The following is a 72,089-nucleotide window of genomic DNA, read 5'->3' as shown; positions in this document are numbered from 1 at the left end:
TTATATTTGAACCACTTGCTATCCTACAGAAGAAAAGAAAGATATTATGTGACATAAAACAGGCACAAAAGACATTGTTAAGTGCTTTTTATACAAATTTAGTGAGGTCTTTATAATGGACTTCAACTTTTATGTTCCAAGCTCCTCACATTTAACTTGATCCAAACAGGGCGTTAGACGAGGACCATATATACAACACATTTTGCACATATTGTCTGAGATAATCTTCTTTTCTGTAGATTCAGAGTTCACAAATGAGTAATACAACTGGATTGAAGCATAGAAACACAAATATTGACACATAAAAACCTGTCAGATAGAAAGTCAGAATGCCACTTATGCATCAAAATTGAAAAAGCTATGAAATGCTTATTTTGACCATAAAATGCCAAAATTGGTCATTTTTGCAGAAATTCTATCAAATAAAAGTTTAAATCCTTTAGTTTTATGCTATTTGATAAATTGACACCATCAAATCATTCAGGGAAGTTGCCAAAGTACAGATTCTATATTTCCAGATTTCACCTCTTAGGTCCGAGTACACAGTTATTTCGTAGTGCATTTCTTTTAGACAATAAATGAAAATTAAAAAAATCCCACCTGCGCTTTCTCAATAATATTTTTACAGTGTGTTGTACTACTTTTGGGACAAATTATATCAAAATTATAGAAAACTTCATCGGCTCTAACTCAAAATATGGACAATTTCATGCTAAGGGGGTCTTCAAATCTTTTGACAGCCTCCGAAGTGCTAATTTTTAACATTTTTCAGCTGGACCAAATCACTACTTTACTTTAAAATTCATGACCCAAATTTTTTTACAGTGTCATTTCACCCCCCTACTTACTATTTGAGTCATAAAACATGGAGAAATAAATTCGGAAGGGGTATAAAAAAAATCGACAAGTAACACACTGTCCACACTAGGGACTATATTTGTGGACAACGAAAATCAAAGGACGATAACTGTGTACCCGGACCAATAATCGAAAATAAGACTTTGGAATACATTCACTATAAAAATCTAAACATATAAATCCAAATAGTTTAAAGAAAATTTAAACATCTGCTTGATACAACAGTGATAATGCGTGTTCGTGAATCCCTCAATTTCGTCAAGTCATTCGTCAAATCAGGCAATTCAATTTTGGTTTTCATTTATATCCTTTGACATATTTTGCAATTACCTACCGATCTTCTATTATGACAAACTTAAATCTTGATTTCTTTAATATCTTATTAGATGCAAACTTATTACAGCACACACGCATCTTCATAGAAACATGATATCGAGGAACGTAAAATGTAAAAGTTTTATTGTATTTCGACCTTCACAGAAGCATATATATGCCCGTCCCAGTGTCCGTACCCCATATAAAGGGATATTTTCATTTTTGTCGAGCCTGCGACTTTTGTCGCAGAAAGCTCGACATAGGGATAGCGATCCGGCGGCGGCGGCGGCGGCTACGGCGGCGGCGGCGGCGGCGGCGGCGTTAGCTAACTTCTTAAAAGCTTTATATTTTAGAAGATGGAAGACCTGGATGCTTCATACTTTGTATATGGATGCCTCATGTTACGAAGTTTCCGTCAGTCACATGTCCAATGTCCTTGACCTCATTTTCATGGTTCAGTGACTACTTGAAAAAAAAGTTCAGATTTTTTGTAATGTTAAATTCTCTCTTATTATAAGTAATAGGATAACTATATTTGGTATGTGCGTACCTTGCAAGGTCCTCATGCCCGTCAGACAGTTTTCACTTGACCTTGACCTCATTTCATGGATCAGTGAACAAGGTTAAGTTTTGGTGGTCAAGTCCATATCTCAGATACTATAAGCAATAGGTCTAGTATATTCGGTGTATGGAAGGACTGTAAGGTGTACATGTCCAACTGGCAGGTGTCATCTGACCTTGACCTCATTTTCATGGTTCAGTGGTTATAGTTAAGTTTTTGTGTTTTGGTCTGTTTTTCTTATACTGTATGCAATAGGTCTACTATATTTGGTGTATGGAATGATTGTAAGGTGTACATGTCTAGCTGGCAGGTGTCATCTTACCTTGACCTCATTTTCATGGTTCAGTGGTCAAAGTTAAGTTTTTGAGTTTTGGTCTTTCTTTCTAATACTGCATGCAATAGGTCAGCTATATTTGGTGTATGGAATGATTGTAAGGTGTACATGTCTAGCTGGCAGGTGTCATCTTACCTTGACCTCATTTTCATGGTTCAGTGGTCAAAGTTAAGTTTTTGAGTTTTGGTCTTTTTTTCTAATACTATATGCAATAGTTCAACTATATTTGGTGTATGGAAATATTTTATGATCTATATGTCAGTTACGCAGGTTTTATTTGACCTTGACCTCGTTTTCAAGGTTCATTGCTCAGTGTTAAGTTTTTGTGTTTTCGTCTGTTTTTCTTAAACTATAAGCAATAGGTCAACTATATTTGTTGTATGGAAGAATTGTTAGCTGTACATGCCTGCCTAGCATGGTTCATCTGACCTTGACCTCATTTTCATGGTTCATTGGTCAATGTTTAGTTTACTTGGTTAATGTTATGTTTATGTGACAGTTGTAATAAAGCTTTATATTTAGGACTATCAACATAATATCAATGATTAGTAAAGAAGGCGAGACATTTCAGCGTGTGCACTCTTGTTTGTTTTAATATCCGACTTTCAAACAATATATTGTATATAATAGTTTTGAATAACATATTTAAAACACATACATATATTAAGGAAACGCATTTAAAACAATACATATAAGGAATACATAAAAAAATACATATAAGGAATGCATAAAACAATAGAATATTTAAAGAAATTCTATATAAAAATAAGGAGATGTGGTATGATTACCAATGAGACAACTATCCACCAAAGTTCAAATGAAGTTGATGTAAGCAATTATAGGCAACAGTACGGCCTTCAACCATAAGAAAAACCCATACCGTATGGTCGGCTATAAAAGGCCCCGACATGAAAAATATGAAACAATTCAATTTAGAAAACAAACGGCCTAATCTATAACAAACCAATTTACGAAAAACAAATATGACAAACATGAACCAACGACAACCACTGAACTACAGGCTCCTGACTTTGGGACAGGCACACAAATAATGTGGCGGGGTTAAACATGTTTGTGAGCGCTCAACCCTCCCCTAACCTGGGACAGTGGTGTAACAGTACAACATAAGAACAAACTATAAAAATCAATTGAAAAAGGCTTAACTCATCAGATGGATACAAATAGAAATATATCTAACAAAAACACAGAGTAGACGTGGACGGTTACTTGTACATCCCAAAAACGAAACTCAAACTTTCAGATTCACTGAATAAGAATCCGCGAGAATACTGGAACTTGAAAAAACTAAGATCACAAGACAACAAAAATATTTGTGGAGATGAAGATTTAAAAGAACTGTCAAGGAACAGTGAAAGCACAATATAATATTTTCAAAAATATGACCCGACAATTGTTCGTTCAAAGTTCCCATTTAGGATTTTGTATATTCTTATAAATGTTAGCTTTTTATTATTATTCCGAGTCCTCATTGCGTTTTAATAATTTATAAGTTTATTGTATTTTACGCTATTCAAAAGTTACTTGTATTTTACACTTAACTATAATCCTTTCATTCAGATTAATTATCAAAGATTTATATCCGTCTTTAAGATAAAAGGTTCTGTAACAAAGAACATAGATAATTTGACACTAAGTGATAACTGCCGAAAGCCATTCTTGACAAACTTATACGAAGCATGTTTTTAATCCGTAATCCCCGCTTTCGGCAAAACGCGAATTAATATTATTTAATGAAAAGATATTTGATTGGTTGATATTCCGCATGTCAATCAGTCTTTTGAATTTGTATTTTAGATTTGTTTTTATGTTGTTATTCAGTTATGTTTTAATGATTGAAATATATGGATGCGAAATAAATATGTAAACTTTCCAGCGACTTGGACTTTATCTGAGCTACCGCTAGTTTCCCCCGAAACTAATTATTATGACAGAGGTGACCAACAACCTGGTCATATCTGGTGTTAGGACATCCGGGCAACGCATCTATCGGACACCTTGTTCTACCTGTGAAGCTGATCCCCAGCAAACAGAAAAATGGATACGCGGAGAACCAGAAATTTTGGCCGAGACTGGAGATACCAGATGTCTGATCATGGAACTACCTTTCAGACAAGAAATTTTCAACATATGGACAACTACCTATGTAAGTTTTGTGGAAAGACTGTGAACAATCAATTTCATTTTAGACAATGTATAGCAAAAACGTCATTTTGCTATAAGTGCAGAAGTTTTGGACATTACGCCAGAATGTGTAACTTTCACAGACGACCGGACGTGAAAGTTGTTAAAGTTAAATCCAAATCCAAGTTACGTCGTGACGCAGAAAGAATGAGAAAATTCAAAGAACAGAAAGCTATGTCAATTTTTCCTTGTGCGGAACTCAATACTATTGAACTGATGGACTTCTTTCCAACCTTAGATTATAATAAGGAATTTATAGATAACGTTAGACTCAGGCACGATCGAGTGAATTCAGAGAGAGTAAAATTTAAAATCAAAAGTGTACACTATGAAAAGAAATTTAAAGAATTAAATCAAAAGCATACCAGTGTTGTTAGCAATCTAGACAAACTTCAAAAACAAGGTGCAGATGATAAAAAAGATATGGAAAAATTACGGGAACGCATTACTGATCTTGAAGAAGCTAATTTTCGGATTTACGATCAAAGATGTGAAGCAATTGACCAGCAATACCAATTACAACGCGACAAAGAACATATGCGGGATCGAATCACCAAACTAGAAGACGAATTGGACAATTTTCGGAAAAATACAAGAGAAGATAACTATTCAAACCAAAACTATCGTTACAGAGGACGCCACAACCACAGAAGAAACTTTCGGAACAATTTCAGATGAACAGTAAGACCCGGGTCGTGTCTTCAAGGGCCGCGGGAATATATGACCGGACAATTTGGACTGCGCAATGAAATTAGTTTTTAAACAACATTTTATGAATTCAATTGTTTTAATGTATATTCTTGTTTTGCATTTATTTTATTATTCTGAACTTTGTCGTAAATTAAGGCATAAGTGTTTTACACGGATTATGTGTCATAATCTTGGACAAAGGACTTAAATTCATTTACTCTATTCATTTAATTATTTATTCTCTGTAACAGTTTAGACAATAATTTACTTATACGTGTCGGACATTAATTACTCTTCTAATCTATTGTTATTTCTATTTGGCATATGTTAATCTTCTTAATTCTTTAATTGCTTGTGCTTATATATATTGTTATTGTTTGTATGTTACTTTACATTTGGTTTGGAGTTTGTTGTTCGGTCTTGCCGGACTGCTAAAATAAAAGTTTAAGGAGCGAAATATTCCTTCTTGATTTCCATTTAGCCGGAACGCCATTTTACCCGGCTATATCGGTTACATACTTGGACAAAAGGACCGTAAAGGTAGAGAACAAGTCATTGCTTATGGTGGACGATCGTTACGAGGAGCCGAGAAGAACTACTGTATCAGAGATCTTGAATATTTAGCTTTGGTTGAAGGAGTTAAACAATATTATGTTTATTTGGCTAGCCGAAAATTCACAATATATACAGATCATGAAGCACTTCTACACACCCAGAAACTGACGAAGGAGAAAATCACAGGCCGACTTGCTAGATGGGCTATGTTTCTACAAAGCTATGATTATGAAATAATTCACAAAAAGGGAACGGCTAATGGTAACGCTGATGCGTTAAGTAGAAGACCATATGATACCGATATAGCTACTATTACAATAGCTACAGTCGAATCGTCAACACAGACAGAAACCACTTTCATCGAGTTAGACCCATATGCGTCCATTTGCGAAATAACCGCAAGTCCAAAAGAAAAAGTCGTAAATGATCAACGGACAGATGAAAATTTCAAAGATGTCATCAAGTACATATTAGATAAAGAACTACCCGACAAGACCAGACAAGCGCGAAAAACGGTTATTGAATCCCAAGATTATATTATAGACGATGACGTATTATATCATTTATACTACCCGAAAGGAAAAGGTCACAGAGCGGATAGAATAGTCAAACGGTTAGCAGTACCCTTAACACTACGAGATGATATCCTGAAGTCATACCATGACAGTTTACTTGGTGGACACGGTGGCATTGAAAGAACTTATCATACCATAAGATATAAGTACTATTGGCCGGGTATGTACAGTGACATTCAACAATACGTACAGACGTGTATACAGTGTCAAAGAGCTAAGCCGGATGCGCACAAACGCCCGACACCTTTACAGCCACTTCCAATACTAGACGTTTTCAGACGGGTTCATATGGACATTTTAGGACCATTTAGAAAGAGTCCAGATGGATATTCACATGTCTTACTTGTCGTAGACTCGTTCTCGAAATATGTAGAAATCTTTCCGATGAAGAATACAGGTGCAAAAGACGTAGCTAACATATTTTACAACCAATGGATATGCCGTTATTCCGCGCCAGATGCAATTCTTACAGATAAAGGACAAAATTTCATGTCTAATATATTAAAAGAGGTTTGCAATATATTCGAGATCAAAAAGATGAGAACCAGTAGCTACAGACCTCAAACAAACAGTACTTGCGAGAGGAATAATAAAACAATAGCCGAGAAACTTCGTACATACATCGCCGCAAACCAATTAGATTGGCCGGATAAATTGTCCAGTATTGCTCATGCAATGAACACAAGCTTATGTACAGAATCTACACAGTATACCCCGTATTACATGGTGTTTAGTAGAGAATGCAGAACGCCGATTGATACAGTTTTGACAGCACCCACAAATGTTGGACCAGACGCAAGACTGTTCATCGATGGACTACATAGGAATGTCTTATTAGCCAGAGAGATAGCTAAAGAAAATTCACTGGAAGCACAGCAGAAATACAAGGCACAGCATGATAAAAATGCGAGAGAGGCAATTTTTAAAATTGGAGATAAAGTTTGGATGGATACAAAGACTACGCCAGTTGGCTATTCAAGAAAACTTTGTAATAAATGGCAAGGTCCATATTACATAACCGAGGTAACCGGAAAGAACACATACAAACTACGGCGCTGCTCAGACGATGTACCAATTAAAGGACCCGTCAACGCAAACAGATTGAAACAGTATCACGATCCACAAGACAGGCCTACAAACAATGTAGATGTTCCAACTGACGACGAAATGTCAGACGATGAAGATAATGAAGAGGAAAATGCTGAAGATGCCGATGAAATTGTTCAAACTGATACACAGCCAGACTCCAATGACCCTATACGAAACGATACTCAGGTACAAAGGCACACAAATGATGACCGAAATAACGATGATTCAGATCTGTATCTAGTAGAACGGATAGTGAAAGCAAAACGTATAAACAATAAAATGCATTATTACATAAAATGGTTAGGTTTTGGTAACAGAAGCAATTCATGGGAACCGGAAGAAAATATTCCTCCAGAATTAAGACACGAATATAAAGTTCGCATGGATCAAACTAAACGTATAAAAGCACGTAAAACAAAGAGATAGAAATAGCCCCCCCCTCCTTATTCTTCTGTAGATTTACACATTATAATTACTCATCACTTTTCAAGTCAAATAGCAAAACTTACATACAAGCCGTTTTTCTCTCTCAAAGTTTGATAGATATTAACATAATCAAGAAATTTATATACAAAACAAGTCATTTTTTTTTTCTCAAACGGTAATGTAATTATAAAAACATTCAAATTCATATTGGGTTGTCACAGTATATTTGTCGTAAGTTTGGACCTAGTGTTTTTACACAAGTTAATGGTCGTATTATCAGATAAACATCAGTGACAATTCATACATCAAGTAACAGCAATAACAAAATTGGTGTTATTTTCACGTTCTGACAATGGTATAAGGGGTACAGTCGTACCAAACGTTTGGCATTTCTTTCGACCCCTTTCGATCATGACTTGGACTCGTCACCCAATTCGTGTTCAAAGGAGTTTCAATATAGGAGTGACGATCCTATGCTGAAACGATCAAATCTTGAAAAATCATTTTAACTGCTTTTTGCATTTAAAGAAACCATTGTTATACATTTATTTTATTTCAAAACATGCATGTTTTAAACAACACCACGACACAATGTCATTTGCATATATTATAGTATACGTAGGAACTACTCTCTTTAGACAAAATAGTGTCTTATAATTTCTAAGTTTTGTTTTAAGATACACAGCACGTTTACAATCATAAAGATTTTTACACTTGAATTTTATACGTATTTGCTTCTTTTGTCTTATTTTCTTATTTTCTCAATTTGAAGTTCAACAGTTTGACCCCCCCCCCCTTTTTTTACCAGCATTTCATATTAGTAGCCAAGTTATCATAATATTTTTAGATGAGTTTGTTGAGAGTTTATTTACTTGCAAATATATATTTTTAATTTTAAAATCAATATTATCAACAATGTTCCATACAATGCCTTTTCAAGTATCGAAATGATCTACACTTTGCGTTTTTGTTGAAATAGATATCGAGTATAAGCGACATTTTGATAAATGGTCACATTCAATTAGATGTATTCAATGTGAAAGAACAAAGATGTGTACATAAATATCTATATAGTACTACAGAGATAGTTTGGACAAATGTTCCTGAAACTTAAAATATGTAGTAACAGAGTTCAAATTGGAAAGAATCGCCGTGATATTCTTGATATTCATTCCAGGTAGAAATAGAGCTGGTGATGAAAACAGATTTATTTGACAGAACAATGATTTTATGCTATGACAACGTTTTTTAATGATTTTTTTTATATTCCTATATAGATTCGAATATCACATTTCTGTGAGAAAGACAGTGTTCATTCGTTATTTGCTTAGTGGCAAATATTTCATACCTGCATATAGACAAATTTTCGTTTTATACATATTGCTTCGTGAAAAAGTTGTGTTGGTATTTAGACACACTTGGTTTAATTACATGTACTTTAAAGAAATTTCGAGAGAGAGGAAAATTAGACGACAAATGTTCGTAATAGTGCGCTTGTAAATAAGATGTACATATAATTGTTCGTTTATATTTTTCCTTTTTGCATTTTGAAATATTATTCGATAATAATTTATACATGCTGATACAGGAGTATCAGATAGGGAGCGACGGGGTAATATGACCCGACAATTGTTCGTTCAAAGTTCACATTTAGGATTTTGTATATTCTTATAAATGTTAGCTTTTTATTATTATTCCGAGTCCTCATTGCGTTTTAATAATTTATAAGTTTATTGTATTTTACGCTATTCAAAAGTTACTTGTATTTTACACTTAACTATAATCCTTTCATTCAGATTAATTATCAAAGATTTATATCCGTCTTTAAGATAAAAGGTTCTGTAACAAAGAACATAGATAATTTGACACTAAGTGATAACTGCCGAAAGCCATTCTTGACAAACTTATACGAAGCATGTTTTTAATCCGTAATCCCCGCTTTCGGCAAAACGCGAATTAATATTATTTAATGAAAAGATATTTGATTGGTTGATATTCCGCATGTCAATCAGTCTTTTGAATTTGTATTTTAGATTTGTTTTTATGTTGTTATTCAGTTATGTTTTAATGATTGAAATATATGGATGCGAAATAAATATGTAAACTTTCCAGCGACTTGGACTTTATCTGAGCTACCGCTAGTTTCCCCCGAAACTAATTATTATGACAGAGGTGACCAACAACCTGGTCATAAAATCAAGGAAAAAGTAAATAATTTAAACAACTTAAAATGTATAGAAGATACTATTTATTTCAGCCCAGACGTCAATTTATTTAATCTTAAATGTTAACCACAGGATACTATCCAACTACTCCCGGTTTTTGGTGGGGTTCGAGTTGCTCAGTCTTTAATTTTCTATATTGTGTTTTGTGTACTGTTGTTTATATTTGTTGTTTTTCGTTATTTACCATGGCGTTGTCAGTTTGTTTTCGACTTACGAGTTTGAATTCCCTTTTGGTATCTTTCGCCTCTCAATGAAATTCTGCGTATATAACTTTAGTACATACATCAGGTGACAAATGCAATCCGAGTAATTATAGAGTAATTTCCACATTCAACTGTATATCCAAAGTATTTAGCAGTATCTTAAATCAAAGAATGATTAAAACCCTGGGAAAAAACTAATTCCCAGACATATAGTGTAGAAATATTATGCATGGATACATATTATTCTTATTATAAAGCTAAAGGCAAATTAAAATCCCAAAATCCTAAACAAAGATATCTATAATTTCCATATATGGACAGGACTCCCTTTGAAAGGTTCGTAGTTATTTCTTTAGATATATTCTAGGTACAAAAAAGACATCCTCTAATTTAGGGGTTAAAGTTGACCTTAGTAGACAGCTAATAGAAAAATATATAAAAACGCAAACAATCCTTTATTTAGCTAGAAAAAAAAATTCTGAAAACATAAACCTATACCAAAAGAAAGTTATACATTACGTTAACTGGTCCACTTTTATCAAAGATTCTACGCAAGAAATGAATATTGACATGCAAAAAAAACAGAATGCTGTAAAGATATGTATGAAGTAAGAAAACTAAAGACTTAGGTTAAGAATATTTCAAGCAGCTTTTATTCAGAACTACTTGAAAATGAAAAAGACAAACTTTTTCAATATAAAAGCATTTGCCCTTGATCCTCTTATGGGTGTAATTTGTGCTTAGTAAAGTTTATTCAAGTCAAACAAGACCAAGAATTTTATCTAAATATATATTGAATCCAAGCGCTAGTTTTGTAATTGAAAATAAGATTTTTTGTTATTATTTTTATTCTGGAGACCCCTTTTCACCTTTGGACAGTAAATTCGTCTTGCAACATCGTTAATGTAAACGAGCGGTTGGATTCAATATTTTTCTTTTACAATCGGTTGTTCACTGCTTCAAGAACGTCATTTCAGAACTGAAAAAAAAAATCAACGGTATATTTTTCCCTGTAAGCATATGCAGTGGTAAGAAAACTGTCTACGCTTCCTTTGATTCTTTCACAATAGTTCTACACAATTTAACCTCCAACCTTGTAAATAACTTGAAGTGGGTGAAAATATCTCTACTCGTTTGATTGGAAGTTGTGATTTTTCCGGAAAATTATTGAAATGTTGAATTTTAAATTAAACATGCCAAAAAACCAAACTGAAATACTAAGTATCTCGTAGTATTTCAAGAGTGCATATCAAAGCTTTGTCAAAATTTCAACTTGATATGTCTTTTGTATTATATGATTCTAAGCAGTAACAACTCAAGTAATATTCACCGCTTCAACTTGAATAATGAAACATAAACTATTTCATTATTCATTATTCATCACTTAACATTGAATAGTGAATAGTGAACTATTTCATTATTCATTATTGAATTTTGAATAATGAAAAATGAATAATGAACGTACTTCAGCGCGGTTGTTTTGATGGAGAGTTGTCTTCCTACCACATTTAAAAATATATTCCCTGACATTTGACAAATCCATTAGAATAATCGAGATATTGAAATTGAACTGAAGTTGCCTAGTAGGTTTCTTACATTAACCCGGCTATCCTTTTTCTCTCTTGCTGGATAGTTTTATACTGGTCATTTGGGGGCACTGTGTAGCCTACTGATCAGTGGGATGGCTCAAAATCTTCTTACACTATTTTACATTTTCGTACTTAATATATTAAAACCGAAAATTCATTATCTGATCGTCTTTATGAAATAATAATTATTTATTTTTATTTTGGCGAACATTTTGAAGAGCATTACTTACTACAGGCCGAACATATAGTTAGATAATCTGTTCCTTGACCAAGATAACTATAAATAGAAATTAATTTTTCTTATCTCTGCCTGCATCTGTCATCACTCGGAGTCTATTAATTAATAGACATTTGATAAGGAAATAACGTTGCAATATTTAAACAAAGAAAATTGCAATTTTAAAGAAAATAAAAACTATTCAAGGACGTATATCAATTTAGATTACATACGTCCTTGGTCTATCCTAGACGTAAAATTTCAATAAAGTGCAAGAAAGACTTCATTTTAATTTCAGTATTGTCCTTTAGTTAGTCCCACAAGGACGTTGAGGTATGAAAATTATGAAATAGCCTGCTTCGTTCATTATGTACATTTTCCCTAGACTCGGAATCTTAAGTGAAATGCTAGTGATACTTCTTTTATAGATTTTATTTTTAACAAATCTCGTTTCGAATATAAATCGCATTGTTTACGTGAAATCTTATCTCATATCTAAACACAGCTGGTTTCAGGTGGCACGGTAGTATTTCCTGGCCCATAAGGGATAATGATAGCCTTTTTAGAATTTTCACCACTTTCTAACACTGATAAAAATTCTACATTCACAGTTAACTGAAGTACTTTCATTTTACTATTCAGAAATGAATTTGAATATGTATCATGACCGTTTACTTTTTTTGCTATCTTTAAGAACCTAAGGCCACTAGTGCTTTTAGGTCTTTTATCGTGCAGTGAATACAAAATTTAAAAAAATTCTCAAAAATTCATTTTCATCTGTATGTAAAATTATTTCATATTTTTGTACACCTGATTAATCCCTCAGTTTGGGAAAGTATGTTCAGTTGATACTGTATTTTTTGTCCAATCATAATGTTCAGATACATTGACTTAAGTAGGGTACACAAAATTGCAACCTAAATTCTGGAATGCAAATACTACCGTGCTACCTTAACCAAGACATTTCAAACTTGAAATCAGTCATGACACCTATGATGCATAGCCTTCTTATTATGTAACATATTACAATAAAGAATACTAGTCTGCACTTATTTCTTACCAAAAAAAATGAAAGATTACACCCCTACCCCAGCTGGCAGATTTTCACTTTTTTATCATCTTACCATTTTTAGTTAAGGCGTGAACAAAATCCAAATATATGATGTTTCAAATCAACACAGAAGTCAAACATGGTGATTCAGGAGGAATTATTAGATTGCCAACTCTATTTATAGTTAATCTGACTGAAAGAAACAGTTTAAGCACCAAATCATGAAAAATGATATTAAAGTCCATTCCACATTTTACAGCATGCCTTACATTACTTTAAGCATTCTCAGATTATGAAGGCAACACAACAAGATTCTTTAGATGGCAGTTTACTATTATTCTAAAATCTTTTTGACAATATATGTACTAGAATATATCTCTAAGTTGACTGTTTGTCTATTTCTCATGTATGCATTAAGTTAAATTATGTCCCCTTACATAATCATTTTACCTTTATTGTGCTTTTCATTGTCAGAAAATCAAAACAGTTAATGACATTTGCATGGAAAATGAATAAACTATTTAATCTTGCTGATAAACAGTCATAATTACATTCTTTGTCAAAAAAAATGTCTTGTCAGTGTAAAGAAACCCCTATTGCTATCTCTATTTCAGCCAAATATGAGGGCTAAATGAATAAGTAAGGACCCCTTAACCACTTGCTGGTTCCAAAAAAGCTCATACTGGTGTCATGTTACCACAGAACTACAAATTAAATCTAAAGAAAACTAGTAAAGCTGTACTTGTGTGGAAAAAATAAGAAATTATGCAATTTATTTATTTCGGTGAAAATAATAGGATGTACAGGCAAATAAAATATGTCGCGTCTCAAATTCCAGTGGTTGCACATGTGTCAGACACTGCGAAAAGTTAAAGCGAGCATTTATAATTAAAAATGTATTGCAAGTTACATAAAAATAATGAAGTTCTACTTTCTAGGTAAATTTTTACTTTATTACCCACAGATCAGGCAAAATTTGCTGAATCAGCAGTTTTCACTCCCAGGGGTGGAATTTAAGGGCTGTTTTTATCATAGTTGCCCTTAATCAACTTTTTATTGATAAACTTACAAATTGCATAGGTAAAAAAAAATCCTTCATTGATTTAGTGTAAACATGTATACCCCCCTTAAGGTGGCACGGTAGTATTTCCTGGCCCATAAGGGATAATGATAGCCTTTTTAGAATTTTCACCACTTTCTAACACTGATAAAAATTCTACATTCACAGTTAACTGAAGTACTTTCATTTTACTATTCAGAAATGAATTTGAATATGTATCATGACCGTTTACTTTTTTTGCTATCTTTAAGAACCTAAGGCCACTAGTGCTTTTAGGTCTTTTATCGTGCAGTGAATACAAAATTTAAAAAAATTCTCAAAAATTCATTTTCATCTGTATGTAAAATTATTTCAAATTTTTGTACACCTGATTCATTCCTCAGTTTGGGAAAGTATGTTCAGTTGATACTGTATTTTTTGTCCAATCACACTGTTCAGATACATTGACTTAAGTAGGGTACACAAAATTGCAACCTAAATTCTGGAATGCAAATACTACCGTGCTACCTTCAACGTTTGACTCTAATTAGAATAACTACGCGTATATGTAAGGTAAATATCAGCAGCTTGTAATTGCGTGCAAGGAAGTATTCAAATGCTTATTAAAGTAGCTTGCGTCATAATAAATTTCGCATCATATGTAACATATCTCTATAGCAACTTTAAGATGCTAATGATTCAACAGGTCATGCAAATGATAAGCTATTGCACATGTATATGAAAGGTGGCCATAGAAAGAAAGAAACAGATGTATTCCGAATAACATCCGGTGTTCCGAAAGACTACGGACATCGTCCAATATATACTGCGTAAACCCTCAGGGGTTTACGCAAAAAGAAGATGTGGTATGATTGCCAATGATACAACTCTCCACAAGTTTGTTTTAACAGATATCTAATAAACTATGTAAGATTTCATATTTGCTTTTGTTTTCAAGATATCTTATTAACTAAATAAAATATCTTATTAGCTAAATTATATATCTTTTTAACGATATAAGTAATCTTATAAATTGAAAAATATATCTTGTAAAGTAAATAAGATATCTTATATACTTTATAAGATATTTTTATTTATTAAATACAATATCTTATTAACAATATATTGTATCTAATTGTGTTTAAAATATATCATTTTAAGGTAATAAGATATCTTATAAATTAAAGTATATAAGATATTTTACATTTTAAATATGATATCTCACTAAGAATACTACATATATTATATACTTTATAAGATATATTATTTTATCTTGAAATTGAATTATACAAAAACAGCCTGCCATATACAGATAAAGGGAAAATCCAACCTATTGCATTGTGTAATTTTTGTATAAAATATTTTTTCATTTTGTCTTAAGTTCCCATATACGTACATGTTTACCCAATGACCTCCCACTTTTCCTCTTTTGCAATTATCTGACATTAAAATTTATATTTTGCAGTTATTTAAATATCAGTTGGTATTGAATAAAGTTTCATGTTCATTTACTAATTCAAAATTTTTCAAATGAACTTATTAATAACATATAAACGTTTTGTTTAAGGTTGATTAATCTCGAACAAGCAGCATACTTTAGGATTATAAATTTTGATTTTACTTTTTAGTTTGTGGAGAGAAGTTCAGAGCAAGCTAGTTGGTATGAAGAGGAATCACAGTGTCCAATACTTCATCTTTAAAATAAGTGTATTGGAAGTGACGTATTGAACATAGCCATGAGACAATAGTTAATATTTAATTTTTATTTCAAGGACTTAGTGGATGCAATTTGACTAGTATTTTTATGACTTTCAAAACTAAGCATTTTTTCATTTGAAAACTAGCAAGGCAAAGAATTGGATGCAAAAAATTGTGTGCATTTAAAGGCATGAAGATCTTGTACTGTCTTCTACAGATTTCAGGAGAATTCGTTTTAGACTGTAACTTCTATGTATGAAATGAAGAATGTTCTCAATTTTTTTGATAATGCTATGATTTTAACCTTGAATTCATTAAAGCAAAAACATAAATGTTAGACAAAGTTCTTTTTTTCATGCCACTTATTACAAAATATATTCTTATATACTTATTCGTGATAGATGTTCGTAGAGAAATTCCACATAAATGGCCTCTTGGAAGTCTTTTTGTATGCCTGAAATTTACCATGTTCGTTATTCAGCTGTTTGGGTAAATACAATTTTTCTGTTTATTTAGTAAATAGTGATGGGGACACATTTAATGCATCTACAGGATAAGTAGACAGGAAATTACTCAACCTCTATTGTATATATACCTTACTTTAAAAATCTTGATACATCTATATGCATATTTTGAGAATATCACAAATAAAAATTTGAGTTTTGTTTGATTGTCGGCTCCATGCTGTTGGAATTTTTCATATCAAGTGCTCAGTTCCAGTACTCAATATACCAATTTTTTTGTCATATCTATAAACATGTGGTGTTTTTCTTGGAATACAACTACTTGGTGCAAAAAACACATTCATGAAAATAAGAAGACGTTGAATGAACTGTTAAGTAAGACCATTTTGTTTCGCAAATATATTTTCATATAAATGTGAAATTGCATTTTAAAATCAGACATGTTTGTTTATCTTAATGTCTTGCTGTCTATCAAAAGCCCTTAGTTGGAACAATTATTATAGATATTTTATTTCCTTTAGAAATTAAAGAAATATATATGTATCCTTCCAATTGCTTTATCTTTATTTAATAGATTCTATAATATGGTTTTTATCACGTTGTATATGTGTTCATAGACTGATTTACTTCAATTGATTCCACACTTATTTCATTTGTATGATTTTTTAGGAGGTCAGGCATAATGGTTAAGATTCTAAAGAATAAACTAAGAAACTGTATTATGCATCTCAGGAATAAAATAGAGGTAATCAGCATTTCTTCTAAATATAATCATTTTATGCTAATTTAAAGGGGAGACATGTCGTCTAACATTTTAATATTTTTTGAAAATGTTACATATTTGTATTTTTATTGCTTATTTGTGTTTGTATTTCGTAGCAATCCGATTGTCTGGATTTTATACTAATAAAATCTTATCTGTAGTGTAACTCAATTGGATAGCAAACTACAGTTTTCCTCTCAGCCAATAAGGATATGTGGTAGGATTGCCAATGAGACAACCATCCCTATACACCAAAGATCAAAGATAATGAATTAATAAAAGCTTATCATGGATTTCAGTACAAAAGAAATGTCACATTATAACATTCAAATACCATCATATACTATAAGTTATAATTGTTTATTGTTAAAACCTGTATTTTGACATCATCATGTATTTCTGATTGAATTGCATTGTTGAGTTTCTGTCACACTGTTTTTACCTTATTAGACATTTTCGGAAACTAAAGTTCACAATATGTTGACGATGATTGTTACAGGTAAAAAAACCTTAGGTCATCTCAATATACACAATGTCTCGATAGATGTGGTTACATGCTTAACAAACGGAAACAATGAGAGAAATGATTTTGATTTCAAAATGTAATCAGCTATTTGTTAACAGTATTTGATACTTGTAGTAATCGCCTGTTTCTGAACAAAAGCTGTCTCCCAAGGATTTCAATATTTTAGGAATTTTCTTCGCCATGAATTTCTCATAGCTCAGATAATTCTTTTTAACTAGCTGCATTAATGATGTTGTTTTTGGCTCATCTTTCCTTTTCTTTAGAACACTATGTCCAGGCTGCTGTTCGTCAGATAGTTGCTCGCCCTCCTCTACAACTGCAGGACGTTTTTTTTTTGTGCCCGCCCTCCTCTTCACTGCAAGACGTTTGCATTACCCTCCCTCCTCGTCGCCTGCAGCATGTTTTTGTTTGTTATTATTTTCCATTCCCAGATGACATTTTGTCATATGTCATCAGACTGACTTTAAGCATGTTTTCGTTGACACTTGGGAAGGAAACTATGTTTTTCAAATGTTTTCACGTCATAGATACTACTTTTATTAAAAAGTAAAGAAACACCCTAAACTACGGAAGCGTGTTAGGGCCATCCTTTTTCTATTTATTTTTTTTTCAAAATGTCGACTTAAATCTTGGAATTATCAACTTTAATCTTGGAATTTCCAACTTTAATCTTGGAATTATCAACATTAATCTTGGAATTATCAACTTTAATCTTAGAATTATCAACATTAATCTTGGAATTATCAACTTTAATCTTGGAATTATCAACATTAATCTTGAAATTATCAACATTAATCTTAGAATAATCAACTTTAATCTTGGAATTACCAACTTTAATCTTGGAATTATCAACATTAATCGTGGAATTATCAACTTTAATCTTGGAATTATCAACATTAATCTTGGAATTATCAACATTAAACTTGGAAATTCCAACTCTAATCCTTCGACCCTCATTAGTCTGACACTGATTTTTCCGACTTTCATTTATCGAGTGAATCTCTGAATTGAGAACATCGTGACTTTTGGCTCACTGGACTCTCGCCTCGGCCAAACAGTGCTTTAATTTATTTTTTGTTGGTGATTGCTATTTGTAAAAATCGATGCACATCCGCCTATTCAGCAATATAATATAATAAATGCATGTACTGCATACATAATTACAAATGGATATTTAAATTTAAACATAAACACCGAGAGGGGGGGGATGGAATAACTTCGAAATTTTTTGAAAGGGGTGTGCCATTTCTGCCTAAAAAAATGTACCCATTTTTATATAATTTTCACTAATATTTGGTACCTATATTTATATATAAATATATACAAAGAATGACCTTTACTTATATACAATATTTTAATTTTAAAATGCATAGATTCATATAAAGACCCTGATTGATTCAAATAGCACAATTGGCCATTAATATAAGATTTCCAATAACATATTTATATAGGATATGTAGAACATACCCCAAATCAATATAAAGTTATGAAAGAAAAATGCATATCAATATAGAATGTCATTAAAAAGTAGTGTCATATATATAAAATCTCGCAAATTATGACCCATATTTTTGGCATATCCACGTATACCAATTAATAAGACGTTACACCCCCTTTTCATGGATATTAGGCTACGTGATTGAAGTTATACAAGACTTTAGATACATGTCTATTTTTCTTTAACATTTTACAAAAAATTTACCCGCGAAAATAATTATAAGTAGATTAAGTATACGGAGTAGCACAATAAACTATGGGCTAGAAGTAAAATATCAGTCATTTCCAAGATTAAAATTGATAGTTCTAAGATTAAAGTTGGAATTACCAAGTTCCATGTTGACAATTCCAAGATTAAAGTTGATAATTCCAAGATTAAAGTTGGAAATTCCAATATTAAAGTTGATAATTCCAAGATTAAAGTTGATAATTCCAAGATAAAAGTTGGAAATTCCAAGATTAAAGTCGACATTTTGAAAAAAAAATAAAAAAGGGTGGCCCTAATACGCTTCCGTACTAAACCCTAAAATACCTGTTCAGCATATTTTTATAACTTTCTTGGTCCTAATTGTAATGTGTGCATCTTTGCTGTCAAGTTAATCATCCATTCTCATCATATGGGTTTTATATCAGTCTTAAAATGCTGTAATTTTTTCAGTAATTTCATAGTTTCATGGTCAACTTGATGACTGTAGCCAAGTTTGGTTGAATTTGGCCAAGTAGGTTCAGAAGAGACGATTTTTTTAAAAGTTAACAGACGACACACGCAAAGTGATGAGAAAAGGTAGATCGGGTGTCTTTTTCTGAACATCCTTTCTGGGCATGTTGTAAAATTACTTTATAGCTTTTAAAATATTTTACCAAGTATCATTCAATATACATCAGAAACATCTTAAACTTGAAATTTAAGGATTAAAGTATCAAAAAATTGTATTTTGTTAATTGTATTTTTAAACCCTTTTCAAGGACAGATGATTATATTGGATTTGATAGAACAATTTGAGTTATATTTTTAAGGCCCATGACTCCCTTTTTTTATTTGATATTTCGGAAGTATTTATGAAAAGCTATTTTCTCATTAAATTTTAACCAAATTTATTGACGAATGTTTTCTCAAAATTAAGTTTTCCCTATATAACGCATATATTTGTTAATTTCAATGTATTTTAACGAGAAAAAAAACAGGTCCGGGACCCCCAGTTTTTGTTATGAAATTTGAAAGTACATCGACCCGGAAGTCTTTTACAGAAGTTTAAGAAAAATCTATAGTCGAAAATTTAGACACCCCAGCTACCTTTAAAAGTCATGGTTCAGTGATTCCCTATATAATCAACCAAATTTTTCCCACATAAGGGGGGCACGGGCCCCCAGCCCCCCCCCCCCCCCCCCCCCCTGGATCCGCCTATGAAATTGAAGTGTTTACAGTATTCTTATAAAATTCTTGAGATACATGTATAAACTTTCAGTGCTTAGAATATTAAAACATCATATTGAATGTTAATTTCATCAACAGCGTAAGGAAGTTATCCAACTTCTAAATTTGTTTATTCTGATTTTTACATCTGCACAATAAAGTGTAACTCCATGTAATCTTGGATGCAATGAAAGATGTGTAGGCCTTATAAAAGAGAATCATTTCATTGTTATCTTATTAATTTTGTCAGAAACATATTATTCATCGCATTTCCTTAAAGTGTCAAAATAATAAAATTTTCATTCACTAAAAGGAGTTTATCAAAGTAATCCTTATTGTAGATAGTTGTCCCATTGAAAATCATATCACATCTCCTGATTTTCATAATGTTTCAGCTATTTTTTTTTAAATTCAACAGTTGAATGGCTTAGCCGAGTAGCAATTTCATATATTTTAAGCAAAACTTGAACCTTTATATTATAAAAAAATGTAGATAATGTGAAAATATCACAACATCGTGGTACTGAAAGTTTCATTACAATGCAAAAAGTAGTAAGTTTATTATATTACAGTTTTTCGGATTGAAATGCACTCCTCATGAGTGTTCAAATTGATACCACATTTTTCTCAAGGTAGAATCATCAAACTTGGCAATAATATACCTCTGGGGATAGACAAAACAGTACCATTTTTTTTTATATAATTCGCCTTGTCGGAAATACGAGTGAAAACAGTGCAAAATTCCTGTAGGATATTATTTTCTACCAAAGGGTTTTTAAAAATCCTATCGGATTTTAAGAAATCCTATAGGATAAAGTCATAATCCGGTAGGATATTTTTTATTTTAAATTGGATATTAAAATCAATTCGGATATTTTTATCCTATAGGAGAATGTATTATTGTTTCATTTTTCATCATAATTACATTTTACAAAGCGAAATATTCATTTGATATCTTTATACTACATAATTAATTAAGGTAAATCCTTTGAATAAACTTATTCTAAAATGTTACCGATTCAACACTGTAATTAGATCTTTGGATATTGTTTTTATTGGTATAAATATTGATTTTGAAATTAAAACCATACTAAATAGTATTGTTATATACATATACGATTCACGGTACTTCAATCTGTCGATACCAATACAAGGTCATGTTTTTCTCTGACTATTAATGACGTCTTTGCTAAATCCATTGGATGTTGGATGTGTACTGATTGATATTTTAGTCTTAGATACATTATTTTTTTAATAAGTTGTTATTGGCTTTGAACTAGCGAGTACTCTCAGATCTGTACTTTGTGCCTTTTTTGTTGTTGCTAGAAATGTATAAATACCCTGCCACGTCCGGTCTGTGTTTTTGTTAGATGTTTTTCTTCTTTGTATCGATCTGATGAGTTAAGCGCTTTTCAACTGATTTTTATAGTTTATTCTTATGTTGTGCTGTAACACCACTGTCCCAGGTTAGGGGAGGGTTGAGCGCTCACAAACATGTTTAACCCCGTCACATTCTTTATGATCCTGTCCCAAGTCAGGAGCCTGTAGTTCAGTGGTTTTCGTTGGTTCATGTCTGTCATATTTGTTTTTTCGTAAATTGTTTTGTTATAAATTAGGCCTTTAGTTTTCTCAATTGAATTGTTTCATATTTTTTTATATCGGGGCCTTTTATATCCGACTATACGGTATGGTTTTTTTCATTGTTGAAGACCGTACGGTTGCCTATTATTGCTTACATCCACTTTATTTGAACTTAAGTGGATATTTGCCTCATTGGCAATCATACTACATCTCCTTATTTTTATTTTGATACACTATTTGCCTATCATTACTATATCGTTATATTTAAAAGCTGTGATTTGTCAATTTCTGTCTATTATTTCAATTATAATATAAAATACGTATGATATAGGTGATACTTTGTTGCAGATCTTTGATGGTTTAAATTTTTCTACATTTTTTTTCAGACTCGCGATGATTTATAACTTGACATATTGTAGAAATGCACCTGTCTATTGTTGAAGACTGTACATGTATTTGATTTTGTTTTTATAATTCATTCCATTTTCCTGGTCATTGTTTCTGTCCTGTTTGAAATGAAAATAAAAAGGAATACAACAAAGGAGGTACAGAAATGAGTAAAACAGATTAAATATTGAATGATCATTATTGAAAGGTAAGTCATAGTTTTGAACATGTTGAATAATAAGATGTTATGATAAAAACAACTGCAGTCCCTCAGACCGGCCACTACATATTGTAGCAACCTGGTGAATGTGCATACATTGGACTACATCCTCAATGGATATACATTTGTGGTTACATCAGGTTGATAAAAACATGCACTGACTTCAGCTAAATGCCACTGAATTAATTGTTTGTACCTGTAGTTATGTTACCCAAAATACATTGACCTTGGGCTACATCTTCAGTGGATATATATTTGTTCTTTCATCTGGTGGATGAAAACACGCACTGACCTCATCAAAATGCAAATGTATTGTGTGTACCTTTTTTTTTGTTATCCAAAGTGCATTGACCTTGGGCTACATCCTCAGCCGGTGGATATACATTTGATTTTGTTCTCACATCAAGTAAATGAAAACATGTACAATCTCAATTAAAATGCCTTTTTTGTTATCTGTTATTCTGTTATTATAGATTAAGGTGCTTTTCATGTGTGACCTTTTACATATGTTTTGTTATTCCACTCATCAACATTAAAGTGAGGAGCATGTGGAGGGTGGAGATGAAAAATAAAAAAGAATGTGTCCTAATATACTATAACTCATTTAATTAAAGCGTATCATTGAAATCTTTAAACTAGGCTTTTTGGTTTTGACGATAAGGTTTACATGACAAGAAAACGAGAAAGTTGTATATCTTCTTTGTTCATCCGCCCCAAAAGAAGTACAGTTCTTATGGTCCTTTATTCAAAAGTTAGTAGAACTGAGGACAGGAAATTATATATATTGTAAATACTAGTAAATAGATTTGATGCTTTCATAATTGTTATATGGATGTGTTAATCTCTCGTTCTGCGTTTTGTTTTATCTCTGTTTGTTGTGTTCTATGTTAATTTCGTTACAATTCTTTTTATATTTATATGATAATAAAATATGTAGTATTTAGTATTTTCAATTTTCGCTTTCAAATATATGTTCCCAGTGTACCTGACGACTGTCTTTCCGTAAGCACGTGTCGTGCTCACTGAAAAAAACGGAGTCATGCATTTATTTGCCATCACGGGTGCTGGTACCGCTGCTAATAAACAGTTATTCCTGATAGTGATCAAATACCCAGATCTAGTGTGCAAGGAGTCTGGCACTTAATTGCATTGTATTTTAATTGCATTTTTCAAATTTCGACCACCGGTCCATCTTATATTTATATACGGTGGCCCCTCTGAGCCTCCCTTTTTAAATTTCTGGATCCGCCACCGGCAGAGAGGTATAGTCGGAACATTTATTATTCAAAGGAAACAATTTGACAGTAAATCTTCTAGTTCATCAATTATGTAATTGTTCTTATTGTTACATTTGTAGAAAGACCTGAAATGGTTTCGGCGGCTTTGTATAGACGCAATCTAACGTTTTAATTTTTAGCTCTTTTTTTTTTATACCGAATAATGAAAGTTATTTCAGAGGATCGATATAAAACTTTTATTTCAAATAAATATTTGTGTCTAAGAGGACATGCACACCCGTGATAAGCTATGTTTTCAAGCAAACTATTTTTTGTTGACAGAATTCCTACTACTTTGAACATCTAAGTACTAATCCAATTTGAAATTCAAGTATTTCAACAGTTTGTAAACAATCTTGAAATCAATAAAACTAGACAGTGTATAATTAGCCGGATGCAGAATTGACGGGGAAGTAACCTTCCAATATTAATGTCATTAAGAGATGCAATTGTGCATATTTCCACTGGAAGTAAATGAATCAGTTTGATAGAGGGCCAAACACGTAGCTCTCTCATACGTTAATTCATTTAAAACAGGTAATTTTAACACATAAACACAGTAATTCGACTGTGTAATGTATCATGTTGTTAATGTATGTCAATTTTCTCGTTGGTAGTTTACAAATATTATTATGATAATAAATGCATATTTGGTAACATGGCGTCTGCATTGCATATTATGTCTGAAATGTAGGAGCGAAATCGAAATACAGCTACTTGTAAGTAACAAAAATACTACAAACTTTGCTAGTCCTAGAATAGCTCCGATCGTTTTGCATTACTTGGCAAAACTTAAGAACTATTAAGTGGGCTTTGGTAACTTGATGACTCCATGCTTTCTAATGCATAATTCAACATCTTAAAAAAAAAAAGATACAATGAGACTCACTTTGACCATGGAAGCATAATATATCAAGCTCTATAAGGTTGTGTACGAATCAAAAACTTACCATTATACAAGTAAAATTCGTAAACTAAAATAAACATTAATATATCAAAATTATGGCTGATGAGGTTCCTAACTTGTGACAGGCACAGTAAACTTTAAGGGTAAAACTAGCTTTATTAGGATCTCAACCCTCTCTCCTCTTATAAACATTGATGAGTGGACTAACACACAGTACACAAAAGAACATGATCTAAAATCGGTGAAGAGAAAGTACTTCAATCTGTAATAAGGTCATATTACACATAATTATCAGGTCTAAAGATAGCAATATTCAACATTCAATCTATCTACACGGAAATAATTCAACTGATGCGGTTGCTTAATTGAAATTATATAAATGTATAAGAATGAAATTATGAAATTTCTTTTGTGTTTCATATAGATTCCCGAAATATTCGCTAGACAAACAAACTTCATAAAGCGAGTTCTGTACCTGTGATCATAAATCGAATGCTTAATATATAAAACTTTTGCAGCTTATCTAACAGTTAAAACGTTTAAGCAGATCTAATGTTGCTGCTTAAAATGGTATGATGCATCATCTCTCTCTCTCTCTCTCTCTCTCTCTCTCTCTCTCTCTCTCTCTCTCTCTGTGTTTTCTACCTCGTGTGGTCAAACTATGGGTAGACTTTATTATTTGAAAGGCGATATTTCTGTTTCACACGATTCCCTCAATGTTTTGTTCGATACCTTGATTTGTTTCTTCTTCATCCATGTGTAAGATTTGAACATCGGTTCACTATTGTTGACTAAATTTGCAGTCAAATGTTTGTGGATTACTAAAAAAGGAGATGTAGCGATTACAATAGGTAGCTATGAAGAATCAAAATATTTTTAGTTGAACTTTTACTGCATGTATGCAGATAGAAAAAAAGAAATTCATCCTGGCATTCAAAATGTTTTCTTGTTGTCATAGTGTTGTTTGCCTGATTTCGACTTTTGGTGTTTGATTGCCTCATTGGTTCTCTTTTTCTTTTCCATAGCAAGTTTTGTACCATTTGGTATTTTAAAGAATTCAGATCTGTGAGAGTTTGAACTGCTTAGAAAACGGAGTATTTAAAAATATCAAACTTAAATAATGTTGAAGTGCATAAATTTAGTGACAGTTCTACCATATAAAAAGAGAAATGAAGGATACCAAAGGGACATTCAACCTCATAAGTCGAAAATAAACCGAAAACGCCATGGCTGAAAAAGGAAAAGACAAACAGACAAATAACAGTACACAAAACACAACATAGAAAGCCAAAGTCTGAGTAACCACATGTGGCACCCGTCGTGTTGCTCATGTTAGTACAAACCCGGTGATAAGTCACATTCGTGGAAAAGGGGACGGGATTGTAGGTACGACAATTGGAACATATCCGTTGTCATCTGTGAAACGGATATTTCATAACGATTAACCAACTCCTGATGGCGTCAGTAAAATTTACCAAGGGACGATTTCAACTTCACCACTTGGAACCCTTGGTTTAATAGCTTCCTTGTGAGCAGCAACCCTCTATCAAGGAAACCATGATAGGAAGTACAAGCCCTGGAATATCGTATCAACTGGGAGATATATAAAATTGAGAATGGAAATGGGGAATATGTCAAAGAGACAACAACCCGACCAAAGAGCAGATAACAGCCGAAGGCCACCAATGGGTCTTCAACGCAGCGAGAAAATTCCGCACCCGGAGGTGGTCCTCAGCTGGCCCCTAAATAAAATTGTGTACTGGTTCGGTGAAAATGGACGTCACACTAAACTCCAAAACATACAAAGGAACTAAAATTAAAAAAAACATACAAGACTAACAAAGGCCAGAGGCTCCTGACTTGGGACAGGCGCAAAAATGCGGCGGGGTTAAACATGTTTTGTGAGATCTCAACCCTCCCCCTATACCTCTAGCCAATGTAGAATAAAGAAACACATAGCAATACGCACAGTAAAACTCAGAGCACAGTTGGTTCCCATGGGAATGCCGATTCTTTGTTGAAAAACACGTCCTCCAAACGTAACAAATACGTTGTCAATCAAGAAATCAAGCATCTTGATAATGTAAGTTTTTGCTGTTTTAGGTTAAGAAGACTTTTGCTGATTGTCCCTATGTACAGAAATGCATCATACTTGCACAGTGGTTCCATTGTTGCTCTTCCTGTTAACATTTTGGACAGCACAAGGTATTTTAATTAGCTTAGTGAAGATAAACTGTTGTGGTTCGAGACTAACTTAGATCATGAAGTACTTGGTAAATTTCAATTAAGATACTTTGATATTGAATCTTCTCCAATCTATTATTCATGTAAATTGCTGAACGAATTTTGCAATTTCCTCATTCAGAGATCACCTTAGCACCCAGTCTTTGATAGAACCACGTAATAGGCTTATAAGTGGGTCTACATGACATGTCAACCAAATGTTATGAAATTTTGCACATATGTTATGATAGTCAAGAGAAACAAAATTCTAACTTAAAAATTTGATTTAAGGCTATTTTTAGATTTTGCAGCGCCATCTATTGGAAAAGGCTTAATTTCCCAAAATTTCCACGAAAATGTCACAATTTTGTTACTCTGAATATGCTAGATATGGTTTTGTTTAGCTGATATTTGAACTGATTTTTATAACAAGCATCATTCGTCCTTCGAAACTTGACAAAATGTTTTTGCTTGAGTATAGCTATATTTTGGGGCTGACCGGTCTAAAAAGGGCATTTTGGACATTTTTTGGATACTTCCTAAAAAGATCAACAAAAAGACACGAAATCTTGTAAAGTGCAATGAATTTTTTAATGTTTTAAATATTTCTATAAAGGTTTACATGTGTGCTATAAGTTTTATGATTTTTGAGCTGGGGTCTCTTACACCGTTACCATGGCAACGGAATAAAAATGTGTAATTTTCACGTATTTTTCACAATTATCCGTGTATTTAATCATGAAAACTTATTTATCTATTGACACTGGCTTATGATATTTGGCATGAAGGTGTATTTCAATAAGACAGTGTATCTCAAAAAAATTAAAACCGTCAAATGACCTTGACCTTTGACCTCAAGGTCAAAATACTTGATTTTTTTACATTTTCTTATCTGGAGCACACCTTTTCCTCTTCCATGACAAATTCTTTTAATAATTGACACACAAGTGCAGCATCTCAATATCATGTGTCGCGTACCACGGATGATGACCTTGATCTTTGACCTTCAAGGTCAAATAAAAAGTCAAGGTCAAATATTTAATTTCATATATCACCCTAAAACCAAACATATTCATTCTTGCCATGTCAATATGAAAGTGAAGAGATGTGGACTGATTGCTTATGAGACAACTATCCACCACAGTTAAAATGAAGTGGTAGTAAGCAATTTATAGGTCACAGAACGTGCAAGACCTTTCCAGTGCAGCTAAAGATTTTTCCCTGGGGATCATGCCCCGTCCCTCATAAATTATTGTTGTTATTTAGATTTATCTAAAAAAGGGTCGTGAACCCCATCCTTAACCCATATTTAATCTAAATTGTCTTTCTAATTCATCATGGGGGACATGCCCTGCCCCCTACATACCATTGATGGTAAAAAAAGCTTGAATTATATTCATATCCCTACCTCTAAATCATATATATATATTCTCAATCAACATGGCAACACCTTTGAGTACACCATATATGTTTTTGCTGTGGTTCGTGCCTCTTATATATCTGTTCAGATACCCACCCCTAATCCATGTACTCTAATGAATATATAATGACAAGACCAATTAAGTGTAACATATATTTTGTCCCTCATGCCCTGTCCCCTCGTTTCATAAATTGGTAAATATATTGTAAACAGTGTATATTTCCACGCATTAACCATATATTCTTACTTCCAATGACAATCTTTTTTTTACCAGAGTGACTTCTACAGGGGTGACATTAGTTTTAATTCACTAAAACGGTTCTACCTAGTTGTAATTAAATTCAAAGACAATTTGGTAGAATTCTGACTTTATGCAGAAAAATGTGAAATACTGTGAATTCAGAACTTAATGTGTGTAATATTATTATTGCGTATTCATGGTGACCGTCAAAAATGTGAGATTGATTAAAGTAAATTTAAATCATATTGAATATTGTACAAAAAATGAAATGCAACTAAGGTCATGTCACAGTCTGGGCCATATAGGGCTTATTACATGGTGTGGGTTCCCTGTTTGGTGCAGATCGTGTGGCGACCTCTGGGTGTACATTTTTGGTTAGTTAACTTCTGAGATGAAATATTGTCTCCTTGACATATACCCAATATCTGTTCTTGTTGTCCCCCTCAGCATCACATTGCGGCCGGGAATATATAAATGCTGTTCGTTCGTCTGTCCGTCCGGATTGTAAACTTTTTAGCATAATTAATCGTTATCTAATTTGGATAAAATTTATGCAGTAGCTTTCTACAGACAACCAGTCAAGTTTGAAAATGAGCCTTGTTCAAAAATTTAGTAGACGGGTGACATTGAAAATCTGTTGTGTTATTCATATTGCAATAATTTTTAAATTTACAGAAATATATTTTGAAGGTCTCGATCAGAAAGTTTCGACATGCATTGTACATGTAAAAAGTCAGCTTGTTAGATTTCCTAAATAAAATAAGAAAACCATGAAGATTTGACAAATAAAGGCTGGGTTTTGAAAAAGCTCAAGAAAGTTGTAAAATTTCCCCTAAATTGAAAGAGAAGTTATTATAATACCACATCTTCTTATTTTTATATTGTATGCTTTTTTGAGCAAGGAAAAGACCTTTGCAATCGCCCTCAAAACAACACCATATAAAATGTTTCCACCAAAAGAATGGTTATCATCAAATTAGATCAGAAGCTTATTTGGAAACTTTACTTTAAAGAAAACAAATGAATTGGTGGACAATTCTAATTATAGTGAAAACAATTGATGAAGCAGATGTAGGACATGATTCAGACTTCATTGAAGTACTACTGTAAATATTGAATATGTTAAACTCAAGATCAGTTGAGGACATTATAACGAGAAGTTTTGGCTTCTTCTTCTGTCTAATATATGTGTTTATATAACAGAAATATTTGTGAATGTATCATGACATACATCTGTTTATCAAATTGTGAAGCAACAGATGTATGTCATGATACATTCACAAACATTTCTGTTATATAAACATATATATTAGACAGAAGAAGCCAAAACTTCTCGTTATAATGTCCGCAACTGATCTTGAGTTCAATATATTCAATATTTACAGTAGTACTTCAATGAAGTCTGAAGTTTCACAATTTGGTAGTAAAATGATTTTCTTGAGTGTTTGGTCCTTGGATCCAGCATGAACTGTACATTCAAGTCTGGCAGTTGAATTCTAAGTTTGACTACATTTTGGCAGTCTAAGAATCATGTCTAGTTAGTTTTGTAAACACAAGCTTTTTATCTAATGGAACAGATTGCCCACTATAAAAATACAGTCTCTGAAATTATTTTCAAAGTACAATTTAAGAACAAAGGGCCAATGTGAGCTTATCCCATCAATTGGCGTCAGTCGTCCGTTGTGGTCGTCCATTAAATTTTACAAAAATCTTCTCCTCTGAAACTATTGGGCTAAATTTAATCAAACTTGGCCACAATCACCATTGGGGTATCGAGTTTTAGAAATTGTGTGCGATGACCAACCCCTATTTTCCAACCAACATGGCCGACACGGCTAAAAATAAAACTTACGGGGTAAAATGCAAGTTTTGTCTATTATCTTGAAAACTGCTATCATAATAGATAGAGAAAATCTGAAAGGGGCAGGAATTTTTAAAATGTTGAGATCCCTCTACCAACTATTTACTTCAAAACTGTCAGACGAGTTTGTGTTGGAGTTTTTGCCCTTAAATGACATAATGTTTACCTATTATTTTAAACTCTGCAATAGATAGATACTTTACAATACAAAATTCGTAAGGGGTTTCTCGGATTCTTGTGTCTCGCCGTTGATTGCTGCTGTCAGTGTTAAAGTGTATTGTTGACCTAAAAAGTGAGTCCATTTATCAGTAAATACTAAATTTTAAAAAAAATCAATTTTTACAGAGGATGACCTTGAGGTCATTCCGCTGTATTGCTATCGCCTAAATTTCCATTATGCAAATTAGTTTTGGGATTTCAACCGATCTATAAAAATTATAGATCCGCGGTCATTACAAGGGAAAAAAGTGCATTTTTATACCTGCGATTCCGTTCTCCGTTCGTACGATGTTTCATCAAAAAATGGAATCATTTCAGTTGTTGATTTAGTACTGAAAATTTGACTGAATTATCTCCTTATAAAATACGGTTTTATATGTTTAATAGGTGTTTAAGAAAGAGGTCAGGTGCTCATGTTCATTCATAAAATTATCGTTCATTCATGAATTTATCGTAAAATCAAAATCACTACACAGGTCACACAGGTTGTATACGTAGTGTCAAAAGATTACCTGTATAGTATCTAAAAATAGACAAACTTAACTGACTCCCCTTACTGGACACTGATTCTCAGCAAATCGGGACCATTTGCCAACATTATACTTGGAAAATAAATTTCTGTAAACCAACTTTTAATAATGCTCAAATGATTCGTATATATATGATTTGAAAGTTTCCAAAGTGGTTGATCTTAGCTCTTACTGTGAAAATAATATCGTGGTCAGGACTATGGGTCACTGTTTTCCACATAACAGATACGTTACCGTCATGTTTAATTTCCTTAGCAAACGAATTTTCATACAAAGTGTCATTGCTTAGATTTTTTCCTCCAAAACTATTCTAGAGGTACCTGAGATGCTATTAATAGTCATAAATCTTAAGTAATAGACTCTGAAAAGTTAATGAATTGTTCTTGAATCCATATCTTGATAAAATATAACTTTGAAGACAAAATACATAACAATTAGTTGTTTTTGATAAAATATGTATCAAGATATTACTCAAAGTATGTTTAAATATCATTTATCAACAACTACTCATGATAATTTCATATATTTTTTCAAATGTTTATGTATGTTATCTTTTTTTCAACTTGGAAATGAACATATCACGTATCTGTTGAGAAGACAATTTTTATATTAAAAACTCTATTATATCGGTTCTGGAACTATTAATTATAAATTAACTTTAAATATATAATATTTGAAATCAAAGAAGTGAGCGTAACGCTTCAAACTCGAATGAAACAATAGGATATACGATGTAACGTATCTGTTCAAGGCATGCAACAAATACGTTACTATAGGAAACAAATACGTTACTTAATGTTTGCACCCTGAATTACAATACTTTAAAACTATTTTTATCCTGTAGGTACAAAATTAAGATCTCTAATTCGTATCTATGTGATAAAATGTCTAAATTGATATATTAGCGAAAAATATATCAAAATTTCAAGTTAAAATCAGAACAATTGCTAAAATTGACGTTGTTCTTTCATATGTCTTCGCAAGTTGCAGCTGATAACTTGTTGTACTGATGATATTATTGATTGATCATTAAACAAAACAAAAATGTATTAAGGCAGTTATCTCATATGTCTGAATTCCGAAATAATATCGATATTTCATCGTTAACCGAAACATAGTAACGTATCTGTTGGTACCGTATCTGTTTAACAAATTGTTCGTGGTCCATTATTTCAAATATGTTTCTGATTCCAGGACATTTTGCACTGTTGAAAAGTAAGATCAAATATGTCGAAAAACATATTTATTCAGTTAAATAGATCCCATGCAAGTGGTTAGTGTGTATTCAAATGATTCCATAGTAACGTATCTGTTAAAAATTAACGTACAAACGCCATTTCCTAGTTTTGGAGCTTATCAATTTTCTAAACCATTATAGATACACATCATATAATTTTGTTTTGGTTATAACTATGGACTAACACTTCAAAAGCAACATAATCATTCTTTCAATTGACCTTTAGATAAATATAGAGTCTAATTAAAATTTAGTAACGTATCTGGTCAAAGAAATAGTGACATATATTCTCAAAACTGTGTTGGTTTTATTTTATGACAAACTACTTAAAATGACATAAATTTGTATTGGCTAAATGGTGATAGATCTGAAAAGGCAACACAGGTACATGTTTTACAAGCTTCTTAAGTTAAATACTCAACAGAAAAAATATCTATACCATCAGGGACATTCGTTTTACTCAAAATAATACGTTTTAGTGTAAGGCTGGAGTAATTTTAATATTCTTCTACGTAGCAATTGTGTTAGTTTTAGCTAGATATCTTCCTCGACTTTCAAAAACATATTTGTTTAGACATTTTAAAGCAGATGAGGCTTCAAATATCTGCAGGGACAACAAATCACGTATTGGACCTGATTTCCTGAGAATGAGTGTGTAGTGTGTGATAACATTTTGTGAGGGAATTCGATGTTTGCTATACCACTGTTCATTTCAACGCACTTTATGACGATACCACTTTATCAATATGAATGAAATTTTTTGCAGTGTTTTAAGAAATAATTTTACTTTAAAATCGCGTATCATTTGTGAACTATTAAATGTTTTACAAGGACGAATTTTCTGTATAAAGTCAATAATTGTGTGAACTTTTGAAGCCCAAACTTTTTATAGCCTTAAATACGCTAATGAAAGATCCGAAAACTATACCCATACAGAACGACATGTTTTTGAAATTGTAGCAAAACTTTTGGTTGACAAATTTTAATTCGTTATTGCATAAATATTACCTTGAAATATCTGTCATTTTCTCCCTACCCAGTTTACCTCTATTACTCATTATGATGTGGACTTGACATTGTTATTGAATCTTATGCAATTTGATTGGATTAAGTTATTATTAGATTACCTTCAAACTGTTCATGCTTTTTCGTACGAGTATATTGATTAAATCAGAGCGTGCATGAATGTGTACAGAAAATTAAATGACCTGCAAACTGGACACTGGACCAGTCCATATTACGTTTTATCAATGAATAGATTTTTTTTTATTTCCCAAATTACAGGGCCCATAAAGGGCATAAAATCAGATACAATTGATTTACATAATTGGTAACAACAACAATATAATAGCGGCATAAAAATAGATATTTAGTATATAAGCATTGGTCAGAATCAGATGAACGAAACTTAAGGTATGAAAGGTAACAATTGCCACTTTTTATCTTTTCACATAATTTTCCACATACACATTAGATAAATTATTTTTGATAGCCTATTGCGGAGAAAAAAGAGAAAGTTTACTGTATTAACGTTCTATTCCATTAAATACGCCATTTTTCGAAGATAAATGCAGAAAAACATTTATGAACGGCTACGCCAGGTAAAATTGTTGTTTATCCTAAAAAAAAATACAATTTTCAGTTTCATTAGAATATTATAATAATAATAAATCCCAAATTTATGTAGTCATTAGATAAAGTCCTTATATGTCCGATCTGCCTATTTTTGGACATCAAAAGACAATACGATCGTTTTAAGGTCAATTTCGTCTACCTCACACAATCTTGTTAGGCACTATAATGAAATGGACCTGAAATTTATTTCACATGTTTCCTGAAAATTGATAAATATCAAAGCAACATAGAGCTGTTTGTTCTAGTTCGTATAATGACAATTTAATGTCATGTTTGTTTGTGATGACCCCCCTTTTCGGGATTGCATCAGAATTATAGTTATCTCGTATCGCATGAGGATGACACATGTCAACTGAGCAATTATGTTTGGGACTTAGTTTTAAGAAATGATGTCAAAGTAACATTATGAAAATATTTTTAGTAAGCTGAAATATATATTTATTTTTTACATGTTTATGTCTTGTAAGATATTTTAATTCTGTCCCGTTTTTCAACATTTGCGTCTGGAAAGTTGAAATGTTTTAACTGAATGGTTAATTTAAATTAATTATGAAAATGGTTAAAATTAAATCAATAAAGGAAATTATTGCCCAGTTACAAACACTACCAGGGGATAATCCATAATGATTTTTTTTTCAGTTATATGTTTCAGCACATGTATAATTAACCCCAACTTTAGCCTGGTAAACTTGTTGTCTCCTTGTAAAATATAAAACATATTTAAAATGATTTCCTGCTAAAGTCTTATATTGATATAAAGTTAAAACCGTCTTGCTTCTCACTAGTCAACACTCCTGTCCTGTCAGGTTTAATTCTTATATATATGGATGAAAAATAAAAGTCCACAAAACATTAACATGGCAGCAATTGCTTTTACAGCCTTGAAGACTTTGATTTTTTTTTACAGAAGAGTGTCCACCATGCACTTGCATTACACTATAATAATAGTAGAATAGTATGATATACAAATAGATGAAAATTATATATACATGCAACCGTAATATTAATATAATATATAACAACAAACCAGTGTATTCTCTGGAACTATTATTATATTAGTATAATAGTCTAACTTAAAGGTATACTGATTTGTATCACTACAATATAATAGTTATTACGGTGAGGTTGAATTTCCTGTCATGTATTCATCATCCAAGCACGAACTTGTATAAGAAAAAAAAATCTCTGTAAATTAACCTCAGTTTCAGGTATAGAGATGTGATCTGTTTCTGTGACATGTGCTTTTGACCATCCACAAGAACCTGCGGTCATCCGATGTTCAGTACTTCAGTACTTTGATTTTAGATGCTATTTCATGATCCTGAAGATAAGCATCTGTCCAAGTTTCATAACAATCCATGAAGGTTTACAAATGTATCATGTCAAAAAAATTCAATCCCAGATTGTCTGTAAATGTAAACTGTAAAAAACTAAGTCCATCTTTCAGAAAAATAGTGAAATGAAAAAAAATATATTTTCAAAAGTTTGCTTCAGACCTTATCTCTTAATCAGGAAAAAGCTTCTACCAAAGTTTTATAAAATTGTATGAAATGTTGCCAAAGTAATTGATGTGTAAAAAAATTTAACCCCAGACTGTAACTACTTGTTACATTTTGTAACTGTAAAAAGAACTAAGTCCGTTTATCAGTAAAATACGTAAAATGAAAAGAAATATTTAATTAATGAAGATTTATACAATTGTTTTGTTTTTTTGCCCACTGTATCTTGAAAACTAAAATCTATAGATGAAACTTTAAAAAGCAATTAAAAAAATAGATTTACAATTATTTCGTAGAAAGAAAAATTTCAATACATGAAATGAGTTTAATTTTGACGAGTTAACTCTAGTAAAAATATGACAGCACAAATTATTTTAGAAGCCTGTTTTTATACGCCCGTCAAAATTTTGACGGGAAGTATTATGATATACAAATGTCCGGCGTCTGTCTGTCTGTCTGTCCGTCTGTCCGGCGTCCACATGTCGCACCGTAACTTGAGAACGACTTATCCAAATTTCATGAAACTTAACATAGTTGTTTCATATGATGGTCAAACGATCTGTATGCTTTTTGGTGAAAATAAGATTAAAATTTTTTGAGTTACGGGACTTTGTAACTAAAACAGGGGGTGTTTTTTTCACATGTCGCGCCGTATCTCAAAAACGATTTATGATTATTGCTTAAAACTTTACACACTTCTTAATTATATTAATCTAAAGATCTGTATACTTTTTGGTGATGATTCAAAATTTTATTTTAGAGTTATTGATTTTTTTTATAAAAAAAGGGGGGTTTTCACATGTCGCGCCGTATCTCAGAAACGATTTATGATTATTGCATAAAACCTCGCACACAAGACGACGGGCGTATCATGCGCTCGTGGCGCAGCTGTTTATTATAATTAGATTTCTTTGTATTATCCCCTTGGTTATATAAAAATCAATGTTATGGTGACTGTAATTTGTTAGCTATCTACACCTTGTTAGATTATTGCTCTTTTTTAAAAAAAATACACTTTAAAACTACATGGATATACAGATTGATATTTAAATATTTTCAGAAATTGAAAATTTTGACATTTTTCAAGAGAATCATAGACAAAAATCACAATAAGTTTTTTGGTCTAAACATTCTCTTATTACACCTTGGTATGCTTTGTTTTATATTTTACTTTATGAAAAGAAAAGAAATATCGAAACACTATTGATGTATCAAGAGCAGAATGCTTAATTTGAAGAAAAAATATATACTTTTTAAAGATTTTAGAAAATGCATTTTTTTACTGAATTATCTCCCTTTGTACAATACAAAATCAATATTTATGGCACCATTTATTGTAATTGTATTATCTTCATTGTTAGTTTAACTTACATTATTAAGTATAATAATGCTTTTAAAAAAGTAAAATTTATATATATACATTTCCAAAATTATCTACAGATTGATATTTAAAATTCATTGATTCTATAAGAGAAATTGTAAATCTGGACATTATTCAAGAAGAATTCTAGAAAAAAAACAAGAGCCCACCAATCGTATATGCTAAAATGCGTTATTAACTCTGTCACTTAAAATAACCAAATAGAGATATGTTTAATTTTATATTTTTTTATTGGACAGAGAGCTGGTAAGTTTAAAAAAATGTGATTTTAAGATTTTTAAAAATGCATTTTACTCGATTATCTCCCTTTGTACCATAGAAATTCAATATTTGTGGCATCATGAATTGTAATTGAACTATGGTCATCGTTATTTTGACTTATTTTGTTAAATGTTATAGTGCTTTTGAAAAAGAAACAAATAAATTTCCAATATTATCTACAGAATACTATTTTAAATTCATTGATTTGTTGAGAGAAAATGTAAATTTAGGCAATTTTCGAGTAGAATTCTGGAATGTACTACAATGAGACCCCAGCAAGTTTACTAGCTAAAACGCATAATTAAGTATTCCAATTAATAAAACATAGGGAGTTATCTTTATATTTCTAATGGACCAAAGGCTAGATAATTTTAAGAATATGTACTTTTTATGATTTTCTGAAAATACTTTTTTTAATGGATTATCTCCCTTGGAATAATCCACAAACTGTTTCTTGTAAATTCAAGTACTGATGAGTTACTAAAGCTTCAAAACCTGATTATTCAACAAATCATCATTCTTTATCTCGTTGTTTTCTGCATTCATAAGTTTCAGTGTGTTGAAATTTGTCGTTTTTATAGAAAAATACTGCCTCCAACATGGGGAAACTGGTTCCCGGTACATTACAGCATCTCCTAACTGAAAGGCATGGGAACCAGCTGAAATATTTGTTTCTTGGACTTCTTTCATAATGTTGTTTAAGCACACAAAGTTTCAATTAAATCTGATGACCCCCCCTGTGGACTGTTTTGCATGATTTTATGGGAGACTGGGTGTTAGAATGTTTACTGTCCAGTACTATTTGGCTTCCTAAACCGTTTGTTCAGAGCAAAGCTCAAGTAGGTTATTCCAGAGTATGGGCTAAAAAGGATTAATTCATTCCGTACGAGCCCCACAACGAATCTACAAATTTCCTACAGGTATTACACTATCCTTGATTCGTTAACTAATACTATATGTTTAACTTACTATGATATCAACTTGAGTAACCAGAACAGCTAAATAATCAGAGGTGATCAACTTTGCTTCAATTTAAATCATGTTAAGACTATACAACAGTGGGTACTGGGCGGATTCTGCCATCGGAGATAAACAGTCTACCAACGCACAGACCAAGTGTAATATGAGGGTCTGAATGAGGTTTTCAGAATAGAGAATAAGGAGCAAAAACCACAAAACAAAGGGCGAACAAATAAAGAATAGACAAAAATAGGCCAAAAAATAAAGAAAAGAGAATAATGGGGTGCTAAAATATAAAGAATAGAGAATAACAGGCAAATAAAATAACGAATAGAGAAAAATGGTCTGAAAAATTTAAGAATACAGAAAAAAGGAACCCCATCCAGACCCTTTAATATGCTCTTTTGTAATAAAATTGTTTTTTTTCTTTAGCTCAGGTGGAGTGGATAGTAGAGAATGGAGGAGTTGCAGCTTATGGACAAATGTTGACACTTCTTTGTAAAGTGACTAACTGTTGTATTCAAGATTCTGGATGGGTACAATGGAATTATGATAGTATAGACTTTAGAACCCTTATAATAGATGTTACAGATTTCCGGAATGAGAAATACTCAGGAAAGAAGAGACACGATGGCTTCACCCTGGTCATTTCAGATCTTAACGAGACGGACCTGAATCGAAACTATTCATGTACATATGGAGCTGAGGTTGGTGCAATGAAACTATTGCTTAAAGAAGAAGCTTTCAACCGCAGTAAGTATGCAGAAGGTATAAATAACATAAAAAAAAATATTACATATAATCATTTGTAGAAAACTAAGTTAAGTAATCTAGGATGTTATCACTTTTTTAAAGAAATAAAGAATCAATATTTAAATTGTTTCATTAATTGCTAATGGGTCCTAAGTAAATATGATTTGAAATCTTGATCATAATAACGACAGCAAAGATTTTTTTCTTGATGGTTTTTATATTTCCTCTTTGCCTTTTTCAATTTTTCTTTTTGTAAATATTGGTGTCTTTGACATACAAAATTAAAACCTTGCATGACAATGAAATAAATTACATGTACATTGTTTATTTTATAAATTGTTACATATTCAAATATATAAGGAATACAAATTTAGAATCTAATACGAAGATCCTGAGAATTTGATGTGTTGGTGACAATTTATCAACCGTTAGTTTAGACTAGTTGTCTTTTCTGTAATTCCTAATAATATGTAAGTTGCATCTTTTAGGTTGGTTCAGTATTTATAAACTTAAAGGTCTCTAAGAATCTGTATTGCTTCCGTCTTATAAAGTAGGCTAATCTATCGCATTGAAAATTATAACAGGATTTTTTTTTATATTATTAAATGATATGAGCAAATCAGCCCTAATATAGATAAATCAGCATGTGCAGTACTAATGACGTTGCCCTATCGATATAAATCAAGAGTTAATATTGCTTTTCGGACAGGGCCAATACGGGAAAAAAGCCGTATTTGCCCATGGGCTAATACGGGACGTTCACTTCCTGTTTCAATTTTCTTACGCCTTATTTAACTTTGGACGTATCGTTATGTATAAAAAACATTTGTATTATATTTTTTTTTAACTTAAAATCATAAAATAAAAAGTTTTAAAAAACAAATGATGTTCTGTGTTTTGTAACGTCTTGGCGTCTTGAAACGGAAATATTTCACAGCCTTTTCAAGTACGACTTCCGATTGACACTGTTTCATTTCCGTTGGTCAATCATCAGAATGCAGATAATTCAAGAGTAAGAATAGAAACTGTCTGATTTATTCTTCCCAGCTACTTTATATTTGCTAGATAAAATGAATTGTAATAGCATAATATTAAGTACTTGGACGAGAAATCAGAAATTACATCTGACAATGTTGACAAAAAATCCATAGACGTGAATTCGAAAAGACAAGTTCAGATATGAAATTCTGTATCTTCTTCACGGTAAGTTTCTAAGTTTATTCTAATTAAAAGAATTAAAATCATTTAATAAAAGTGTTATGAACTGGCTGTTTCGGTATTGGCCCTGTTATAGATCCTCGGTCAGCTGTATTGGCCCTCGACTCTTCGAGTCTCGGGTCCAATACAGCTAACCTCGAATCTATAACAGGGCCAATACAGAAACAGCCAGTTAATAACACTAAAATAATAAATGTTATAATCCTTATTGAACTGTTGGGTCTCCATCCCATTGAAACTTACATATAATCTGTCCAAAACAGTTAACTTCAAAATTGGCTGTCATTGTATATTTCTTTGATTGGTCATTTGTAGCAGTTGATGTTCATTTCAAAGCACGGTCATCTATGATGAATTTGCTGTAATCATTTCATTCAAAACTTGTCAAAATTTGGTTTGGTTTCCCCTTTTTATTCGTGTAAAAATATAAAAAAAACTAGTAGGAAAGGGGCGAAAGGCGATTGGTGATAAAAAAAATCCCCAAAACTAAAGTACAAACATCACATTGACCAAAACAAATGAAAGGATAGAAAAACAACAGTGTACAAGATACTGCACAGAAAAATATACATTCAAAAATTTGATTAACATAAACCCGACAAAAATTAAGATGAACTAATATCTCCGAAATTCTAAGTTGTTCCATCTCTACTAGTGGTATCCTCATGGTTGACATGACAACTAAATTCCTATGATTAATTGTGTTCGATGTTAAGTCATTAAATGGGAAAAGAGGAAGGCGATTTTTGTCTGTGACAAATGATACATATCGGTGGTCATCAATGGCACAGATAATATGTAACGATCAACTGCCATGATGATGTTCGTAGAATTTTCTGACAGATATTTTAAATTTTACAATTGAGCAACTTTGGTTCAATGTGTATGCACCAGCCTTTGCCAATGAAATACTGTCAGTTTCTTCATTTCGACCGTAGAATTTATTCAAATTTCGAGATCTATAAGCATGAAAGGTTCATAAGTTATGGAGGCTACGAATGCCATAAATAACTAAAATTCTGTTGTTCCAAATGATAAAGCGTCAAAAGCATCGTTTTTTTATGCAAATATAAAGTAATAAAATTATGATCATACTTAGTTATCAATTTAAAACCCATTTTTTTGGAGCGACTTATATCTAATTTAATTGCCTGTTCAATAGCCATAATTCCAAGATGTACGATGCAGAATATTCCATAAAGCCAAAAAATGTGTTATTACTGCGTATGACCTCAATTCGTGAACAGTTTTAAACAATTTCATAGCCCAAAACCAGGTTATCGTGCTACTTCACGGAAACCCTTTGATATATTTGTTTATTTTCTTTGCAGTCTACTTACAGACAATATACTTGTTAACTTACTGGTCAATGCTGGATTTTATTATTATAAAGCGAAAAATGTATATTTAAGAACTAGAGGCTCTCAAGAGCCTGTGTCGCTCACCTGTATTTACTGATGCTTTGGAAATCATGTAATACAAGGTTAAAATCATAATTAATAGTTTTAGATATTAGATATTATAATGATATCTAAGATAAAAACAAAAAACTGCAAAATTTTTGTAAAATTACTAACTCAGGGGCAGCAACCCAACAACGGGTTTGTCCGATTCGTCTGAAAATTTCAGGGCAGATAAATCTAAATCTGATGAACAATTTTTGCCACCTGTCAGATTTGCTCTAAATGCTTTAGTTTCAGAGATATAAATCAAAAACTGCATTTTACCCCTATGTTCTATTTTTAACCAAGTCGGCCATGATGGTTGGAAGGCAGGGTCATCGGACAAATTTTTTTAAACTAGATACCCTAATAATGATTATGGCCAAGTATGGTTAAATTTGTCTCAGTAATTTCAGAGAAGAAGATTTTTGTAAAAGATTACAAAAATTTACGAAAAATTGTTAAAAATTGACTATTAAGGGCAATAACTCCTAAAGGGGTCGACCGACAATTTTGGTCATGACAACTTATTTGTAGATCTTACTTTGCTGAACATTATTACTGTTTACAGTTCATCTCTATCTATAATAATATTCAAGATAATAACCAAAAACTGCAAAATTTCCTTAAAATTACCAATTCAGGGGCAGCAACCCAACGACAGCTTGTCAGATTTGTCTGAAAATTTCAGGGCAGATAGATCTTGACCTGATAATCAGTTTTACCTATGTCAGATTTACTCTAAATGCTTTCGTTTGAGAGATATAAGCCAAAATCTACATTTTTCCCCTATGTACTATTTTTAGCCATGGCGGCCATCTTGGTTGGTTGGCGGGGTCATCGGACACATTTTTTAAACTAGATACCATATTGATGATTGTGGCCAAGTTTGGTTCAATTTGGCCCAGTGGTTTCAGAGGAGAAGATTTTTGTAAAAAGCTAACGACGACGGACGACGTCGCCGACGACGACGACGCCGACGGACGACGACGACGCCGACGGACGACGGACGACGGACGCCAAGTGATGAGAAAAGCTCACTTGGCCCTTCGGGCCAGGTGACCTAAAAACAAAACCAACTCAAATCGTGTTTATGCTATGATGCTAGTGATTGGATTTATATAACGTTGTTTCGGAGATGGCTGTTACGTCTAAGAATCTTACCGTATTTTGGTCAGTATTACGCCTCCTTATATTCAGTGCTTGTACAAGTCAATTCCAAAAAGGATATTTAATGTAATCAAGCTAAAAGGACACCTCACAAAGTATTAACGATAACTTTTTATTTTTGTTGTGTTTCGTTGGTTCGTTCATTCATTGGATGAGTTTGAACTTTGCTAATTCCGTTTTCAAAGGTAAACACGCCGCCATTATGACCGAATTAGGGGGGAGGGGGGGATGGGACCCCCCTTTTGTGGGAAAAATTTTGTTGATTATTTGGGGAATCACTGAAGCATGACTGGAACGGGCCCCTCTTATGGCAGTCAGTGGGTCCCCTCTTATGAAAAATTCTGGATCCGCCACTGTATCCAGTTACAAAACAAATATTACTGTAACCGCTTGAAACAAGACACAATTGAATTGTTACGGTGTAAGAAAAATACATGTCACTTTGTAAAGTAATTAATTGTATCAACTCAGTTTATGAAAGGGGGATGCTATGTGTTTTTCTTCTTTTTTCATGATATTTATATCGCGGAAAAACAGATTATTTTTTTCAAAAGTTTTTAACGAACTATACAGAATCATTGTTTTATCTCTTTTGTCTGGCAATACATTTTTTTAAAACTGAGAATCAGAATTAATTATTATACCCACCCCCAACATAAAGTACGTGGCTATTATTCTATAAAAAATAAAAATATTTGGTCATTTGATAGAGTAAGATGTAAAAAGTTGGGAACTGGCACGAAGAGAGCAAGAAATCGTGATACATGTACAGGTATGTAACACGAAAAACGAATATCCATAGGTAAAAGCTTAAGTGTGCGAATCAATATGATATTCAAAATCCTACACACGATTGTGTTAAATCTGGCTTGTTTTAAAAGTGTTATGAAAATTTTGTATTATTAAATTCATCTCGCATAATGTCCCTTTATTATAGCGATACATTAACAAAACTTCACATTATTTGTTTCCAAAGTTAAAACGACGATTTTTGGTAATTCAGTCTAATAAACGGAGGAAAGGATTGTTTCTGCCTTAAACCTAATATCAAAAATGGAAAATTGAAAAGTAAAACCCAAATTGGCAACAACACACGATAACTATCAAACAAATTAAATGTTTAAGTAAATTATAGTTTGCATTTTAATCAAGAAAAATAATGACCTTACACAGGTCTTTATTTTATGCCTTAAAGCAAATTTCATTGAAACTTGGTATCGTCCGGGTTGATTCTTCAAAAGAATGACCTATCGTTCTGATAGGAAATAACTCCATATAGGTATATAATTCTTTATAATAACTGTAGAATAAATTTTCAAATGAAGATAGGGAAACATCGAGTTTCAATCTTTTGAAAAAAAAGGAAGTACATCTTAACAATTTGGGTGTTTTGATATCATTCAAGACGACCCCATGTACCGGTAAAAAAAATACATCGAAAATTTCTATTTTCATCAGTTTTAGCGTATTCCATGTTGAGATGCTTATAACGTAAGTTAAGCGCACCCGCTTTCCAAAGTTCACTGACAGGGATTGAACTTTAACAAACAGTAACTCTCACGAAGTATTGTGAAAAATTCCCGTCTTGTATTGGCTGATTGTTACAGTGTCTCAATATTTTAAATTACTAACGATATTTTAAAACAGTCACAGGTCCGAAATGACAATGATCGTTCATCAGGTATATTATTTGTTATCATATTGCCCGGTTTGACAATCGATTTGATATCGAAATAATCGATGATGCTTGCATAATAGAAGATGGTAACCCTTGAACTCCGTTTGGAGATCATGGAATTCTGATTATTTTTACTGCAAATTTTTGATTGTTTATACCTAGATTTAAGATAAAATGTATATTGACATCCATTATACTACATCAATATGCATAACCTCATATTCAGCTTTTATTTATTTCAGCTAATAGTTCAGATGAAGCCAAGGAAGGACTAAGTACAGGAGCAATGTAAGTATATCTCAACACCATGAACCGATAAGTAATGTATTTACTTTAGAAAACTATCAACAAGATGTTTACTTTTAACTGCGGAGTTAGGTATATGGTTTTTCTGAGTCAACGGAAATCCATTTTAATAGCGTTCTCCGAAGATAAAATTTGTTGCAAAGAAAAATGTTCAATCATGTAATTTTCATTATTCTATTTACTTTTCAACACTAATACATTAAAAAATGAAAAAAAGAAATAAAGACAAATCGAAAGAAAAAAACCCATGCAAAAGATGGTGCTTCTGATAGTCAGTATAATAAGAAATATAAGTAAATGCATCTTTAGTTTGATATATCCCTACATTCCCTATTTTGTTTTTAAAAATCAACAATATTTGCAAAAATGGGGTTCAGCATATGCTTACCGTTCCGGAGTACCTGAGATCACCCTCGGATTTTTCAGGGTTCCGGTTTCTCAGTCTATAAACAAAACCCATACCATATACAGAGCTGTAAAAGGCACAGACATTAAAAAAATGTACAATTAATTCAAACAAGGAAACAAACTGCCTGACTAATGTTCAAAACCATAAACTAAATCAAATATGATAGACAGCACTTTTACTGGCGCGCAACTCTCCTTTGTCTATTCAGACCATATGTCGTCAAATTTAACACACAATAAAAAACGTTTTAACATTAGAGTAATTTTCCTACCAAATAAATAATATTAACACAGTGTACATTGTATACCATGATGTAGAATAGGTGCGACAGGTTCATGATCAGTGTTGTATGCAAATCTTCTTCGTTTTTCCCTTTAATAATTTCAAATTTGGAAAATGGTCGATTTATCAATGAGCGAAAAACACTTTCGAATCAAATATGTACTGTATTATTGATTAACTTCAGGATATATATCCCTTTCGTAAAACATTCTATATATCTCCTATATGACAAGACAGATATTCCCAAAACAATACTTACTGTTTTTTTCACATGAAATTCCAAACACTGTGGTAGCATTATTTCTGTTCCAACCATGTACATGTAACATCTACTGTCTGCTTGTTTGAAATAACTGTACTTAAACACTAAAAGTCAATAAATTTGAATCAAATATCAGATTAAAATCGCAACAAGCTCCCGCAAATAATCAATATATGGGTAAATAAGTGTATTTTCGAAAAAAAAACCAATTATTAATAACATTCTCTATGATATAAATGTATAGTATTACACGTAAACGTAAAATGCATATTAGCTTGATAGTGTCGGTTCTTTAAAATCTCAATAAAAAAAGGAATAGCGGTAGTTATGCCACTTGGTCCTTGAATTCGTAAATCAATACGTACATGTATACATATTTATCATACAAGTTTCTTCGGATGTTCAAAAGTCTGTTAGAAACACATCCTGTTTTTAAAGTATTTATGAATTTTTTGGCTATCATTTTTTGTGTTTGAGCTTTTCTGATGTAGGTAAATCCAAAAAAGCACCTCGGATGTACCCACATTATAGCATTTTATTTTCATTTTTATATCAGTATTTACAATTTTGAATTTTACCATACATATTTGCTTAAGCGCCTATATATTCTTACTTTTAAAGCAAAACTGCAAAATTGCCAAATTGATCTTATTTTGAGATCTTGGTATTGATATTCAGATAGCAGCTAAAGTCTTACTAAAAAAATATTATTCTATGAGATGTCAGAGATACCATTTTCTTCATCAACAGGGGTGTTCTCCTGACAAAAACTTCTCCAACAGAGTTATGAGGAAGAACGACCGAAATCGACACTACATAAGTTTTACGGTCACCCTAAGAATTTGTTCCGTAAATTTGCAGATTGTGTCTTATTCCTGATATTGACATTTTGACAGCGTGCATGTGGATTCGGATGGCGGGTGATGCATGCATAGTAGAGTACGCTTATACCCTGTCGACGAACCTGGTCACGCTCCTTTTTTGGAGTTCATGCGATTCCCTCATTTTTATTTTACCTTGATTGTATCTTCTTTATATATATATATATATATATATATATATTCTGTTTGGTATTAAATTAATAGGTTAAGATCCATCTTGTTACATCTGGTGATCCGTTTATTTGGCAATCGCCAATGGCGGTCAGCAGGGTTTAAGAACATCCGTTGTTCGACCTGCTAGTCAAATGCGTTTTGTTTAAATATACTTTTTCATTTTTTTCGTCTTTTCGAAAATGTTGTTTGTGCTGTATTTAGACCCCTCTACCAAGAAATTTGTTTTGCATGCACACGTATAAAAACTGCGGTTTTTATGTAACGCAATCATAGGTTTGAACGTTGTTTTCAATTTAGACTTGTTTATATTTTTTCGTTTGGGCTTGTATTATATTTGCCTTCGGGTTTATATGATCCGTTCATCCTATTTCGACTCTTCAAAATTCAAGAGTCTATCCTAAATTGAGGTAAATTATATGGTCTTCCAAATACCATTTCGATTCCTAACATCACTGAAGAGACATTAATTGTCGAAATCCGGATATGGTGTACTAATTTTTGCACCTTTTGTTTGCGGTATACCATCTTTTCCGCAAATTTATTGTTTTCTGTTTGGTATTAAATTAATAGTTAAGATCCATTTTGTTACATCTGGTGATCCGTTTATTTGGAAATCGCCAATGGCAGTCAGCAGGGTTTAAAAACATCCGTTGTTCGACCTGCTAGTCAAATGCGTTTTGTTAAAATATACTTTTTCACTTTTTTGTTTTTTTGGAAAATGTTGTTTGTGCTGTATTTAGACCCCTCTACCAAGAAATTTGTTTTGCATGCACACGTATAAAAATTGCGGTTTTTATCCAACGCAATCATAGGTTTGAAAGTTGTTTTCAATTTAGACTTATATATATATAAGGTGCCTAGAAAATCAACCTAACAATGTTAGAGTAGATCTGATTCTTTACTTCCTCCCCGACTGGGGCTGGAACCTGAACTTTACACTTCATACTTCTACGACAACACCGCCTAGCATTGCGCAGAAGCCTTATCCCCTCCTCTAACTATAGCTGATAAAATCAGCTTTCGTTTCGGGAGGTGTTAGCTTCTCGTATGAATTAAACAAGGACATCTAACGCAATACACAAAGTATTTTTAAGTGTACAGGAATGATCATCTACTCATCTCTTCAGTATAATTACAGGATGCTATTCTGTTTTTAGAAGCATACAATCACTGTAAATTTATATATATGTATGTCTACCTATGTGTAGTGACAACTGTAAATTATACCTTGTCCATTGGATTTCTTATGATTAAGAAATACCAGGCGTTAGAATATTAATAAAGTGCCTAGAAAATCAACCTAACAATGTTAGAGTAGATCTGATTCTTTACTTCCTCCCCGACAGGGACTGGAACCTGTACATATATATATTTATATAAGATTTGAACATCGGTCATTTACAGTAACTGCTTATTTACACTAAGATGTAAATGTGAGTAAAATGTCTTTTGATGTACGATCTTGCCTCAAACTAAATTTTGACAAAATTTATGTGTAAAATAGCAATCTTTGGTCATACATGTCAATTTTAAAATGTTTATGATGTTAAAGTGACATAACAACTGATATGTCTGTATTAATATTTCATAATACTATTTATTTAAGGAGAAAACTAACATAAATTTGAAAGGATAATTGCAATTTCAGGGGGCCAAATAATGGGTCATACCATGCCTTCCTCTTGAATATCTGGGTGATTTTCCATCAAGAATTGCTGTAATTAACATAAGACATATATGCGTGTCGTATGCAAAGTGTTTTCCATCCTCTGCATTAAATGGTAGCCTGATACATGCATGCAGTTAGATGTTATAACAAGTAAATACAACATTTTGAAAGTGAGACTAGAAATTCACCAGGGTTTATTTTATCAAAATGATATGAATAAGAATAGCTTTAAAAGCATACATGTCCACCTTAGATAAACTATGCAAAACAGGTTTATTCTTAATACATTCTGAAACTACAAAGACACGTTGTATGAACGAACCCAAAAGTCGTATAGAAAATAAAAATAATTTTGTTATTTTTTTCAGTGTCGGAATAAGTCTAGCTGTATTTGTAATCATGGTAATAGCAACAATAATTGGATGGGTCTTATTGAGACACAGGAATATATATAAGCAAGCTTGTATGTATTGAGTTATGAATGGGTTGATTTTTTTAATAAAAAGTAATCACTATGCAACTATATGGAAAAAAAGTTACGTCAAATGTTAGACATCTATTTAGTCCGACAATTTAAGAATAAAATAATATTCGCGGAATTTTCGATATATGAAATATTAACACCGAAATAATGACTAAAATAGAATTGGTTAGTCTTGCATTAGATTGGAGATAACTGTTTTGTATTTTAATATAGACTTACGTTTAACCTTGGTTTACTACTGCAAATATCTGTCTACCTAGCTCCACTACGCGTCAAAAGGTAAACTTCATTTAATTGTTACGTATGCCAAGCTTAACGTACAATACAGATTTCCGATTTGACGCATTGACAGGACAAATTTTTTTTCTCGAAATCAATGTAAACACGGAAATTCAGGTCGTAGGATATTTGTTAGGTAACAAATTTTGAAATCAACAATTTTGATAAGGTTTCTGTTCCTAATCAAATATCTAATTAAATTGTGATATATGCATACAAAATTTTTAAAATAACATGTATAGAAAAATTAAGGCATTTTTTTTATTACAGCCACAGAAGAAGTGAAATTAACAGGTAAAAAATTGTGAACCACTTAAGGAAGATCATGAAATAAGAAATTCAACCTAATTTAAACTTAACCGCACAATTTTACATATTATCATCAATACTTCGATGTAATAAACCTTGTATTTTATATTATTCCAAGGATGCAAGTTTGGAGAATAATTTATCAATTTGTTAGAAACAGATATAGATAAACGATCGTGACAAATAGATAGAAATAAAGACCATGAAGGGCATTTATATACATTAAAGAACATTAAATACGGGAAAAAAACAAAGCGATGGCCAAAAATTAACTCCAATGAAAACAGGGAGAGGTTTCGGGTGGTCTGGAACATAACCTGCATATTATACGGCACTTTTTTCAATGCCAATTATCAAGCAAGCAATAACTCAAATTAGGGTAATATACAATCATTTAAAGAACGTGAAATACTTTGGAAAGTTTGTCTGCAATCAAATACCAGTTCGCAAACGATCAATTTCGTGATATAAACCATTAAACTATAATCGTAGTGATGGTATCAGATAAGTCTGAATATAATATAGCCTTGTCTAAGCATTTAATGTAAAAGAATTTTGACTTGAGTTGGTGTCATTTAGGAAGTATATCCTGAAACACGTATTATGCGCATGGAAATTCTGCATATTTTTACAATTGAACTTTTCTGTAGTTATATAACCTTTATACTCCAACTTTTATAAGGCAACGGAGTTTATATTGTTCCTCAGTAAAATGACAATTCACTTCTTGAAACCTACAAAACCGTCATGGTTGTCCCAAGGTTCTGAGTTCAAATGTCCGCAAGTGTGTATAATATGTGGCAGTTTATAAGGTATAAAGTAACACCTATTGTTTTAGTAATGTAAGAAATTTCCAGATCATTAGATAGGATGAGATACAGAAAATAGTTAATTCATTTTTAGTTAAAGAAAATAAATCATCTTTATACCAGAAGATAGAAATAAGGAACTTGACGTACAGCTTTTGTTTTTTCACAACTCTTGATAAAATTTGCTATATACTATTAAGAAATAAATCAGCAATGAAGTGAACGAGTGGTTCAAATGTGAATGTTAATCGTCTGTTGGACAATATGTCTACAAATTTCAAAAATATATTTTGCTAATGAAAATCTCAGCAATTTAAAAAAAAAATTCTTCTGTACACTTAAAGTTTGAATCAACGTGTGATTAGCGGTGTAACTATTTGTCTTCCGTACCTTCCTCATCAATCATTTTCTTTTCTAAACCAATGATGTGTATAAGTGCAATTTTAGTTTGTAAAGTACAATAAATACAAATGTTCGATAGCTACGAATTTTTATATGTTCGAATCCATATTTAATTCATAATACTTGTAGCATTATAATATTAACAGAGTGAGAATGCTTCTTTCTATTGTCTTAAAATTACGCTGTTGGAACACTTTCTGATATATAGATATTGTTTATTAGACTGGTTATTCAAATCAGTTGTATTTGTTCATGAATTACTTAACACATAAAGTTTAAACGACATTTAATGTCAATTATTAGTTGTGCAGCCCAGTCCAGATTTTTCTCTAATCACACAAATAATTGAACATCATATCAAAGGTCCATACGAACATGATGAAATCTTTAATAACAAATTGGATAAATGTTACAAAGTACCAGAAGCCATGAACAACACTAATAGCATTTACTGTATAACTGTTTTTAACGACTGAAAATTGCTATAATTTGACCAAATAGATGAGATATCGGATTACAAGTTACGTACGTTCTTTGAATTAAGAAATTAAGTTTATTTTGAAAGTACAATAATGTATTAATTGATTTTTGTTTATAAAAGTCTCAAAGGTTTATCGTACTAAAGACGTGTCACAAACATACGATTTTATTCTGTAACATAATTTTTCAAAACCTTTCTTAAAAGTGTTTAAATCACCATTTCAATATAAAGATTATGGACTGTTTCCCTATCGATCTAGTTCATCAACGTCATGTTGTATATGTACAATTGTGCGAAACTGAAGAGATTGATTCAAGGAGAAGGTATGACAAGACAGCTTCTTGGCCCTTGGTATTATGCGCATGGAAATTTTATATATTTTTTTAATTGAACTTTCTGTAACCTTCATACTCCAACATTAAGGCAATGTAATTTATATTGTGATTAGTAAAATGACAATTCACTTCTTGAAACCTACAAAATCATCACGTTTGTCCCAATGTTTTGTGTTCAAATGTCCACAAGTGTGTATTGATATGTGGGAGTTTATAAGGTATAAACGATGAAAAACGATGAAAAACTTAATCTATTAAATAATATCCCCTCAGAGGTTTATTCAAAATACATCAGTCTGTCAAATATCAGTATTTATGTTTACTTTTAGGATTCAAAAATCGTGTGTTTAAGCACAACTGCAAAAGATAGTGTAATTTTGAGATCTTGTCCTAAATTTAGATAAGAGCGAAATCATTACTCAAAGAGATATTTTGCTACAAGATGTCTTATACAAATATATTTATGTGGGTCAACACCTTTTTGGGTACGGATTTGGCTTATACCTAGTTTTCAATACAATATGTGTTGAATGGTCCTTTTAGGTCAAATATTTCAAATTCCACATATTTATGGCGACAATATGACACCACAACTGATATTTCTGTGTTAAAGTTTCCAGATTATGTCATCGTAATTCATTTGTCAATAAAACTAACACAAATTTGAAAGGATTGAACAATTTACCAGTTTTGGGAATTTCAAGGGCTGTGGAATGGCGCTTTTCATTCCTCCTCAATCGTCAGTTATGAATTTGTTCTTACTTCAAATACAAAAATTCCGAGCAATCGTGTATGAATCCACGCAGCCTGTTAGTTGTGCAAATCAATACGTTATTTACCCTTTCAAATACCTTATCCATTTGGCTGTTCTGAATGTATAAATATGTAGTCACGTATAATCTGATTAAACTTAAAAATCCAATACATTTCTATTCTTCCTGTTCACAAAATAGCCTTTAACATTTTTTGGTGACTGGCGTTAGTTCAGACGAGCGTAAATTACTTATACACGTTCAATTGGGACAGTTGACTTAATTTAGAGTTAAAGTTATTTGCAACTGAAATCACTGTCGAACACATTACAGGTTTAATTCCCGCGCTGTGAAAAGTGTTTCAATGCTAGGTGACTCATGAAGTTTTGCATTACAAATATTGTTTCCTTTCCATGCTCGTCCATCAAAACAACCTTTTCTCTTATGCACCAATTTGACATTAGTTTGGACATTTAAGTTGGTTACGTATTGTTTTATTTTTTTTACACACCAACATCAACTGTAATCCCTGTTCTTAATAAAATTACGTATTGTTTAAAGGGGCATTAGCTGTCAAATTCATGTTCACCGATTTGACTCAAATTCTTATATTCGACTTATAACATACTAAAACGTATATCCAAATTATAAAAAGTCTAAAATAAACAATTTACGATGCATAGACTCGATAGTATATTTCAGCATTTCGTGTGTATTTTAGTCTAGACGCCGTCTAATTAACTATCTCGGGGGCCTCGGTGGCCGAGTGGTCTAAGTAGTTACTTCTGTAATCACTAGCCAGTCAACACTGATGATGTGAGTTCGAACCCCGCTCGTGCGGGTGCACTCGACTCCAATCTTAATTGACGAGGATTGTCAGTTTTCCTATCGAAGGTCGGTGGTTTTCTCCGGGCACTCCGGCTTCCTCCACCAATAAAAACTGGCCGCCACGAAATAGCCCAAAAGCGGTGCTTAAAAGTGGCGTTAAAACACCAAAAATCAAAATCAAAATTAACTATCGAGGTGAATTCCGAAGACTACCGACGGTCATATAACCCGATATAAACATAAACATAGATATAAATAGATTGCTAACTCGTGCGATTGGATTTTTCTATGTCTGTTTGATTTCATATTATAGGTTAAAAATATGTTAATAATCGTTTTTACCTGTATAAGAATGATTTTTTTTTAGATCGAACCATTCAACCAAATGATTTACCCTTGTTTCACTTTCAATGTTAACATTCTTTTCCATCTAATAACTGAACACGCCTAGTTCATGCGTAACCCATCTCTAGCTGTAGGGATACATTAAAGTTCACATGAATACGGATTCAATGAGGTTGAATTATTCACTTGCAAGTGAATAATTTATTAGCGATGTTTCTTTGCTTAATTTGACAAAACTGAACCAAACTGGCTGTTAAAAGCGAATTATCATTTCACTATTCCACTTTCATTAATGATTGAACAAATAAAAAATCATATTTTATTTTTTTTATATCTCGTAGCTAATGCCCCTTTAATCAATGTAAAACGATGCACGGATGAGTACATGCGATACGCTAACATATATCATTCGGTAATTAGAGAAATGTTCCGATTTAAGTATTCCTTAGTTAATTGAATATTAAAGTAATTTTATGTATGCGACTTAAACATTTTACTTAACTAAGGGAATTCTTAGTGAAATATAAGTTTATGGAACACTTAAGTTAAGATGTTTTATGCATACGGGCTCTGGGGTAATTAAAAATGTAATTGTAACTGCCTACAATTAATTACAAATTTAAAAGTAATTCAATGTAATGTGTAATTGATCATACTTTCAATTACATATAATTTAAAGTAATGAATTACATTGCCTTTTGCTATTGAATTATGACTTACTTTTAAATTATTTTCTTATTATACATTGCTGTGAAATTTTAAAAAAAAAGGTTTCTCTGATGTACTCACATTTAAATTTGTTTTTTCCTTCATTTGGATAGCACTTTGTACTTTGTACTTTGAATTTATTTTTTTATACTTTGTAAATACATATAATGTTTATGCTTAATGTACTTTTTAGAAACTCCAAAAAGAGATGAAAAAATAGACTGGGCAACAGCTAGCGATATGGCAGCATTGGTTGTCAAGGAAATTGTTCCTGGTGCGAGCGTTACTAAGTGTAAAAAATGGGCTGCTAGGTATAGCGTAATGTGCACAATCGTAATAGAAAACTGGACTAAATACATACTAGTAGATCCTGATTCACGCATCAATGGAGGGGAGATACCGAGCCCACCAACAGTGGTGGGGCCTGGAAAAAAAGAAATGTTCGTAAGTAATTATTACTATCAACTTTATACAAGAAGTTTATTTTAAATAAAAATAAATATACAATACACATAGAAAAAAATATAAAACGAAACACTTCCTATTTTATAAGGATAAATAAACGTACAAAAGTGGAAATATTGGTACCAGTTTTTTGTACCTGTCTCCGTAGAAAGTCCTTGATATACAATGTGCTACCAAATTATTTCGGTATTAACCACAGTATAACAATTTGGGGAAATAATGGCAAAAAGTATGAATCAATGTACGATACATGACATCAATTAATACATTAATTTAGATTTAGGAGAGTAATTATACAATTAATCAATATTGTATGTCACCTCATACAATTTGTGTAGGGGACAAAAATATAATTACAATGCATGCAAATTCCAACCAAACTGCCTCACAACTGATCTGTTTCTTACCTCTTGCTAATATTTTTTTTTATTTGTGTTGGGATTTGCTTTCTTTTTGACTGAATTTTCTTTTGCTTTTTATTAATAATTTTGTTCAGCTACTTGTTTTTATTTTTATTAGTACTTGTTTTTAACAGAATTTATGTCAAGTATTTTTACAAGGTTGCTTGCTTTAGTTGTTATGCTTTTAATTTGTGCTTTTATCTATGATTTTAAGTGTGCACATCTGTCTATGCTTTTATGTTTTTTGTTTTTTGTCTCGAATGCAACAAAGTCGCGGTAGCAATATTTAGGCATGCTGTTTTCGGCGTCGTTTGCGTCAGCGGCGTCACTAATTTGTTAAAATTTGTGATTAGGCCCTTCTTTAATTTTAAGTCTCAAGATTTTTCAATCAAACGCAATATCTACACTCGTCGGCCAAAACTGGCAACCCGAGTTGAAGTCAAATGGTAATTATTCTTATTCCGTAAATTGTAACACTGAAACATGAATCTGGTGATGAATACAGTTTTCAACAATTCATATTGAGTTTTAACTTCGCCCCGAATCGATTAAACATTTTGCATTTTCCGTCGCAGTCAGTTTTTACTCCAGGTCAGCGGATGTGGCAAGATGTGTCATACCGTATTTATATTTCAAGAAACATTTGAAGTTTACATTATCTAAATGGTGATCTCTGGATGTCTTGGCCCGGCTAATTTTAAAATTAATTGTTTTCAATGCAAATTTGTAAAATTGTAAAATTGAGAATGGAAATGGGGAATGTGTCAAAGAGACAACAACCCGACCAAAGAGCAGAAAACAGCCCAAGGCCACCAATGGGTCTATAACACAGCGAGAAAATCAGCTGGCCCCTGAACAAAAATGTGTACTAGTTCAATGAAAATGAACGTCACACTAAACTCCAAAACATATAAATGAACTAAAATTAAAAAACATACAAGACTATCAAAGGCCAGAGGCTCCTGACTTGGGACAGGCGCAAAAATGCTGCGGGATTAAACATGTTTTGTGAGATCTCAACCCTCCCCCTATACCTCTAGCCAATGTAGAATAAACAAACACACAGCAATACGCACTGTAAAACTCAGTTTAAAAGAAGTCCGAGTCCGATGTCAGAAAAGGTAACAAAAGAAACTAAGCAAAATGACAATGATACATAAATTAACAAAGGACCACTAGCAGTTACTGACATGCCAGATCCAGACCTCAATTAAACTGATTGAAAGATTATGTCTTCATCATACGAAAATCAAGCACAATCCCTCCCGTTAGGGGTTTAGTATCATACCAGCATAAAATATATGAGAAGAACATAACCCGTATCATGCCAACAACTGGTTTTAGAATAAATGTCTTTATTTCCGATGCAAAGACCCTATGAGTGAATCAATATTAATACCAAAATATGCCATCTTTAATGACCTGACAACAGTATCGTAACTATATCCCTTCTTTATAAGTCTGTTTAAAGGTTTGGTTAGCTTTTGAGGTGTATGTCGACACTTTTGTGCTTTGTATAGAATATTACCATAAAAGATTGGATGTGAAATACCTGAACGTATAAGATGTCTGCATGTTGATTTATATTTACGAATGATGTCCTTGTACCGATGATAAAATTAAGTAAATGTTTTGACTAGTTTGTGATATCGAAAACCCTGGTGTAATAATTTTTCAGTAAATCAGAGGTTTCTTTCGTTAAAATCAAATACGTTGTTACATACACGAGCGAATCGAACAAGTTGAGATATATAGACACCATAAGATGGTGACAAGGGAACGTCACCATCTAAAAATGGATAATTAACAATATGAAATGAAAAATCATCTCTTTTATCATAAATTTTGGTATTAAGCTTCCCGTTAAAGATATAGAAAACAAGTTACAGGAAAGGGCAGTGTTCATTGTTAGTATTAGCTTTATTTAAAGTCAGTTCTGCAGGATAAATCTCTTTAGTGTACATACTGAAGTCGTCATTATTGAGAGCCAATATATCATCCAAATATCTAAAAGTGTTATTAAATTTTTGTATCAGATGTTGTTTCGATGGGTCTTTGCTGATTTTAGTCATAGATTGTAACTCATAACAATACAGAAACAGGTCCGCAATAAGTGGTGCACAGTTAGTCCCCATTGGAATTCCGATAACTTGACGATATACGGAATCTCCATAGCGAACAGAAATGTTATCTAGTAAAAATTCAAAGGCAGTTATCGTATCAAAGCAGGTCCAATTGACATAGTTCTTTTATCTGTTGTTACTAAAAAATGACCTAAAAGAGTTAGAAAATATATATTCGCATTCTGACTTTTTAAATGCCCATTTAATTAGGTGTGTGGTTTTTTTCTTAATAAGATTATGAGGCAAAGTTGTATATAGGGTAGAAAAATCAAAACTTTGAACAGATTCGAAATCACCAATATAAGCATGCAATTTATCAAGTACTTCCAACGAGTTTTTAACACTCTAAAAGTAATTAATTACACTATTTTCAAAGGCCTTATGTGAACAATTTATTACCAGGTTTTTGATTGTACCAAGTGTACTAGTAAGTAGAATAGACAGTTTGGTAGTTGAACAATGGCTTGAAGACGAAATAAATCTATATTTTTAAGGTGTTTTGTGCAGCTTCGGAAGCCAGTACATAGTTGGAACTTTCATTGTATTTGGTTCTGCTTGTAAAGAGGTAGCTAAAAGTTTATGTTTGTTACAGATGTCATTTTCCGAAAATGGAGTCAGTTTGAATGTTGGTGAATTCGTGATTTTCTTTTGCAGAACCTCAATGTAAAATTCACGTCAAACAATAATGATATTATTAGCAGCCTTATCAGCCGGGACAAAAACAAATTCCTTGGCGAGTTCTTTTAGCTTATGTTTGATACGAGAAATAGGGCTATTATGGATGTTGTTAGGAGTAAAACTATGGATGTTGTTAGGAGTAAAACTATGTATGTTGTTAGGAGTAAAACTATGGATGTTGTTAGGAGTAAAATGTTCTTGTAACCGTTTTGCAGTCCATACATACATTATATTATAACATCTTTATTATATTCAAAAGTAAATGTCGCTATATACATTTAGTAAATTATAAATTGATGTCTAAAAATACAAACAGTTAGATACAAGTCCACATTACACAATTGCACAGGAATTATATAAGGAATATCAGAACGTGTAACAAACATCCTGCTTACAAATTTGTCTCCACAGTATAGTAGTGATTTACTAGAAATTTTTAAAATATCTTCAAAAATCGATTTTTATTTGATCAATATAAGATTTTCACAATAAATGTTATTTACAAGGTTATTTGATATAATTCGTCTGTTAATTAAAACAATAAATATAGTTATTCGAATTGTGACTATTTATCTTGTGACTTTTTTCTGTGACGTTTTTTCTTTGACTTTATGTCCTTCATTCCTGGCCTCAATGGATTGGATTTTTATCGTTTTTTAATTAGCAATATTTTTATTGATATGTGACCTAGTTTAGAGATATATTGCACATAATTAAATGTCAGCACTTTACCTTTACCAATTATGAATAATAAAGCTGTGTATGAATATTAAAGTTTTCAAATAGATCACTTCCAGGGGAACCTTTTAATGGTAAGTCAATAATATTTGGTATGCAGTTGTTTAAGCATTGGCACATCTCATTTCCATGGAGATCAGTTGCCCCCTTCCGCTCAGTCATGGTAAATTACCTTCCAAACTCTTGCATAGTTATATATAATATGTCAAAGATTGCGAAAATGTCAATTTAAGATTAACCTCTAATGGGAGGTTTAAGATAGTTGGTAGGCAGATGTTTTAGCATTGTTTTATTTCATTTCCATGGCGATTATATGGCCCTTCCTACTCAGTGATGGTTCATTCAACATAGTTTACGGGTTAACGTTTTTGATTAGGTCAGTTTAAAAGAACGTTTTTTTTGGGGGTAAGTAAATGATATTTGGTACGCAGTTACATTAGCATTGGCTTATATTATTTCCATGAAAATTATTTGACCCCGCCCACTCACTCATAGTCCATTGACTTTAAAAGTTTTGCATTATACTATCAAAACTACAAACAGGCGACACATATCTCTATGTAAACAGTTTATTGTGAGTATATATGCTGATGTTTTATATAGTCGGTTGTAACTCCATACAGCTCATGTTGCTTATTGTATTGTATATTTGTACCGATTAAATAAGATTTACTTACTTACTTAATATATTGTTTTCTTTTCCCTTATTTTTTCAATATACGAGTAGAAAATACTTACAGATATACAAAGGAAAAATACAAACCTTAACACAAAAACAGACAGTAAATGCCATATCTAAAAAATAAAATAAAAATATAAAAATGGTTTACAAAACGTTACACTTCTAAAAGTTACATACAATACAATACAATAAATTGTTTATTTAAAAACACTCTGTCATATACATGTAAAACCAGAGGAAAACATATAGAAAATACAGTCACATTTATACCAGGGGAACATAGAAAGAAATAAAAAAACTCTTTGGAATAAATTAATAATCACTATTTACCAAAGGCATTCGAACACATTATTTTTTATGACATACCCCTTCTTTCCGAATATTGTGCCGGCTCTACCACATTACAGCATCTTAATTTTAAAATAAATTCACTTTCGATGGGTGATAATTGTATAAAGATAGAGGAACACTTAACACACTGGCACGTTGGTGTGACCTCATCTGCTCTAGAACTGTAAAATGTTTTTTTCCCCCACAAATTGAACCCATCATGCTATGTAGGTTTAAATACTGTTTTATAAGTCACAAATATTCATGAAATGATCAACTTTCTATAAAAATCACAATACATGTAATATAACTACTTGGTTATAATGTATGTCATATATAAGAAAATAGTTGCAAAGAAACAAATCGAAGGACGCCAACAACTACGACTCAATCACATGCTTTATTATACGACTTATTTCATACAAAAACATAGAGAATATTCAAATAATTAAATGAACATTTACCTATTCTGTTAAAAACCGGAAAAGGAAAGGAAATGCCTATTACAAGACAAAAATAAAATTCTTTTTTAGATTTTAAGGTGTCATTTAAACGTTTCTTTCATTGATTTAGATTACACACAAGAAATGTACCGCAACAGGTACATATGGAACTGCTTCATGGTTGATTTCATCTACTGATCAAAGAGCAGTCATCATGTGGAGTTGCCCTTATAATTTTAATCATCATAAGAATCGTCTGGCCGTAGGACTGACTGAGAAAGGTACTACAAAACACAAAAATTGGTTCGATCAAATGTACAAGAAGGAAAGCGGTTCCAATTTGCATTTTGTTAGGGAAGAATATGACAATCATACAAAAACCATTTCCAACAAAGGTAACAACTTCGAAATCACTGGTACCATGGGAACAACTCACGTGACTGAGGCACACATCATAGTACGCCCACTAACGAAAAATGGACTTGCAGACAATTTAAAGAAATGTGTAGAAAAATCAAGCTCAGATGTTGCTGATTGACTTTAAAGCTTTTTTTCTGCGCTGGTGTTTTGTTGTTGCATGATTAGAGCGAATTTTACAGCTATGCCTTTTTTTATACAATTTCATACTTTATATGATGAACTATTATTAGAAGTGCTGACATTCACAGACATCAATTCTATTTTACGCATATTGAAATATCTCAACGGACTTTTAGAAATAAATATTTCTGTTCTATATTTTTTATTTTTCAAACTAACCAGAATCTCAGTTGTTAGAATTATGAATTATATGTGTTGATATATTACACTTGGTGACTTTATTTTTTGTTTTTAATTCTGGATATTTTTATTTTAAACCGACAAAAAAATCCTTCAATTCCGTAATGTGAAATGATGTTAATGACATATATGTACTAACTATATATTCATAAGGCAATGAAATGAAATCGATGAAGCAAATAGAAATGTAGATTCCATCTTCTAATTAAGTATTTCCTACGTAACAAACCCAATAATCCAAAGCTCCGAAACACTAGTATGCCGGAGAACGTACGGAAAATATTATATTAACAATACTTCGACAATCTCTTTCTATTTAGATTCAATATAATCAATTATCAAGTCCGATCGAAGACAACTTTCAATTTTTCTTTGAATGCCCATTTTATACACAAGTCATTATTCATCTTTATGATAAATAACTTTTAGTTCCGTCTCTAGATCTGGTTAGTTTACTAAATAGAAACGCAAATTTAGCTCTTCACCAAAAAAGTTCTTAGTTGCAAAATTGAACGTATTAGCCTATAGATATCTTTCTGGACATTGAACGTTTTGACATTTAGATATCTTTCTGGGCATATATATTTGGATAAGCATGGTGAAGTAGGATTGCCATTTGTGAGGGTAATAAAGACTCAGTTCGGTGATCAAAGTTTGTATAAAGAAACATAGGAGAAAAGTATTTTGATCGAATTGACTTCTTGTTCGTTGAGAGTAATTTGTAAAAATTTCTTCAAATTTTGTAGAATTTTGATAATTTCTCGTATTATATTTTATTTTGCAAATAGTATCTAGCAAAATAGTTCAGCATTACAATGGTAAATTCAAGAGTCAAATGTGTGTAATCTCTGAATAAAATTGATGGCGACTAGAGACTCCTTCAAATATGCAAAACCGTCTTTAGAAAATTTATGATAAAAAAATGAAAAAACGCGGAAACTATCGACGAAGCTTGCATCAAAGCATGGCAAGAGAACTAAAGCAAATTAATGTGATGCATGTTAAGTTTTACCTAAATGCATGTTTTGCGAAAATTACAAATTCACTGTCCGTTGATGAGTAACATGCATTTAAATCAGTCAGCTGACCATTTGTAACCACCAAACGTTCGCAAATTTGATATGTCAATTTCTTTTTCTTCGTTCCTTTGAGTGATCAGTCAATATTTAAGTAAAACATAAATGAACAGTAGTCATGTGGATACTCTGTAAGTCTTAATTTTAAGTAGATATTATTTCTATCGTTTGTCGCCTATACGTATATGTTTTAATCGTTTTGAAATTCATTAGAATCATTTTAGCCCCTTACCCTGTCTTCTTTTTATCGTTTTAACCTTTCCATTTTCAATGTTTCAATGAAAATAAAGAACAATTTCGTATTAACACAAGAAGAAGAAACTTTTGTGTAATATATATGCGCACAAATTCTTTGTAATGTTAGTTTATAGACAATACAGGTAGTTTATTAAATAAATTCACATATGGTCACATAACTAATATTAAGATACTTGCCATGAAGTTTACAAATGTTCAACTTAAATGTTTTATTCAATTAATTATGTGTTTTGCACCTGTTTTAAGTGATAAGTATGTCATGTTTATAATTAAAGGCAATTAGCTGATTAAGGTACCCAACAAAAAAAAATGCGAGACTAAAACGTGTCTTGTTGCATTTTCTTTAGAAAACACTACATTTAAAGAAGATCTTCTTGTTTCTAACGTATATCTGCAATTTCAAGCTCGCGTTGATATTTATGAGATGTAAGTACTCACTGCAAAAAGTTTATTGATTGAAAGGAAACCATTAATACTCTGAAAGTGTAACTGAAGGTTGTTGCTTTATATTTTTTCTTCTTGTTTACAGAGAGATTGGTATGAAGGCTATGCCATACGAGTCCGTTAACTCCATGAAAACAGAAAATGCTAAATATAAGTCAATGAGATAGCAACTCTACGACAAAAAAATCTGACATCTTGAAGTCAGGATAAGGGTTTCCAACAACAGAGTATTTAATCCACAAGTAGTCTTCAGAAGTTGTGCTAAATATTTAACATAGACTCTCAATAATCTGCGATATCGATATTAAATTATCTACATAATAAAACAAGTTGCTTTCTTTAAAATAAGAAAAGCAATACGTGAACCTAAGACCGCTGACTGCCGGGTCACCAAAAGATTGTTGATGAATTTTTGTTTGCTTCTGAATTGAAATAATTGACTGTGAATAGAAGATGATATAATGATGATCTTAAAACACCTTTATTAAAGATATGCAATTGTGTGTACATTCACAAGTCAGTTGAAAGTGTATATCCTCGTCTCATGGGTATTCTACAGGGAAACTTGGTTTTGAAGAATATCTTATTTTCAGAAGTTTTATGAATACCTGAATATACTCTCAAAAGAACCAATTTATATAAAAAGATATGTAGATATAAAAAAGATACCAGGATTAAAATGATGTACGCCAGACGCGAGTTAAGTCTACAAAAAATCAACAGTGACGCTCGCTCGAATGAAAAAAGTTAAAAAGGCCAAATAAAATACAATGTTAAGTAATCTATTCCTTGGGTAGAAAAGCCTAAATATTTCGAAAATGTCAAAGTTTATAATAGGACAGTGACTCAAAAAAGAAAACAATGGAGAAACAGCTAGAGGTCAGAATACCGTATACGTAAGTATTGATGACCGTGCTTTAAAGTCACATGTCAAGCACTTGCTGCCGTGTTCTGAATTTAGAGAAGAAAACCGAAAATGCGCATTCACGAGAGAAACTAATATTATTGCATGCACGCGGTATTTTAACGCACGAAATAGTAAATAGAAAGCATACGCACTGACACTCAGGATAAGAATACGCATTTGAGTCATCACATATATTAATCTAATAGTTGAATTCGGATGTCAAACTACCTAACTCAAGTGTTTTGTCTCCGGATTCATTGACATTTTAAATCCGAAATTTTTGTGAAAACAAACCGATAGTGTGCGTGTGATCAGGGTGGTGTATAATGTGAATGAATCAATTAAGACGTGTAGGATAGCTGGTCAACACAATAAATACAATTTTCAAAACCGTATCATAGTACAAATATTTAGATGCTATAAGGTTGAAATATTAAAACAAAGAAACACAAATAGAATTAAAATTTTATAATAAACATACGTTCCTGTTAGTAAACTAGTTATCAGTAACTGCGAGTACTCTCAGATCAGTACTAAGTGTCTTTTTGTTGTTGGGATATACAAGTACCCGGCCAAGTCCACTCTGTGTTTTTGTTAGATGTATTTCTATTTGTATCCATCTGATGAGTTAAGCCTTTTTCAACTGATTTTTATAGTTTGTACTTATGTTGTACTGTTACACCACTGTCCCAGGTTAGGGGGAGGGTTGGGATCCCTCTAACATGTTTAACCCCGCCACATTCTGTATGTATGTGTCTGTCCCAAGTCAGAGCCTGTAATTCAGTGGTTGTCGTTTGTTGATGTGTAACATATTTGTTTTTCGTTCATTTTTTGTACATAAATTAGGCCGTTAGTTTTCTCGTTTGAATTGTTTTACATTTGTCATTTCGGGGCCTTTTATAGCTGAGTATGCGGTATGGGCTTTGCTCATTGTTGAAAGCCGTACGGTGATCTATAGTTGTTAATTTCTGTGTCATTTGTTCTCTTGTGGAGAGTTGTCTCATTGGCAATCAAACCACATCTTCTTTTTTTTTATTTTTACCGAAAATTTAGAATATAATATCTATAAACACAAACGTCAAGTATTTACGGATGGACATAGTATTAGTCAAATGAATCTCTTTTTAAAGTCTGACATTCCACTATATACAAAATATAAGCAAAGACTTATAAATCCATACTAAAACAGTATAAAACAATTAACATTATGATAGTAATTAAATTTTGTTATGATTACTGTAAATTATTATTACGTTTTTTTGTGAGATGCAAGGATTTAAAATCCTTGTGAATTGAGAATTTTCATTTACGACCGTTTAAAATTTAAATATTTAGCTAACTTTTGGTACGCATCCCTGATCATTGGTGCTCATAAGTTACATATAATTTTCATAAATGTAATGACTGTTAAAAAGCACGTATATATTACAATTAATCATATTTTATTAAGAATAAATTCAGTCTCAGTTTAATCTTAAAAATGAATATTCTCTTAGTCTGGTAGTATCTATTAATGAAATTAGATATTTTTTTTACGAAATATTCATTTTGATTATCTTTCTGCTTTCCGACCACTGTGTTTCTGACCGTAGAGAAATATTTTTAAAAGAAATATTGTTTCCTTAATTTTCTTCATGCTTTCCGACATTTTCTCATGCTATGATTGAAATACAAAATATCAAATGATAAACGTTCAGAAATAATCAGTTTATTCTTGGTCATTATTTATCAATAGACTATTCCCAGGTTTAATATCCCAATGCACAGCAGCACGCTGTATTAAATACTACACAAACAACGAGTAGAGGGACCGTCTCAAAGCATGAATTATATAATTGCGTTATCATTATACTTGATATTTAATAAACATTCACTTTATTAAAAACACATATGTTTTGTCAGAAGGCAAATAGTTTCTAACATATAAATGATTTTTTGAATGAAACCTAGTCTTTATTGTTTTACTTTCCAATCTACAATTGAACTTTGATTGTTGAAACATACAATGCCACGTGGTAGTCTATCCATAGAGGGGCCGTATCAAAGACATAAATAACTACCTGTATAAATGATTGAAAAAATTCGAGACGTTCCGAAAATCTTGATTCAGAGGGATATCGAGTGGCCCATAGACACTTCCAAAACTCGCCAATATATAAGCGTGAAACCCTCAGGGGGTTCACGCAAAAAAAAATAAATACAACAAAATACAACAACTTACGGAATTCCTGTCAGTGGAGAGACATATAAACATTTTTGGGGTTTAAATATGATTTTGGAGATTTCAAACCCCCTTCATAAGCTAGCGAAGATACACATTAAGTACCCACTTGAGTGTCGATTATTATTGGTATATAAATCCACTAAGCTATTAAAAAAAATGACGTCGACTATAAAATCCAACATTTTGATAATTTTAACTTAAGTGTTTATTTATGATTGGAATCACAACGGTTCTTTCTCGATGCATTACATGAAACGGGTAACATGCGTTTAGGAAGAACATATGTGTTAAGAGAAGGTGTAGACAATCGTTCATTCAAATTTAAACTTATAATATTGTTGTAAAATGGTCAAACATATTGATTTTCTTACCAAATTTTAAAAATGTGATCGAAGACATACTTGCAGAAATTTTGTACTTTGATGAACCCTTATCTGATTGACGTCGCGAAGAAAGTATACCTCTTCACAATATTTTTGAATGTCATTTGCTTGAAAAGGACCCTTGTGTAAATTATTTTCTAGTTTACAAATGAAAGATCGTTAACTGTTTGCTATATATACTAAATTTAGTATCCTTTTTTTTTATAATATTTTTATTAAATGACAAAAGTATAGATAAAGGATATATGGTAATTTTTCATAAAAATCTGTTAACAATAGAAATATCAAAGGAAAAAATTAAATACGGTGTGGGTTATATACTTTAGAACGATAACCATTCAAGCCCAATTTAGAACTTCGAACGACAAAAATCACAAAGATGCATTATTCTTACCATTCACGATAATATTGGCAGTACAACCTGGTTCTCATGGCTATGTAGATTGTCATTTTGATGAATTGTTATGAAACAGGTAACCCGTATGATTGACAGTAATTGGGTAAACATATAAGTATATAAATGATACAAAAGAGAGCCGAAGGAAACCAAAGGGACATTCAAACTCATAAGTCGAAAATAAACTAAAAACGCAATGGCTAAAAAAAGAAAAAGACGAACAGACAAATATTAGTACACAAAACACAACATAGAAAACCAAAGAGTTACACGAACCCCACCAAAAACTGGGGGTGATCTCAGGTGCTCCGGAAGGGTGCGCAGATCCTGCTCCACATGTGGCACCCGTCGTATTGCTCATGTTAGTACTAACCCGGTGACAAGTCTAATTCGGTCGGTCACATTCGGGGTAAATGGTACGGGAATGTAGTTAATATACCGAAAGAAAAGGTGCAACTCCATCAGGCAAAGCTTACCGTAGTATTATTTTTTTACTGTTTTGGATTTTATGCTCTCAAATGTTTTGTATATTTTGGTTTTCCAAAGATTTTGTCTTTAGTGTACCTTATAAATGGCTCTCGTGCACACACACAAAAATCTTTACTATACCACTATATTGTTTTGTAACTACCCCTGGGTTGGTAGAACTGCAAAGTGCTCGAAAGTACCATCTACACATTAGAAAGTAGTTTGGTTTCAAGAATTGTCGAATTTTAGATACAAAATCATGGGATTGTTCTTAAACTAAGTTTGAAACTCCTGAGGCAAAATTGTGCGTAGGGGACCTTGTATATTCTGTTTTTCATGTCCCAAAATATGCATATGTTGGCATCCGAAGCTTTCAAGAGTGGATTCCAGAAACACATGTTTAGGTAAATTGTATCATACGTTTTATTTTCGTTTATGTTTGTTTGTTTGTTTGTTTGTGTGTTTTATGTTTATTCTCATACAATAAAAAGACCTATTATCATTGTAATAAAGTTTAAAAAAAAACGAAATATTTACGAAGCAGGTACAACATATTTACTTAATTTTCTGTGTGGTGTTTGTTATTGTAAAGTGCTTTTCCTTTTTTTTTTATTGGACTTTTGATTTCTGATTGCCCCCTTTTCTTCTTTTCTGTTTCGATAAATTTGCTTGCATCTTTACAGTACATAGACACATGAAGAGATTGTACATATGGTATGTCAATACTATCCTCAAAGATGATCATAATGAAGTTTGCTTTACTCAAAGAAATAAATCCTGTAATTTTTTATCACCCTGTTTTCTGTGGGTTTTTTGTTGCTCTATCTTTAGGGAGCTACCATTTGATTTTTATGGGGGGGCTAGGATGAAAATATTTGTCCTGCCTTTTTATTTTTCCCTTTATTCGGTCCTGCCTTTTTATTTTTTACTCTATAAGGTCCTGTCTTTTTTTTTAGTTTATCCTGACTTTTTTATTTAACTAAATTGTCATCCTGCCTTTTTTTTTAGCAAATAATCTCATCCTGCCTTTTTTTTACTCAAAACTCCTGTCCTGCCTATTTTTTTCAAATTTCATTCTAGCGAAAGTACCACGAAATGTAGGTTGAATCACATCTAAATGTTGAACATAATGTTGAATCACATCTAAAAGTTGAACATAATGCTGAATCACATCTAAAAGTTGAACATAATGCTGAATCACATCTAAATGTTGAACATAATGTTGAATCACATCAAAATTAGTGTATTCAAAGGTGAAATTGACTACAAGTTCACTACAAACAAGTATATTTACACAAGTCGAGAACACTACTATTTATTGACATGCATGTATTTACAAAAACAAATCTTCCTGCTGAAACATTTGTTTGTAATATCAATCGAGTTAATTAGTAACAATTTAAAGCATCACGGAATCCTATATTTTTACTAGACTAAGTAGTAAAACCACGTGTCATTTAAGTTTCAGAATACCAAACTTAAAGGGGCATTAGCTGTCAAATTCATTTTCACTGGTTTGACCCCAATTCTCATATTTGATTTAAAACATACTAAAACGTATATCCAAATTACAAAAAGTCTTAAATAAACAATTAACAATGCATGGACTCGATAATATGTATCAGCATTTCGTGATGTCTAGACGTCATCTAATTAACCAACGAGATGACCTCCGAAGACGGCTGATGGTCATATAACCCGAAATAAACATAAATATAAATATAAATAGATAGCGACCACGTGCAATTGGATTTTTCTAGGTCTGTATGATTTCATATTGTAGGTTAAAAAGTATGTTTATCATCGTTTTTACCTATATAAGAACGATTTTTTGGTGGATCGAATGAGTCCACCAAATGGTTCATCCTTGTTTCACTTTCAATCATGACATTCTTTTTCTTTAAATAACTGAATACATGCGTAACTCATCTCCAGTTAAGGGGTTAAATTAAAGGTCACATGAATACGGATTCAATGAGGTCGAATTATTCACTTGCAAGTGAATAATTCATCAGCGATGTTTTTTTTAGCTTAATTTGACAAAATCGAACCAAACTTACGGTACGGAAGCCCTGGAGTGCCATGCAAAAATAAAATTACAACTTGTGCGCACGAGTTACTAACTTGTGCGCACAAGTTACACATCTTGTGCGCACAAGTTACACATCTTGTGCGCACAAGTTACACATCTTGTGCGCACAAGTCACTATCTTGTGCGCACAAGTTACTTTCTTGTGCGCACAAGTTACTATCTTGTGCGCACGAGTTACACAACTTGTGCGCACGAGTTTCTAACTTGTACGCACGAGTTACTATCTTGTGCGTACGAGTTACTATCTTGTGTGCACGAGTTACACAACTTGTGCGCACGAGTTACTATCTTGTGCGCGCAAGTTATACAACTTGTGCGCACGATTTACTTGGACCCTTATTGACATGCGCGTAATTTGTACTCATAAGGATTGTCATTTCCTGTTTGGATGCAGTAAATGAAGAAAGGTTAGTTTTAAAGAGTTTTTAATCGGAAATGTGTATTCACGAAATTATGCAAAATCATAATGCATGGAAAATGTCTACATGTGTGAACACAATCTATGAAGCCGCCGTTAGAAGCCGCAGTCTGAGACTAATATTTTCCAACAACCATACTTATTCATGCTTTCTTCTTTATTGGGGTTAAAAGTTTTTACAAAAGCATTATAAAAACAAACACAAATCATAAATCACTACCTTATTACAAACGATTATGGGCTTAAGCTGACAAAATTACATTTTCACAGTATTTGGGCCAAACGTATTCTTGTCGACTTCACATTGAAAAAAAAACACCGTATCGTTATGATTAAAATGTGTGTACCTTATTAACAAACAAAGTATCTTATACCTGGGACTAGTATATCATGTCCCAGCTTATACAGTTGTACTTATGACAGAAGAAACGTAAGGCACAGATGCGTGGTTAATACTAGGGGAAAATAGTTTTCAAAGACCAGAAATTACCATTAACTGAATGTCCGAAACATATTTGGTATCCATAATACAACTTCTTAAACATCCTTTGATGTCAAGAGAGAGTTCATCTCTAACTCTAACCTCATCCCTCAAAAGTCATATTTAATCTATCACTACAAAACAGTAAAAGTCTGAAATGGCCTATATCTGTACTCGACTGTACTGATTTTTACTCGACCAGTTTGAATTGGTCTGAACTTTACTCGACATAACTCGACCCTAGTCTTAACCATACTCGACTGTACTGATTTGTACTTGACCCTTATCTTTGTCATTGAAAATAGTCTGAACTATTACTCGACCAGTCTGAAACAGTCTTAACCCATTCTCGACCTGTACTCGGCCTATTTTTTTCAGTCTAAACCATACTCGACCAAAGGTCTGAACAATACTCGACCAGTCTGAACCATACTTGACCAAATAACCTCTATTTTTTCTAAATTTTAACTGTTAAAATAAATTTCTTTTTAACTGACATGACAACAGCCACAATAAAATAAAGATATATTATAAAAACAGATTTTTACATTCTTACATGATTCTCAGATTTATCGAATAGAGATAGTTAAATCAAATTATTTTATATAATAATTTAATTATATTAATTTTAAAGTTTTAGAGTTTTGTTAAAAAAAAAAAAATTCTTTTACCTAAAAACCACACCTATACTGAGGGTAATTAAACCTTATTAAGGTGCTTCTTGTTTGGCATGTGTTTTTTTTTAAATTAATTTTCCTAAATTCCTAAATAAAAACTACATAGGTTTCATGGTTACATACAAACAGTTCCTAAATTGATGAAATACAATAGATGGATACAAAAAATAGGTCTAGGTTGGTTAAGACGGTCGAGTATGGTTCAGACTAGGTCGAGTATGGTTCAGACTAGGTCGAGTATGGTTCAGACTAGGTCGAGCAATGTTCAGACTAGGTCGAGCATGGTTTAGACGCGTATAAAATGGTTAAGTACTGGTCGAGTAAGGGTTGAGTACAAGTTCAGACTGTTAAGTATGGTTCAGACTACAGTCGAGTATTATCAAGTAAATTTCAGACCAATTCAGACTGGTCGAGTAAAAATCAGTACAGTCGAGTACAGATATAGGCCATTTCAGACTTTTACTGGTTTGTAGTGTATGCTTAAACTGTTAAAACATGTGGCAGTTTAAAATGCGTTTCGTCCCCCTCTATCAATTTATCCCTGTAGGCAACTGAACGTTACTCATCGACGAAGGTAGAGGTGTAGTTTCAGTTAAAAAAAAACCAATAACTTGACTTTAATGTTAACCCGATTTTGTATAAATGAAACTTGTAGTTGTATTGCCATGAAAATCCAGAGTGTTTTACATGTCATTCATTGAAGCACAAATACAGGCCCAACAATAGTAAACATTTTTTATGAATTAAAGGGGTATGTTGGCGGTAAAACAATTCAGATCCATTTGAATAGAGGGTATATTTTTTTTTACTGATCTGAATAGATAATATATTCAGGTTTAGGAATAACATAAACCAGTTTTGTCAAACAGTGACCTATCTTTTTAAGAAACTCAGCGATCAGTTCAATATTTGATAGTGAAAATTCCAGTTCCTCTAATTTTGGCATGAATGTTTTGGTGTTGCATGAATTAGGCAATATACGTGTGTCATCTGGAATACTTACTGAAAGTGATTTCACATGATATAGCCCAGAAAAATCAAGATCCGAAAAATCGTTGTCGTCTAAGTTGAACTTATCTAGAAATGACAGCGGTGTGACGGCAATTCCTTGAAAATTATCTATTAGATTGTACATTAGAGACAGATGAGACAGTGGACATGCCGATAGGATACCGAATATATCAATTGGAAGGTTTTTTCATTCGTGTATTATCAAGAATAAGCATATGTAATGGTGCATTCTGAAGTCCACTAAAGGCCTAAAATAAATTGTCAACGCCAATATTATTGAAGCTTATGTTCAAATACTCTAAATTTTCTAACGCCAAAAGTGCTGTAGCCGTAATAAACCGAATTCCGTTAAATGCAATATTAAGAAACCGAATATTTGAAACGCTAACGTTAATGAATGTGTTATTTGAAATAAAAGTGAAACGGTTATTTCTCAAAACAAGATCAGTTATGTTTGATGTCAGTATTGGAATTAAGTTTATCCCTTTGTTCTGACAGTTTGCTAT

The 72,089-nt window shown here is 32.1% G+C and overlaps 1 protein-coding gene across 1 annotated transcript; it reads left to right on the top strand.

Annotated features, from left to right (window-relative positions):
- Positions 1 to 24,162: 24,162 nt before the first annotated feature.
- LOC127701168 (uncharacterized) lies at positions 24,163 to 60,671 on the top strand. The gene is made up of 8 exons (XM_052204991.1): positions 24,163 to 24,294; positions 26,768 to 26,869; positions 38,564 to 38,884; positions 44,635 to 44,680; positions 48,744 to 48,838; positions 49,409 to 49,432; positions 54,301 to 54,551; positions 60,098 to 60,671. The coding sequence occupies exons 2-8, from the start codon at positions 26,806 to 26,808 to the stop codon at positions 60,503 to 60,505; spliced, it is 1,209 nt and encodes a 402-aa protein (XP_052060951.1). The 5' UTR covers positions 24,163 to 24,294; positions 26,768 to 26,805; the 3' UTR covers positions 60,506 to 60,671.
- Positions 60,672 to 72,089: the final 11,418 nt, after the last annotated feature.

Source organism: Mytilus californianus, unplaced genomic scaffold, assembly GCF_021869535.1.
Source record: "Mytilus californianus isolate M0D057914Y unplaced genomic scaffold, xbMytCali1.0.p SCAF_5, whole genome shotgun sequence".
In the NCBI taxonomy this organism is placed as follows: domain Eukaryota; kingdom Metazoa; phylum Mollusca; class Bivalvia; order Mytilida; family Mytilidae; genus Mytilus; species Mytilus californianus.
Note: the sequence above shows the minus strand (reverse complement) of the source record. Positions and strands in the feature narration are given on the sequence as shown.

Bases quoted from the DNA above. Each gene is read 5' to 3' on its own strand.
- LOC127701168 (XM_052204991.1), top strand. From the start codon at position 26,806: ATGCATCATACTTGCACAGTGGTTCCATTGTTGCTCTTCCTGTTAACA. The intron at 38,885-44,634 runs GTAAGTATGCAG...TATTTATTTCAG, and splicing joins AGAAGAAGCTTTCAACCGCA to CTAATAGTTCAGATGAAGCC. The intron at 44,681-48,743 runs GTAAGTATATCT...TATTTTTTTCAG, and splicing joins GGACTAAGTACAGGAGCAAT to TGTCGGAATAAGTCTAGCTG.